This window comes from Mus musculus, chromosome 7 (genome assembly GCF_000001635.26).
Source record: "Mus musculus strain C57BL/6J chromosome 7, GRCm38.p6 C57BL/6J".
NCBI classification, from domain to species: domain Eukaryota; kingdom Metazoa; phylum Chordata; class Mammalia; order Rodentia; family Muridae; genus Mus; species Mus musculus.
The window spans coordinates 41,599,468-41,661,815 of record NC_000073.6 but is presented as its reverse complement, the minus strand read 5'-3'; the positions used below and the strand labels follow the sequence as shown (position 1 = coordinate 41,661,815).

The window sequence follows — 62,348 nt, the reverse complement described above, 5'->3', positions numbered from 1 at the left end:
TGAGACAAAAGGATGGACCATCTAGATACTGCCATATCCAGGGATCCATCCCATAATCAGCCTCCAAATGCTGACACCATTGCATACACTAGCAAGATTGTGCTGATAGAACCCTGATATAGCTGTCTCTAGTGAGACTACGCCGTGGCCTAGTAAACACATAAGTGGATGCTCACAGTCAGCTATTGGATGGATCACAGAGCCCCCAATGGAGGAGCTAGAGAAAATACCCAAGGAGCTAAAGGGATCTGCAACCCTATAGGTGGAACAACATTATGAACTAACCAGTACCCTGGAGCTCTTGACTCTAGCTGCATATGTATCAAAAGATGGCCTAGTCGGCCATCACTGGAAAGAAAGGCCCATTGGACTTACAAACTTTATATGCAGGGGAACGCCAGGGCCAAAAAGTGGGAGTGGGTGGGTAGGAGGGTGGGAGGGAGGGTATGGGGGACTTTTGGGATAGCATTAGAAATGTAAATGAAGCCGGGCGTGGTGGCGCTGGTGGGAGGCAGAGGCAGGCGGATTTCTGAGTTCTAGGCCAGCCTGGTCTTTAGAGTGAGTTCCAGGATAGCCAGGGCTATACAGAGAAACACAAAAACAGAAATGTAAATGAGGAAAATATCTAATTAAAAAAAAAAAAGACAATTTGACTAAGACAAATTGGTACCAGAAGCGGGGTGTTCCTGTGACAACCTGACCACGTTTTGGGGAGGACTGTGGAAGGACTTTGGAACTTTGGGCCAGAAGATCCATTTGGTGTTAAGAGCTCTGTCGAATAGCTGTCTCTTGCGAGACTATGCCGGGGCCTATCAAACACAGAAGTAGATGCTCACAGTCAGCTATTGGATGGATCACAGGGCCCCCAATGGAGGAGCTAAAGGGATCTGCAACCCTATAGGTGGAACAATATGAACTAACCAGTACCCCCCGGAGCTTGTGTCTCTAGCTGCATATGTATTAGAAGATAGCCTAGTCGGCCATCAGTGGAGAGGCCCATTGGTCCTGCAAACTTTATATGCCTCAGTACAGGGGAATGCCAGGGCCAAGAAACGGGAGTGGGTGGGTGGGGGAGTGGGTGGGGGAGGGTGTGGGAGACTTTTGGGATAGCATTGGAAATGTAAATGAAATAAATACCTAATTAAAAAAAGAAAATATCCAGTAAAAAAATAATAGAAATAAAAAAAATAAATTAAAAAAAAAGAGCTATGTTGAATGTTGTGTAGGAGCTTGGAAGATAATGTTGAGAACAGTGCAGAAGATGGAGGCCTGGCTTGTGAAATTTCAGAGGGAAAATTAAAGACTCTTTTCAGGGCCATTGCTATTTTGGATTGTGAAGAGTCTGTGGTTCTGGTTAGCTGGGGCTGAAGAATCAGCTGTGATTAACAAGATACCAGAACTACTAAAGCAAAACTTTGGCATTACTGGGACTATTGATGCTGGTTAGCTACAGCTAAGATTAGCGGTGATTAAGAAGAGACCATCATCATTGAGTTGGACATCTTCTGGGAAGTGTTTTCTGAAAGCAAAAAGAGGCTGTGTTCCAGAGATAACCATGGTTGTACTCCTGCTGGAGCAGGACTTGGTATGTGTAAGGGTTGCTCAGGTGGTACTGGTTTTGAAGGCATGAAGGGGCCGAGGTTTGGCACTGTGAGAGGCCATGGAAGGCCAGGTGGTGAAGGTGCAGCCTCAGTTGCAATTGACGGCACAGGACTGAAGAGGTCATGCAGTGTTTTGGAGATGCCAGTACCATGAGATGACCACCAAGAGCAGCAGCAGTGGAGTACAGGATTCTGAAGCCTAGAGGACGCGGAGTGTACTACAAAGGGCATGACTGGAGAAGTGGCCCAAGCCCTTGGAGGAGTCCTGAAGATCATGAATTGGATCCCAGACATTGGATGGTTGGAGACTGATTTTTGCTTTTGATTGTGATGTATGTAAAGACTGTGGAACTTTTAGAGTTGTTTAGATCTTGGGGATGAATAAGAAATTAAGGGTTGAGGCTTACTAGTGATGTGTTTTTGTGTCAAGATGGCAAGGCGACAATTGTACTGGCTAGTTTTGTGTCAACTTGACAGAAAAAGGAGCTTCAGTTGAGGAAATGCCTCCATGAGATCCAACTGTAAGGCATTTTCTCAATTAGTGATCAAGGGGGAAAGGTCCCTTGTGGGTGGGACCATCTCTGGGCCGGTAATCTTGGTTCTATAAGAGAGCAGGCTGAGCAAGCCAGGGGAAGCAAGCCAGTAAAGAACATCCCTCCGTGGCTTCTGCATCAGCTCCTGCTCCCTGACCTGCTTGAGTTCCAGTCCTGACTTCCTTTGGTGATGAACAGCAGTATGGAAGTGTAAGCCAAATAAACCCATTCCTCCCCAACTTGTTTCTTGGTCATGATGTTTGTGCAGGAATAAAAACCCTGACTAAGACAGGAGAGAGTGAAGACTCCCAAATTAAAGGGTCAGTAAATATCTTCAACAAAATTATAAAACAAAACTATCCTAACCTAAAGAATTAGATGCCCATGAACATACAAGAAGCCTACAGAACTCCAAATGGATTGGACCAGAAAATAAATTCCTCCTGTCGCATAATAGTCAAAACTCCAAATGCACAAAACAAGTAAAGAATATTAAAAGCAGTAAGGAAAAATGGTCAAGTAACATATAAAGGCATACCTATCAGAATTACACCAAACTTCTCACCAGAGACTATGAAAGCCAGAAGATTTTGGCAGATGTCATACAGGTCCTAAGAGAACAAAAATGCCAGACCAGGCTCCTATATGCAGAAAAATTCTCAATTGCCATAGATGGAGAAACCAAGGTATTCCATGACAAAAAAAATTTATATAATATCTTTCCACAAATCCAGCACCTCACAGGATAATAAATGGAAAACTCCAACACAAGGAGGGAAACTACACCCTAGAAGTAGCAAGAAAATAATGTTCTTTTAACAAACCATAAAGAAGATAGCCACATAAACATAATTCCACATCTAACAACAAAAATAACAGGAAGCAATAATCATGATTCTTTAATATCTCTTAATATTAATGGATATAATTTCTCAATAAAAAGACATAAACAAACAGAACTGGATAAATAAACAAGACCCAACATTTTGCTGCTTACAGGAAACCCACCTTAGTGACAAAGACAGACACTACCTCAGAGTGAAAGGCTGCAAAACAATTTTTCAAGCAAATGATCCCAAGAAAAAAGCTGAAGTAGCCATTCTAATTTCCAATAAAATCAACTTTCAATCTAAAGTTATCAAAAAAAAAAAAAGGAGGGACACTTTATACACATCAAAGGTAAAGCTACCAAGATGAACTCTCAATTCTGAACATCTATGCTCCAAATAAAAGGGCATCCACATTCATAAGTGAAATTTTGCTAAAGCTCAAAGCACCCATTGCACCTCACACAATAATAGTGAGAGACTTCAATACCCCACTCTCATCAATAGACTGACCTTGCAAACAGAAACTAAACAGAGACACAGTGAAACTAACAGAAGTTATGAATGAACCAAAACGATTTAACATAGCTATAGAACATCTTATCCTACTAACAAAGGAATATACCTTCTTCTCAGCACCTCACAGTACCTTCTCCAAAATTGAGCATAAAATTGATCACAAAACAGACCTCAACACATACAAGAAGATTGAAATAATCCCATTCATCCTATCAGATCAAAACAACCCTGAGATTCCACCTCACACCAGTCAGAATGGCTAAGATTAAAAACTCAGGTGACAGCAGATGTTGTCGAGGATGTGGGAAAAGAGGAACACTCCTCCATTGCTGGTGGGATTGCAAGCTGGTACAACAACTCTAGAAATCAGTTTGGCAGTTCCTCAGAAAATTGGACATAGTGCTAGCTGAGAACCCAGCTATACCACTCCTGGGAATATACCCAGAAGATTCTCCACCATGTAATAAGGACACATGCTCCACTATAGTCATAGCAGCCTTATTTATGAGAGTCAGAAGCTGGAAATAACCCAGATTTCTACAAAATGGAGTATTACTCAGCTATTAAAAACAATGAATTCTTGAATTTCTTAGGCAAATGGATGGAACTAGAAAATATCAACCAGAGTGAAGTAACCCAATCACAAAAGATCACACATGGTATGCACTCACTGAAAAGTAGATGTTGGCCCAAAATTTCAGAATACCCAAGATATAGTCCACAGACCACATGAAGCTCAAGAAGAAGGAAGACCACAGTGTGTATACGTCAGTCCTTCTTAGAAGGGGGAACAAAATAACCATGGAAGGAGTTACAGAGACAAAGTTCATAGCAGAGACTGAAGGAATGGCCATCCAGAGACTGCCCCACCTGGGAATCCATCCCATAAACAACCACCACTGCGAAAAGGAAAGTTCATAGCACTAAGTGCCCCCATAAGTAAATTAAAAAGTTCTCATATCAGCAATTTTAAAGTATACCTGAAAGCTCCAGGGAAAAAAGAAACAAATATGTCAAAAGGAGAAGGCAGGAAATCATCAAAACCAGGGCTAAACTCAATCAGTTAGAAAAAAGGAAACAATATAAACCATCAATGAAACCAAGACCTAGTACTTGGAGAAAATCAAAAGGATAGACACATACTTAGCTATCTCACCAAGAGACAGAAAGACAGTATCCAAATAAACAAACTCAGTAATAAAAAGGAATACAGATCACCTGTCACTTAGAAAATTAGAATAATAATAATAACTAGGTCTTATTTCAAAAGCTTGTACTCCACAAAATTGGAAAATCTTAATGCAATGGATGATTTCCAGATAAATATCATTTACCAAAGTTACATCATGATCAGGTAAATTATCTGAACATCCCCATAACTCCTAAACAAATACTAACAGTCATTAAAAGTCTCCCAACCAAAAAGAGCCTAGGGCCAGATGGTTTTAGTTCAGAATTCCATCAGACTTTCAAAGATGAGCTAATACCAATACTCCTCAAACTATTCCACAAAATAGAAACAGAAGGATTACTGTCAAACTCATTCTATGATGAAACAGTTACTCTGTTACCTAAACCACACAAAGTCTCAAGAAAAAAAAGAGAGAATTTCAGACTATTTCTCTTATGAACATTGATGCAAAAATACTCAATAAAATACTTACACCCTGAATCTAGGAACACATCAATGACTTCTCCCATCAGGATAAAGTAGGCTTCATCCCAGGGATGAAGGGATGGTTCAATATATGAACATCCATCAAATTAAAAAACTGAAAGAAAAAAAATCCCATGATTATCTCATTAAACACTGAAAAAAAAACTTTGATAAAATCCAACACCTTTTCATGTTTAAAGACATTAGAGAAATCAGGAATACAGGGCACATACCTAAACATAATCAAAGCAATATACGGGAAGCCAACATCCAACCTCAAACTAAAAGGAAAGAATCTTAAAACAATTCCAGTAAAATCAGGGACAAGACAAGGCTGTCCACTCTCTTACTATCTGTTCAATACAGTAATTAAAAGTCTAAGTGGAGCAAAATCACAACTAAAAAATATCAAGGGGATAAAAATTGGAAAGACGTCAAAGTATCTCTATTTACAGATGATATGATAGTATAGATGAGTGACCCCCTAATTTCTACCAGAGAACACTTACAGCTGAAGAACACCTTCAACTAAGTAGCTAGATACAAAATTAACTCAAAGAAATCAGTATCCTTCCTTTATACAAATGATTCCACAAAATAGAAACAGAAGGTACTCTACCCAACTCATTCTATGAAGCCACAATTACTCTGATACCTAAACCACAAAAAGATCCAACAAAGATTGAGAACTTCAGACCAATTTCCCTTATGAATATCGATGCAAAACTCCTCAATAAAGTTTTCGCTAACCGAATCCAAGAACACATGAAAACAATCATCCATCATGACCAAGTAGGTTTCATCCCAGGGATACAGGGATTGTTCAATATACGGAAATGCATCAATGTAATCCAGTATATAAACAAACTCAAAAACAAAAACCACATGATCATCTTGTTAGATGCTGAGAAAGCATTTGACAAAATCCAACACCATTCATGATAAAAGTCTTGGAAAGATCAGGAATTCAAGGCCCATACCTAATCATGATAAAAGCCATCTACAGCAAACCAGTAGCCAACATCAAAGTAAATGGTGAGAAGCTGGAAGCAATCCCACTAAAATCAGGGACTAGGCAAGGATGTCCACTCTCTCCCTACCTATTCAACATTGTACTTGAAGTCCTAGCCAGAGCAATTCGACAACAAAAGGAGATCAAGGGGATACAAATTGGAAAGGAAAGTCAAAATATCACTTTTTGCAGATGATATGATAGTATATATAAGTGACCCTAAAAATTCAACCACAGAACTCCTAAACCTGATAAACAGCTTCAATGAAGTAGCTGAATATAAAATTAACTCAAACAAGTCAATGGCCTTTCTGTACACAAAGAGTAAACAAGCTGAGAAAGAAATTAGGGAAACAACACCCTTCTCAATAGTCACAAATAATATAAAATATCTTGGCGTGACTCTAACTAAGAAAGTGAAAGATCTGTATGATAAGAACTTCAAGTCTCTGAAGAAAGAATTTAAAGAATATCTCAGAAGATGGAAAGATCGCCCATGCTCATGGATTGGCAGGATCAATATAGTAAAAATGGCTATCTTGCCAAAAGCAATCTACAGATTCAATGCAATCCCCATCAAAATTCCAACTCAATTCTTCAACAAATTAGAAAGGGCAATCGGCAGATTCATCTGGAATAACAAAAAACCTAGGATAGCAAAAACTCTTCTCAAGGATAAAAGAACCTCTGGTGGAATCACCATGCCGGACCTAAAGCTGTACTACAGAGCAATTGTGATCAAAACTGCATGGTACTGGTATAGTGACAGACAAGTAAACCAATGGAAGAGAATTGAAGACCCAGAGATGAACCCACACACCTATGGTCACTTGATCTTTGACAAGGGAGCAAAAACCATCCAGTGGAAAAAAGACAGCATTTTCAACAAATGGTGCTGGCACAGCTGGTGGTTATCATGTAGAAGAATGCAAATTGATCCATTTCTATCTCCTTGTACTAAGGTCAAATCTAAGAGGATTAAGGCACTCCACATAAAACCAGAGACACTGAAACTTATAGAGGAGAAAGTAGAGAAAAGCCTTGAAGATAGGGGTACAGGGGAAAAATTCTGAATAGAACAGCAATGACTTGTGCTGTAAGATCGAGAATCGATAAATAAGACCTAATAAAGTTGCAAAGCTTCTGCAAGGCAAAAGACACCATCAATAAGACAAAAAGACCACAAACAGATTGGGAAAGGATCTTTACCTATCCCAAATCAAATAGGGGACTAATATCCAATATATATAAAGAACTCAAGAAGGTGGACTCCAGAAAATCAAATAACCCCATTAAAAAATGGGGCTCAGAGCTGAACAAAGAATTCTCACCTGAGGAATACCGAATGGCAGAGAAGCACTTGAAAAAATATTCAACATCCTTAATCATCAGGGAAATGCAAATCAAAATAACCCTGAGATTCCACCTCACACCAGTCAGAATGGCTAGGATCAAAAATTCAGGTGTCAGCAGATGCTGGCGAGGATGTGGAGAAAGAGGAACACTCCTCCATTGTTGGTGGGATTGCAAGCTTGTACAACCACTCTGGAAATCAGTCTGGCGGTTCCTCAGAAAATTGGACATAGTACTACTGGAGGATCCAGCAATACCTCTCCTGGGCATATATCCAGAAGATGTCCCAACCGGTAAGAAGGACACATGCTCCACTATGCTCATTGAAGCCTTATTTATAATAGCCAGAAGCTGGAAAGAACCCAGATGCCCCTCAACAGAGGAATGGATACAGAAAATGTGGTACATTTACACAATGGAGTACTACTCAGCTATTAAAAAGAATGAATTTATGTAATTTCTAGGCAAATGGATGGGCCTGGAGGGCATCATCCTGAGTGAGGTAACCCAATCACAAAGGAACTCACACAATATGTACTCACTGATAAGTGGATATTAGCCCAAAACCTAGGATAGCCAAGATATAAGATACAATTTGCTAAATGGATGCAACTCAAGAAGAACGAAGACCAAAGTGTGGACACTTTGCCCCTTCTTAGAATTGGGAACAAAACACCCATGGAAGGAGTTACAGAGACAAAATTTGGAGCTTTGACGAAAGGATGGACCATCTAGAGACTGCCATATCCAGGGATCCATCCCATAATCAGCTTCCAAACGCTGACACCATTGCACACACTAGCAAGATTTTGCTGAAAGGACCCAGATATAGCTGTCTCTTGTGAGACTATGCTGGGGCCTAGCAAACACAGAAGTGGATGCTCACAGTAAGCTATTGGATGGATCACAGGGCCCCCAATGGAGGAGCTAGAGAAAGTACCCAAGGAGCTAAAGGGAACTGCAACCCTATAGGTGGAACAACAATATGAACTAACCAGTACCCCGGAGCTCTTGTCTCTAGCTGCATATGTATCAAAAGATGGCCTAGTCGGCCATCACTGGAAAGAGAGGCCCATTGGATGTACAAACTTTATATGCCCCAGTACAGGGAAACGCCAGGGCCAAAAAGGGGGAGTGGGGGGTAGGGGAGTGGGGGTTGGTGCGTATGGGGGACTTTTGGGTTAGCATTGGAAATGTAAATGAGGAAGAAACCTAATAAAAAAATTAAAAAAAAAGAAATTAGGGAAACAACACCCTTTACAATAGTAATGAATAATATAAAACATGTTGGTGTAACTCTAGGCAAGCAAATGAAATATCCATATGACAAGAACTTCAAGTCCCTGAAGAAAGAAATTGAAGAAGATATCAGAAGATGGAAATATTTCCCATGTTCATGAACAGTCAGGATTAACATAGTGAATATTGCCATTTTACCAAAAGAATCTACAGATTCAATGCAATCAAATTTTTTATTAGTAGATATTTTCTTCATTTACATTTTAAAAAGCTATCCTGAAAGTCCCCTATACCCTCCCCCTGCCCTGCTCCCCAACCCACCCACTCCTGCTTCCTGGTCCTGGCATTCCCCTGTACTGGGGCATATAATCTTCACAAGACCAAGGGCCTCAAGAGAGACCCATCATTGGGAAGACCCAATGATGGCTGACTAGGCCATCTTCTGCTACATATGGATCATATTGTTGTTCCTCCTCTAGGGTTGCAGACCCCTTCAGCCTCTTGAATACTTTCTCTAGCTCCTCAATTGGGGGCCCTGTGTTCCATCCAATAGAAGACTGTGAGCATTCATTTCTGTATTTGCCAGGCACTGGTATAGACTCACAAGAGACAGCTATATCAGGGTCCTGTCAGCAATATCTTGCTGGCTTATGCAATAGTATATGAGTTTGGGGGCTGTTTATGGGATGGATCCCCGGGTGGGGCAGCCTCTGGATGGTCCATTGTTCCATCTCAGCTCTAAACTTTGCCTCTTCAGAGCCTGGTATAACCTTTGTAAATGAGGAGGACGTTTCACTGCATGTTGCAATTTTGTCCGAAGCTCCTAGGGCCAGTAAATGTCATTGTTCTGTAGTAGTATCACCAAATTGAATTTGTTCTTTTATATTAGTGTACTGCCCTTCACCAGACACTAATCTATGACTATATTATACTCATTCCCCTCTATTTTGCTGTTCAATGTGCACAGCTCTTTCCCTCCACATTAATCGCTGTGACTGTGGACTGGCCTCCAGTACAGCTGTCACCAATCCCTTCCAGTCTTGGAGAATAGTTCTATTTTGAATAATCTAGTTGTTTAGAATTTGTTTTATATATGACAAGTGCATCCTATTTGAAATCACAGCCTCTTTAAAATTCCTTAGATTTATCATTTCTATGGGACACCGTCCTATCTTGTCATAACCTTGTTCCTCCCCATTAGCAGGCATATATGACGTATGACTACTGGGAAAGCTGATGATTTCATAACCTGGGGCCATGTTTGAGATGAACCCTTTCTTTTGCAATGGGCTGTTTCATCAGATTGTCCTCTTGCCTTGTCAGCTTTTCTCTGACCTAACAGACTTCTGGTACAGTTTCTTTCTCTCTTTCCTCCTCTGGAAACTCCCACTCCTTTGTTTAATCTCTGGGACTTAGCCTTTTTGTTCTCCCGTTTCTGGTGCTTCTTGCCTCTGTAGCACTTTCACTTCCACCCACATTTTTTTCCAGTTGCACAGCCACCTCTGCAAACTTTTCAGAAAAGACAGAGCAAAGTGAACACTTTTGTTTTCCCATGTCAGCCATTTATTGTTTTCCGAGTTCCTCCATTTCCAGCTGCAGTGTTTCCATCTATTCTCCCAAACTTTTTTTGAAAAAGAATACAGGAGGAAGAAAAAGAAAAACCAGAAAATCTTCTCTGGGAGCAGAGCAAGAGACATCCCAGTGGAAGCAGCTGCAATACATTTTGTGCTGGTGTCTCAAAAAAAAAAAAAAAAAAAAACAAGGAAAACAAGGATGTGGGGGAAAGGGAGCGATGTCATTATTAGACTATTTCCTGCTTATTAGGGGTGTGGAGGTCCTGGGGGCAAGTTTGATCATTGCTGTCAGGATCTCTAACTGCTTTTGGTTTCTTTGCACAGACTACATAACAAATGGTGACCAAGAGCAACCAGCAACCCACCACCAACAGCCTCGTGTCTTGGGGCCCCAGCATTTATATACCCTCTGAAAAGTCCCCAGAATTCCAAATGTCACGTAATCACAGAAACAACCTGCAGCTGAAAAAAACCATACCCCTCCTAGAACACAAGGCAAATCATAATCAGTTGCTGTGACGCAGCCCCATACTCCATATCTGGGAGAAAAATGAAAACATATTCTTATAATATTTCCATCTTTTAAAAATAAAAAAAACTCCAAAATTTTCACCACATATGAGTTTTCACATTGTTTATATTCACAGAATTCCCTTCTAACATAACAATTTTTTAATGTCGTAGGAAACATGGTTCTACTTCATTATGAGTTATTCCATACATTTGAAAAGGATGATTACTTCAGAAGGCTATCCCACTTTATACTCATACTGTTACATATAAATTTTTCTCTGCAGTTGATAACTGTAAAAAGAATTTATCACATTATTCAATATCTATTCTCCCAAATGAGATTTACCTCTCCTAAAAGAATTGTGATATGGCAAAGATTTAATCACATTGTTTACATACATAGGGTTCTTTCACAAATGTGAGTTCTTTCATGCCTCTGAAGAAAAGAAGGATAAATGAAGATCTTACCACATTGTTTGCATTCATTGAGTTTTTGTATAGCATGGATTTGTTTATGGTTTTGAAATGAACTATAACGTCTGAAGATTTTACCACACTGTTGACACTGATAGGATTTTTCCTCAATATGGTTTCTTTCATGTTCTCGGAGGGAACTACGAGATTTAAAGGCCTTACCACATTGTTTACAATCATAGGGTTTTTCACTACTATGAGTTCTTTCATGCATTCGAAGTAAGGATGGATAAATGAAGCACTTACCACATTGTTTGCATTCATAGGGCTTTTCCCCACTGTGAAGTTTTTTATGGACCCGAAAGGAACTATGACCTCTAAAGGCTTTCCCACACTGTTTACATTCGTAGGGTTTCACACCACTGTGAATTCTTTCATGGGTCTGGAGTAAGCAAGGATAAATAAAGGACCTGCCACATTGTTTACATTCATAGGGCTTTTCCCCAGTATGGTTTCTTTCATGGACCCGAAGGGAACTGTGAGATTTAAAGGCCTTACCACATTGTTTACAGCTATAGGGTTTTTCTGCACTGTGAGTCCTTTCATGTATTCGAAGTAGAGAAGGATAAATATAGGACTTACCACACTGTGTACATTCATATGGTTTTCCCCCAGAGTGCGTTCTATCATGTATTTGGAGTAAATATGGATAAATGAAGGACCTGTCACACTGTTTACATTCATAGAGGTTTTTCCCAGTGTGAATTATTTTATGTCTTTGAAGGGAATTGTGATATCTGAAGGAGTTACCACACTGTTCACATTTATATGGTTTTTCTCCGGTATGAGTTCTATTATGTAACTGAAGGGACCTCTGGCATATGAAGGCTTTGCTACAGTGTTTACATACATAAGCCTTTACGTCAGTATGAATTCTTTTATGTCTCTGAAGGGAGTTGTAACTTTTGAAGGCTTCACCACACTGTTTACAGGCATAGGGTTTTTCCCCAGTGTGAGTTCTTTCATGCAGTTTAAGTAAGGAGGGAAAAATGAAGGCTTTATCACATTGTTTACATGGATAGGGCTTTTCCCCAGTGTGAGATCTCTCATGCAATTTAAGTAAGGAGGGATAAACGAAGGCTTTGCTGCAAATCTTACACTTATAGGGTTTCTCGCCAGTATGAGACTTTTGATGCATTTTAAGCAAATACCGATTAATAAAAGATTTAGCGCACTGCTTACATTCATAAGGTTTTTCCCCGGTATGAGTTCTTTCATGGACTCGAAGGTCACTGAGGCGCCTGAACGCTTTCCCACACTGTTTACATCCGTAGGGTTTCACACCACTGTGAGTTCGTTCATGAATCTGGAGTAAGCAGGGATAAATAAAGGACCTGCCACATTGTTTACATTCATAGGGCTTTTTCCCAGTATGGTTTCTTTCGTGGACTCGAAGGGAACTGTGAGATTTAAAGGCCTTACCACATTGTTTACAGCTATAGGGCTTTTCTGCACTGTGAGTTCTTTCATGTGTTTGAAGTAGAGAAGGATAAATAAAGGACTTACCACATTGTTTACATTCATAGGGCTTTTCCCCAGTATGAACTTTTTTATGGCGCCAAAAGGAACTGTTAACTCTAAAGGCTTTCCCACACTGTTTACATTCGTAAGGCTTTTCCCCAGTGTGAACTCTTATATGTGACTGAAGTGATCCCTGACAGATGAACACTTTATTACAATAATGACATTTATAAGGCTTTTCCTCAGTATGAGCTATTTTATGTTTTTGAAGAGAACTGAAATTTCTGAAAGCTTTACCACACTGTAGGCACCCGTAGGGTTTTTCATTGGAATGAGTTATTTCATGTTTTTGAAGTAAAGAAGGATACATGAAAGATTTACTACACAGCCTACATTCATAGGGCTTTTTCCTTGTATTAATTCTTCCACGACTTTCACAGGAACCAAAAGAGCTCGGAGCTCTACCAAATGGTTTGTGTTCATTATCGATGTCTGCATTGTCATTCATTTCATGGATGTAAAATGATTTAGCTGAAGGACAGTTTTTTACCTTCTGTTCACAGTGCTGTTCTCCAACAGGAGTTTCTTGATATCTTCCAAATGAGCTGGGAAAACCAAAGGATGTGGCACAAACGTTATAAGACCTACTCATACTGAGATTTTGTGTATATATTGGAATACTTGTAACAGAATTCAGGTCTGTTTTCCAAGTCTGTTCACATTTATATTGCATCCCGCCACTTTCATCAAGCTCAGATTTTAGACCAGGGAAGATGTTTGTCAGAGTTGGTGTCTTGGTGAAGATTTCTCCAGATTGATCACCTTCAGTACTCTCATAGAGTCTCTCAAACTTACATATTCTGTTAGGATAATGAAACACACATTAGCAATAGTGCTTTTGCTCACTTTTTGATTATTAGTCAGTCTTGGATATGGACTACTCCAAAATAAAAGAAAATTTAAACATTCTGGTACAGGTGAATGGTTTGCAATCAAGGGGACTTGTGATTTTCTGATGTGGTTCCCACAGAGTTGTCTTAAAATACATTTCTTAGAATTGCTTCCAAATGATCTAAAGATGACTAAGTTTAATCTCTGCATATTTCCTTTTCTTTAAATTTCACAATATATTAAGATTAACTCATGAAACCTCTGCCTCTATATGGACCTTACCTTTGACTTCTCCTAGGATTTGTGTGCTCATCTTCCATGCTTTGGTCTTCCCATTTGTTTCCTAAAAATGAATGTCAGATAAATCATGAAAAATTATTATATATTGCACAAAAACTATCATCTTATACTTTCAGTGTACATTGTAACTATGTCTGGTTTATTCACCAAATTCTATCCTTTCCACAGCCACGACACAGTAGAACATGGATAACGGAAATACTTGTTCTCTAGTGAGTAAACGAAGGAATGATGATTCTCTTACCGACACAAGCAAGGTTATTGTAGATTTCCAGCATTACATCTCTGTACAGATGCTTCTGAGAAGAATCCAGCAAAGCCCACTCTTCCTCGGTGAAGTTCACAGCCACATCCTCAAAGACAACTAAATCCTAAAGCACTCCAAAAATATGTGCAAGAGAAATTGTGAGATGTAAGGCACTATACATCTAAATTCAACTGACAAGAAATTGATGAATTCTGTAGTCTCCAAACATTTTATCTCGTGTACAGATAGGCTACAGATAGTGTTGAGATTCCTCTTATACCTGGGCACAGGGAGTAGGATATACTGCTGGGCTACACCAATTTTTCTCTTTAAGATGGATCTCTAGTCCTTCCATTTTAAAAAAAAAAATCTATCATTCTATCATCTATAGAGCATTGTTGCTGGTACTTAGAAATTCCTAATAAAAAAGCTTAAGCTTTGACGTCATAAGGGAATAATAAGTTCTAACACAGATTTCATGCACATAAACTAGAAGATTAATTCACTCAGCCTAAATGATTTATGCAAGTATTGTAGCATTTTCTGAATTCCTGTTATCCTTCTCAGTCTAATACAAACTATAGTATTTAGAAGGTCCGCCTCCTTGTGATTCCATGTTCTGCTTCCTCCCTTAGTGTGTCCAGAAGCCACTATACACCAGGCTGGAAGGATAAAGAGCTGAGAATGGGTAGGGTCTACAGAATCTTGGTCCTCCTCTGAGGATTTTAATGTTACAGCTCTCCTCTTATCATCTCTCAGATGATATTCGATGTAATGGCTTATGTGCATACCCTTTATTCAGGGTAAATCAAGGCTATATATAAATCTTAGGGTGAAGTTTTATTGTGACTTAAGGTTCAGGCAATACCTCATTTGCATGAAGAGACATTCCATAAATCCCAGGTGCTTTAAAACCAGATACACTAAATCTAATAGAAGAGAAAGTGGGGCAAATCCTTGAACACATGGACCCAGGGGAAATTTCATGAACAGAACAACAATGGTTTATGCTCTAAGACCAAGAATCAACAAATGGGACCTCATAAAATTACAAAGCTTCTGTAAGTTAAAGGATACTGTCAATAGGACAAAACAACAACCAACAGATTGGGAAAAGATATTTACCAACCCTACATCCAATAGAGAGCTAATATCCAATATATACAAAGAACTCAAAATGTTAGATTCCAGAGACCAAATAACCCTATTTAAAAATGGGGAACGGAGCTAAACAGAGAATTCTCAACTGAGGAGCCACGTATGGCAGAGGAGCACGTAAAAAAATGTTCAACATCCTTAGTCATCAGGGAAATGCAAATCAAAACAACCCTGAGATTCCACCTCACACCAGAATGGCTAAGATCAAAAACTCAGGTGACAGCAGATGCTGGTGAGGATGTGGAGAAAGAGGAACACTCCTCCATTGCTGGTGGGATTATAAACTGGTACAACCACTCTGGAAATCAGTCTGGTGGTTCCTCAGAAAATTGGACATAGTACTACTACCTGAGGACACAGCTATACCACTCCTGGGCATATACCCAGAAGATGCTCAAACATGTAATAAGGACACAAGCTCCACTATGTTCATACCAGCCATATTTATAATAGCCAAAAACTGGAAAGAACCCAGATGTCCCTCAACAGAGGAATGGATACAGAAAATGTGGTACATTTACACAATGGAGTACTACTCAACTATTAAAAATAATGACTTCATGAAATTCACAGGGAAATTGATGGAACTTGAAATTATCATCCTGAGTGAGGTAACTCAGTCACAAAAAAACAGACATGGTATACACTTACTGATAAGTGGATATTAGCCATCTGATATACAGTTGCTATTGTGGATGCTGGGAAGTGCTTGTTGAAGGGAGTCTGATAGGGCTGTCTCCTGAGAGGCTCTGCCAGAGCCTGACAAATACAGAGGTGGATGTGTGCAGCCAACCATTGGACTGAGCTCAGGGTCCCAGATGGAGGAGTTGGAGAAGGGACTGAAGGAGCTGAGGGGGTTTGTAGCCCCATGGAAGGTGCAACAGTGTCAACTGGCTAGATATCCCCACTCCCCCCCCCCCCCCCGAGCTCCCAGGGACTGGACCACCAACCAAAGAGTACACATGGAGGGACCCATAGCTCCAGCCTCACATGTGGCAGAGCATGGCCTTGTTGGACATCAGTGGAAGGAGAGGGCCTTGGGCCTGAGGCTGTTCGAAGCCCCAGTGTAGGGGAATGCCAGAGTGGGAAGATAGGAATGGCGGGGGGGGGGGGGCTCCCTCACAGAGGCAGTGGGAGGGGTGATGAGATGGGGTTTCTGAAGAGGAAACCTGGGAAGGAGAAAACATTTCAAATGTAAACAAAGAAAATATCCATTTATATATACATACATATGTGTGTGTGTATACACATATATATGTATGTATATATAAATTAAAAAAAAATCCCAGGTGCTTGCTAAGCTGATTCTTATCTGGAGGGAGGAAGCTGAATGTGTAATTTTGCCAAGGACTCTGTGACATTCCTTAGGTTGGGGTCCTGAGGCAGGGAAGAGGAAGTCTAACTGGCCTCCCTCATAGAAACTTTCACATGTCACATCTTCTTAAATGGAATTTGAGTATACCCTATATGACCACACCCAGAAAAAATATTTAGAAGCTCCAAAACAGTTTATTTTAGGCCCAATCATAATGGAATGATGTTTGCATTTCCATTGAGAAATGTCAAATCAGAATAAAATAACTAAAAAGATTCTATGTACTTTTAGGAATTTGAGGCCACATATATACGACAAGAGGCTCCTCTATAAAACTGGGTTTCACTTTTGTGAGCTAGAAATCTTCTCTTCTTTGTCGAGTACCCCAGCCTAAGCACTGTATGCAATCCCTTAGGGCTAAACAGGAGGACTGCCCTAATCTAGGACTGCTCTTTGAAGGGACAGTGAACTCTTAGGATCCAGGATGGGTCTCATGCCATCCATTCCTTCTCCCTCACCCTGTGACACCATCATAGCGATGGGGCCTAAACTTGATACCAACACTCTAAAAGAAAGAACACAGTTCTACTGTATACGTGCCTGAAGCATTACACATTAAACACCATGCTGAAAGTAGATCTCCTTTGTTGGTCTAGAGTCCTAGTTTCCTCCTATCTAGGCTTTCACGGAAAGCTTTAAGAGAAATAGTGTTTTCTTAATAAAGCTTCTTCACTAGCTCATCTTCCTTAAATCCAGCCCTTAATGATACTCTTGAAAATCCTTTTTTTCGACATTTTCAAGCACAAACTCAAACATCCTTAACTGTTGAGTCTCCCTCCCCTCTACCTACCAATTCAGCTACTACCCTCCCCTTTCACCCCTCTTCCTCTGTCCTTCCTTTTTACATGTAAAACTGTTTCCAACCTCTGCCCTACCTACCTAGATACATTCATCCTACCACATTCATTCAGGAACTTCACACAGGTTAGAGAGAACTATTAAAAGTCACTCTGTCTCATTCTTTCCCTTTACATCATGACTATTGGGTACCCCCACATGGTAGAAGGGAATAATGGTTTCCTGCAAATTGTCCTATGACCTGTACATGGACACTGTAACCTGCACAAACCTACCAAACCACACATAATTTAAAATTAAAAAAAATCGAATCAAATATCCTTACACAAGGAAAAGACACACTAATTTTATACTTAGATGCTTAGCAACAGTAATAAACTAAAGGTCCTTGTTCTCCAGAATTAAAACATTCTGTTCTAAGAGCAGAAAACTGAACGAGTAATAAAAACACCATTGTTCATAGCATGCAACAATCTCAGCTCTGAATGTAGGTGTTTCAGGCAAAATTACCATTTTGTAGTAAGATGGTATATATAATATAAACACCCCGTGGCTCATGACCAAGGGTGCTCAGAAAATAGCTTAGATTTATCACATTTGATTCTGAATTTATGGTCACTGCATATTCAGGAAACGGTTTACTGTTGTCCAATATGACACTACCTGCACTCAGACTGTTTATGTGACATCATATGGAGCTATAACCTAATTCAAGATGTTGACTACGATATTAGGACTGTAAACTCTACAATTATGTTTCTATATAAGCCTAGAAAGTCAGGATCCTTAGCTCTTAGTAATAGCTGGCATTACAGGTTTCTGGTGGGCCAAAATATCAGGTGTCTTCATACCTCGACAGCAACCAATGTTATACCACCCAGGCCAGGTGTGTCTTGAGACCCTTCTCTTGACATGTGTGCTATCTTTGTCAACTTAATACAGGAAAGTCATCTAAGAAGAGAAAAATCAAAGGAGAAAATGTCACCATCAGATTGGTCTGTAGACAACTCTGTGGGGGCATTTTACAGATTAATGATTGGCATTTGAGGGTTCAGTTCATTTGTGATTAGTACCAGTCCTGGGCAGATACTTCTGAGTTGTATAAGAAAGCAGGCTGAGTAAGGATGAGAAGCAAGATAATTAGCAGTGTTCCTCTCTGGTCTCTGCTTCAGATCATGCTTCGAGATTCTAGCCTTGCTCTTGCGAAGATCACATGCCCCAGTCCAGGGGAACGCCAGGGCCAGGAAGCGGGAGTGGGTGGGATGGGGAGCAGGGGGGTGGGAGGGTATAGGGGACTTTTGGGATAGCATTTGAAATGTAAATGAAGAAAATATCTAATAAAAAATAAAAATAAAAAAATTTTAAAAAAATTTAAAAGTCAGGGTCTTACTATGTACAACTGAGTGTCTTGGAACTCACTATGTGCCAGGTTGGTCTCAAACTCATAGAGATCTACCTACTTTTACCCGCTGAGTGCTGTTGCTAAAGATGTGAGCCACCACATCCATCAAGTTGTGCATTCTTAAAGATTTTTTATTTGAGGGGGAAAGGGAAAAGTCTTACAAAAGACAGTAGCAGGTTTACACAGAACGTAACTTATGCTTTGTGATAAGGTGAAGGAGCAGGATTTTAGGTTACATGACCAGGGTCACAGAAATGCTTTAAGTTGGGGAGGCAGAGCTTTGTAAATGTGTGAGTAGAGTAAAACTGCCTTGATATCCAGGCATCAGAGGACTGGGTATTGCCCACCCTGTTCATAGTTCTATCTGCTAGGGCCCAGTTACCTTAGATGGTATAGACTTGACTTTTCTTTCCTTTTCTTTTCTCCTCTTTTCTTTTCTTTTCCTCCCCCAAAACAGGATTCCTCTGTGTAACAGCCCTGGATGTCTTAGAATTACTTTGTAGAGCAGCTGACCTTGAACTCAGATATCTGTCTGCCTTTGCATCTTGAGTCCTGGGATTAAAGGTGTGTACCACCACATTTGGTAGTTGGGCTTTCTAATATTTCCAGCCTTCTTAGTTATTGAAAGAAAGAAAGAAAGAAAGAAAGAAAGAAAGAAAGAAAGGAAGGAAGGAAGGAAGGAAGGAAGGAAGGAAGAAAGAAAGAAAGAAAGAAAGAAAGAAAGAAAGAAAGAAAGAAAGAAAGAAAGAAAGAAAGAAAGAAAAGAAAGAGAAGGGAGAGAGGGAGGGAGGGAGGGAGGGAGGGAGGGAGGGGGGCAGAGCTGTGGTATTAATGGGCAATGAAATCAGTTTGGCTTCTTACTGAACTGGGGTGGGGCTGGATTGGGGTGGGACTCCCTGTCCTATGATAGATCATCAAGTTGGTGGCCCTGGGGTTAGAGGCTATCTGTAATTAAACTTCAAGAGGGCACTGTCTATTTGTAAAACCATTTGGAGTTGGATTTGTTAAATTATGTTTTGTTGGGGTATTTTCTGAACAGAAATTTTACTTTTATTAATTCCTATAAGTTGTCAAAGACAACCTGATGAATTCTTTTGATTCAGGAATTCCATTTGGGAGAGTCTGAAGGATGACTAACTACTCAGAGGTGGATCTGTGGCTGGGAAGAATACTGCAGATAAACAGTGTCAGCCACTCTTCATTCGTGATACTGACAAAATTTGGGCAGGTTGAGGATAAGTCTCAGCATCAGTCTTGCAGGAAAGAAATGGAGAGGAGGAAGGAAAATTAGAACTCTTACAAAGTAAAGGAAGACAACAGAAAGAAGAAAAGTAGTTCTTCTCCCTTACATAGGGCCAGAGAACCTCCTTAGCTTGTAGGGCTATCAGTTAATTACCACAAGCACAAGAGGATCAGAGAGTGAGAGGGAAATAGGCAGCAAAGGAAGAAGGCCTGGACAGAAATGACTCCAGAGCTCTTGCAACTGTGATAAGGAAATCAAGAGAAGTAGATATTTAGATAGGTGAAACGGGTACCTATTAGGGAGTCTTGGGACATCAAATACACCTGGGAAAGAGAGAAAAGGAAACAAGTCTCTTTGTGACTTAAGTTCCTTTTGAGGTGTTGGTCAAAGCCACAATAGAAACTGAAGCTGACTGTAGCACCACCCCCAGCCCCAGCATGTTGAGTTGGCTGAAAAGTGCACTATCCCCTGAGATCCATTGTCCTGCCCAGGCTGCCCATCTGAGACCAGCTACACCAAGAACATCTGGGTCCCCTAACAATTGAAGCAGGGTTATCTCTGTTGTCTGCCACTGGATCCCCTCCCCCTTTCTGGATTACCTATCTGAACCTCAGTGGGAGATGTCCTAGTCCTGCTGGGCCTACATGTCCCAGGGTGGTGTAGTATCCAAGAGGGGGTGCTCATTCTCTGAGGGAAAAGGGAATAGGTAATCATGGGAGGGATGGAGGGTGCTGAGATCAAAATATAAAAAGAAATGTATATATATATATATATATATATATATATATGTGAGAAATATATATAAGTGTGTGTGTGTGTATATATATAAATATATATATATATATATATATATATATGGAAATAATCAAACACAGGGCTAAGATGAATGATTTAGAAACAAAAGAACAATGCAGAGATGGTTCTTTAAGAAAATCAACAAGATAGACAAACCCTTAGCCAAACTAACTAAAAGGCAGACAGTCTCCAATTCACAAAAGCAGAAATGAAAAGGGAGACAGAACAACAGACACCGAGGAAATCCAAAGAATCATTCAGTCTTACTTTGAAAACCTATACTCCACAAACTTGGTAAATCTGAATGAAATGGGTGATTTTCTAGATAGATATCATAAAAGGAAGACAGGTCTTTGGTCAGGAGAATAAGAGTACCTGCATTTATTTCCCTTTTAGAACCACCAAACAAGTTCTCAAAGAAAATCTAAAATAAATGAATGGTTTTCTAGACAGATAACACCAATGTTAAATCAAGATCAGATAAGCTATCTAAACAGTCCTATTACCCCTAAGAAAATAGAAGTAGATATTAAAAGTCTCACAACCAAAAAAAGTCTAGGGGCAGATAGTTTTAGTGCAGAATTCTACCAGACTTTCGCTAGAGTGTTAATACCAATACTCCTCAAACTATTCCATAAAATAGAAAGAAAAGGAACATTTTTGCCAAACTCATTCTATGAGGCCACAGTCACCCTGAAAAACAACATAAAAAAATCAACAAAGAAAGATGATTTTAGATCAATTTCTACTATAAACACTGATGGAAATGTACTCAATAGTGGCAAACTGATTCTAAGAACACATAAAAAACTTCATCCACCATAATCAAGTCGGCTTCATTCCAGGGATACAGGTATAGTTTAATATATGAAAATTGATCAATGTAATCCACTATAAAAAGAAAGTGAAAGAAAAGTTACATGACTATCTCATTAGATGTTGAAAAAGCCTTTGACAAAATCTAAAACACCTACATCTAAAACTCTTGGAGAAACATATAAAAAGGACACATGCTCCACTTTGTTCATAGCAGCATTATTTATAATAGCCAGAAGCTGTAAAGACCCCATATGTCCCTCAAGAGAGGAATAGATACCGAAAATGTGATACATTTTGTCTTAGTCAGGGTTTCTATTCCTGGATAAAACATCATGACCAAGAAGCAAGTTGGAGACAAAAGGGTTTATTCCGCTTACATTTCCACACTGCTGTTATCACCAAAGGATGCAGGACTGGAACTCAAGCAGGTCAGGAAGCAGGAGCTGATGCAGAGGCCATGGAGGGATGTTACTTACTGGCTTGCCTCTCCTGGCTTGCTCAGCCTGCTCTCTTATAGAACCAAGACAACCAGCCCAGAGATGGCACCACCCACAATGGGGCCTCCTCCCTTGATCACTAATTGAGAAAATGCCTTACAGATGGATCTTGTGGCGGCATTTCCCCAACTGAAACTCCTTTCTCTGTGATAACTCCAGCCTGTGTCAAGTTGACACAAAACCAGCCAGTACACATTTATACAATGGAATACTACTCAGCTATTAAAAACAATAATTCATAAAATTCTTAGCCAAATGGATGGAACTAGAAAATATCATCCTAAGTGAGGTAACCCAGTCACAAAAGAACACACATGGTATGCACTCACTGATAAGTAGATAGATATTAGCCCAGAAGCTCAGAATACCCAAATACAATTCACAGATCACATGAAGCTGAAGAAGAAGGAAGACCAAAGTATGGGTACTTCAGTCCTTCTTAGAAGGGGAACAAAATACTCATGTGAGGAGATGCCGAGACAAAGTGTGGAGCAGAGACTGAAGGAAAGGCCATCCAGAGACTGCACCATCTGGGGATAAATCCCATATACAGTCACCAAACCCAGACACTATTGTGGATGCCAACAAATGCTTACTGACAGAAGCCTGATATAGCTGTCTCCTGAGAGGCTCTGCCAGTGCCTGACAAATACAAAGGTGGATGTTCTCAGCCAACCATTGGACTGAACACAAGTTCCCCAATGAAGGAGCTAGAGAAAGGACTAAAGGAGCTAAAGGAGCTTGCAGCCCCATAGAAGGAACAACAGTATGAACTAACCAGTACCCCCAGAGCTCCCAGGGATTAAACCACCAACCAGAGTACACATGGAGAGATCTATGGCTCCAGCTGCATATGTAGCACAGGATGGCCTTGTTGGACATCAATGGGAGAAGAAGCCCTTGGTCCTGTGAAGACTCTATGCCCCAGTGTAGGGGAATGCCATGGCCAGGAAGCGGGAGTGGGTGGGTTGGTGAACAGGGGGAAGGGGGATAGGTTGGGGGTTTTTCGGAGCAGAAACCAGGAAAGGGGATAACATTTGAAACGTAAATAAAGAAAATATCGAATAATTTAAAAGTAAAAAAATAAAAGTCTTGGAGAAATCAGGGATACAAAGTGCATACCTAAACATAACAAAAGCAATTTATGCAAACCAACAGCCAACATCAAATTAAAGGAAGAGAAACAGAGCAATTCGCCTTAGATGAGGGTCAAGACAAGGCTGTCCACTCTCTCCCTATCCATTCATCATAGAACTAGAAGTTATACCTGGAGCAATAAAACAAGTAAAGGAGATAAGGGTTACAAACCGGAAAGGAAGAAGTGAAAATATTGCTTTTTGCAGATGATATGATAGTATATAAGTGATCCCAAAATTTCTACCAGAGAAATCCTTCAGGTGATAAACACATTTAGCAAAGTGGTTCAATACAAAATTAACTCAAAATCAGTAGCCCTTCTTTATACAAATGAGAAAAGAAATTATGGAAATAACACCCTTTACAATAGCCACAAATAATATAAAATACCTTGGTGTAACTCTAACCAAGCAAGTGAAAGATCTATATGAGAAGAACTTCAAGTCTCTGAAGATAGAAATTAAGGAAGACATCCAAAGATGGAAAGATCTCCCAAGTTCATGGATCTGTAGAATTAACATAGTAAAAATAGCCATCTCACCAAAAGCAATCTACATATTCTATGCAATTCCCATCAAAATTCCAATACAATTTTTTTACAGACCTTAAAAATGCAATTCTCAACTTCATATGGAAAAACAAAACCCCAGGATACCTAAAACAATCCTGTACAATAAGAGAATTTCTGAAGGCATCACCATCCCTGATTTCAAACTACACTACAGAGCAATACTAATTAAAATGCATGGTATTCACATAAACACAGACAGGCTGATTGATAGAATTGAAGACCCAAAAATAAACCTATATACTTATGAACTATGAATGCTTGATAGTTGACAAAGGAGCCAAAACCTTACATTGGAAAAATGAAAGCATCTTCAACAAATGGTCCTGATTTAACTAGATGTCTGCTTGTAAAAGAATGCAAATAGCCTCAAGTGGTGATTTGAATATGCTTGGCCCATGGTAAGTGGCACTATTAGGATTTTGGCCTTATTGAAAGAAGTATGCCCTTATACAGGAAGTGTTTCACTGTGGGAATGGGGTCTGAGGTCTCTATGCCCAAGTTCCACACAGTGTGGAGAGAGAGTCTCCTCCAGGCTTCCTACAGAAGAGAGTCTTAAATCAAGATAAACTCCAGGCTCCTCCTGCATCATGTCTACCTGCATGCTACCATACTTCCTACCATGATGATAATGGATGGAACTTCAGAAACTGTAAGTCAGCCCCAATAAAATGTTTCCTTTTATGAGAGTTGCCTTGGTCATGATGTCTCTTCGTAGCAATGGAAACACCAATTAAGACAATGCATAGCTATCATCCTGCAAAAAACTCAACTCCAAGTGGATCAAAGACTTCAACATAAAATCAAACACACTAAAAATCTAATAGAAGAGAAAGTGGGGAACTGCCTTGAATACAGTAGACAAATTCCTGAACAGAGCACTAATAGCTCAGGTACTAAGATCAACAATTAATAAGTGGGACCTCATGAAACTGGACAGTTTTTGTAAGGCTAAAGATACCATCAATAGGACAAAATAGAAGCCTACATTATGGGAAAATATCTTTACTAATCCTACATCCAATAGAGGCCTAATATTCAAAATATATATATATATATATATATATATATATATACTCAAGAAATTAGATACCACCAAACCAAATAACCCAATTAAAATTGAGGTACAGAACTCAATAGAGAATTCTCAACAGAGGAATCTTGAATGGCCATGAAACACTTAAACAAATGTTCAATGTCCTTAGTTATCAAAAAAAGCAAATCAAAGACTCCGAGATTCCATCTTATAAGCAGTCAGAATGGCTAAGACCAAAAACTGAAGTGTCAGCACCTGCTGGTGTGGATGTGTAGCAAGGAGAACATGCCTTCATTGCTGGTTGGAGTACAGACTTGTACTACCACTGGAAATCAATTTGGTGGTTTCTCAGAAAACTGGGAATACTTCTACCTCAAGACCTGGCTATCCTACTCCTGGGCATATACCCAAAAGATGCTCCATTATACCACAAGGATCCTTGCTTAACCGTGTTCATAACAGCTTTATTAATCTAGATGCCCCTCAACTGAAGATTGGATTTTAAAAAAATGTAGTACATCTACTATTCAGCTACTAAAAGCAAGAGCATCATGAAAACTGCAGGCAATGGATGAAACTTGAAAAATATTATTCTGAGTGAGGTAACCCAGACCCAGAAAGACATGTACTCACTTATAATTAATTGGACATTAACTGTAAAGTACAGGATACCTATGCTACAATCCACAAAACCAAAGAAACTAACAGGGCATGCCCAAGAAGGAATGCATGAAGAAGAAACAAAATAGTCACTGGAGGTGGATAAAAAAGAGGGAACTGGGTGGGAAAGGAGGTGAAGAGAGCAGTGGAGATGGGGATCAGGTATGGCTGGAGGTAGGCAGGAGAGTGCTGGGCAAAGAAATGGAAATGGTTCTAAGACATCTCTGGGACTAACTATAGACATGGATGGAGGAGGCTTCAGGGAGTCTATGGGGGTGACCCTAGCTGAGGTTCTTTTCTACCAGTGAAGGATATGGAGATTAAAGTGGTCACCTAGTGTGGCCAGGCAGGACTTCTAGTGGAGGGAGGTGGACATCACCCCATCGACAAAATCTTCAACCCAGTTTGTTCTCCCTACAAAAGATGCAGGGATAAAAATGGAGCCGAGTCTGAGGGAACCAATGACTACCCCAACTTGAGACCCAACCCAAATGGGACACAACCCTGACACTATTAGTGAATGCTCAGCTATGCTTGTAGACAGGAGTCACATGCAGATTTAAACAGATGCAGACACCCATAGCCAAACATCAGGAGGAGCTTGGAAGAGTAGGGGATAGGATTGAGCAAGAAAGAAGGATCAAGGATAACACAAGAAGACCTACAGAACCAACAGACCTGGGACCATGGGGGCCCACAGAGACTGAACCACCAACCAAAAAGCATGTAGGGGCTGGACCTATATCCCCTACACATTTGGAGCAGATGAGCAGCTTGGTCTTGATCTGAGTTCCCTAGCAGTTAGAGTGGGGGCTGTCTTTTACTTAGTTGCCTGCCCCTGGATCTCCTTCCCCTAACTGAACTGCCTGGTTGGGCCTCAGTGGGAAAGGACGTGCTTAGTTCTGCTGGGACTGGATGCCCCAGGAAGAGAGGAGGCAACGTGGGGAGGGATTTGTAAAGATGGAATTGGGTGGAGAGGGGGAGGGAGGTTTTGATCAGAATGTAAATTTAATGAATGAATTAATGAATTAATGAAAAAATAATTTTATGGTCGTGAGTCACAAGAACATGAGGAACTGTATTAAAGGCTGGCATTAGAGAAGTTAAGAGGAACTGCCACAGAGGGTTTTGGGGACTCAAGCTAGGATCTCAGACTTTCCTGTAGTTCCATTCAGCCCCACCTAGAGAAAACTGTGTAGGACAGAAAAGCTCAGTACTAGGGCTTACGGATTCAGACAGACGAGGATATGAAGGACACCTCTCTCCAGAGACCTTTACACTTGTCTCTCAGTGTCCCCTGAAGTACACGGAGGGCTGGAGAGATGACTCAGCAGTTGAGTGTGCTATTTTGGAAAACCTGAGTTTGGTTCCCAGCACTCACTTCAGTGGCTGATGACAGCATTTAACATTCATTACCTTCAAGGCCTCCGACATCCTCTTCAGGCCTCTGTGGGGAATCACACACATGTAGCATTTATACTGAGAGACACATACATATACAAAACATAAATAATCCTTAAACTAATAATTAGGGTTCTGAAGAGACGGCTTAGTGGTTTAAACCACTCGTTGCTCTTAAAGAGAACCCAAGTTTAATTTCTAGCACACACGTGGCATCTGAAAAGCATCTAAAACTGTTCTTGGAGATCCAAATCCAGTTCTGGCCTGCACATGCATTTGGTATATACACACATGCAAGCACATACTCATACACATAAAATAAAAATAAACCTTCAAAAAAGTTAAAATAGGAGAGGGCCTGGAAAGGCCCAGTAAAGGTAACTATCTCCAAGCCTGCTGCCCTGAATTCAAACCCTGGGGCCAGCACAGTGGGAAACCTATTCTCAGGAACTATCCTCTGACTTCCACAGGCACACTGGCACACTTGCCAGCCCGCAATAAATAAATATGGATTTAAAACATGGGGAGTGCTCTCCCAAAAGATTGTAAAAGGAAAAAAAAATGAATACGTTTTTTCTTTTTTTTTTCCTTTTTTTTTATTAGATATTTTCTCCATTTACATTTTAAATGCTATCCCGAAAGCCCCCCTATACCCTCCCACCCACCCACCCCGGGGGGGGGGAACCTAAATCTAAATACAGCCTGCACCATGCATTCAGAACATCAAGAACATAACACAGAAAACCTAGAGGGTCTTAAGGTTAGCAGTGTGGTGAAACGCCAACAACACTACCAGTGCTCACATACAGGGAACTGACGTCACCAACATCGAGGCACTCCTCTTGCTGGACAGAGCTCATCAAGTCGTCCCCCCCCCCCCCCAAGGCCCGCAAGGGCGTGGGGGTGGGGAGTAACTCTAAACCCACGGGGAGGGGGAATCCTGATGCCAGTACCAAAAGGCCCGCCCCAACCCCGGTGAGGATGCACCACATCGGATCCACCCCATCTGGGGACAAGGGTCCCTTGCTCACCATAGCGCGGCTTGCAGGCTCACCCGCTCTCTTCACATAATTTGCCTCATAATTTGTCACAGCGGTGCACTTCGTACAGAGCAACGTCTCCAACGCGACTACCTCAGTCTTAGAGCTTGGAAGGTGGCATGGCGGCCAAGAAATCCCGCCTCCCGCTGGCACTCGATTGGACTGCCTACTTGGAAGCTCTGATTGGCTAGCAATGTTTGAGTGATAGCATCCTTAAGCTGCACATGACTGAAGGGACCAGTACTGCTAGTCACTCCCAGCCCTGCCTTCGGCCCTATGTGCGGACCTGAATGAGCTCCAGTGAGATCTACATTTACACAGAACCTGTTTCTTCCTCCCAGAACTGGCTCGGCTGTCTTCTTGCACTTAGTTGGCACTCCTTGCTTCAGAGCACAGGGTCGCTCATGTGCACTGCCCACTACACAATTCTGCTTAAATGCAAATCTCCCTGGATCTGGAACAGGTCTGCACCCTTTAGCGAACACACAACTGGGAAGGAGTGTGGCTCTCCCTACGCCTTTAGCTCTCCTTTCCATCAAAGGGAACGTCTGTCACTCACGCCTCTTTAGCCAATCAAAGCATCGGGACATGCAGTTCCCTCAGAAAGCACGGATAGGAGGCGGGTCTTCCCTGCAGGCGGTGCTCAGTGTTCTGCTTTGCCTCTGAGGGAGAGGTACGCAATGGACAGGAGTGCAGTGCACTGTGGGCCCGCTGTGCGGAGCCATGAGGACAGCGCAGAACCCCGCCGTGGTGAAGCTTATGTAAGCGAGTAGCAGCTTACTGATCCCTGATGGAGTAGGGCAAACGACCGAGTTGGCTGTGGTCATCTTTCCCGGGATAGGGGCGGGTGACAGTGGGACAGCCAGCGTCCAGTAGTTTTCAGAAACCTGAGATTGACCCCTCCTAGTGGCCCCTGGGCAGATCTGTCTGGACGGGCCAGAAGCTTCCATTGAGGACTCTGATGCTGTGCGGGCCCTGCAGCAGTGATGATTTTAGCGGTTCTTATTGCGTATTAAAAAAAAAAAAAAAAAAAAAAAAAAAGACCGAGTCTCATTAAGTAACTTTCACTAGCTAGAACTTGGCATGTAGACCAAGCTGGCCTAGAACTCAATAGATCTGTCTGTCTACGCGTTCTGATTGTTGAATGAAGGCATGGGCAACTACTCTGACTGGAATAGGTGGAGTTTTAGAGTTGGACCATAAGGCAGCTAGTTTCTTTGTGTTTAAGTTTCTGATTATACTGTTTTGTTACTCTGTTCTTTCCCAAGTGTTAGTACACCTTTTTTATTATTGTAATGCTGGGACAAATTCAAAGATTTTTGTCTATGTTTGTGGGTGCAAACATTCATCAGTAATGGTCACTTCCTTGATGATCCGCCCACCAGTTACCTAGCAACAGCCAGGTAAGAGCCTGGCTTGATAAAAAAGCTCGCGCTCTCTCTCTCTCTCTCTCTCTCTCTCTCTCTCTCTCTCTCTCTCTCTCTCTCTCTCTCTCTCCCTCCCTCCCTCCCTCCCTCCCTCCCTCCCTCCCTCTAATGTCCCCAGCCAGCCTCTTCCCCTCTTTCTCTTTTCTTCTGTTCTTCTCTGTCCCCGTCTTCTCTGCCTCTACCGACTTCCCCAGGTTCCAAATAAACTCCCTTTCATACTAAGTTCATCCTATAGCTGATTTCTCAGAGGGAACTCTTTGGCATGGGCCTAGGCAGGCAGGCGCTCCCTTTGGTACCACTGGCTCCATTTTATAAAACACATTAAAATTAATATATGACATCTAGATTATAATTTATTCTTCTCAGATCTCTGACTACATTGACAGCTAAGCTAACTGCAGCTTAACAGCTAGATAGGGCGACCAGCCCCTTACCCCAAGGTAATCCACTACTGTATTAGCTCTTTAGTCAATTCATTAGATAGTTAAGACTACCAGATCGCTTAACAAAAAGGCAGACTGGTTGCCTTGCTCACAGGCTTCATGATAGAAGATATACAAGTTCCAGATGTAATCTTTCCAAGATGTAACCTTCTGCTACTCCCTTATCTAAAAAACTCGGTTTTCAGTGACTGTTCCCCAGTGATCAACCACCTATGTCTCATGGTCAATAGCTGTATAGAAAGATGTAGCTTTATGAAAGGTCTGAGGGTATAAGCTTAACTTATGAGGATCCAAGAAAACATTTGAGGGTAGACAGTGCCTTGAGGTCAATAATTCAAAGATATAAAAGTTGGAGGACATAAAAAAACAAAAACAAAACCTTAGAGCCTGGCAGTGGTGGTGCACGCCTTTAGTCCCAGTACTTGGGAAGCAGAGGCAGGCGGATTTCTGAGTTCGAGGCCAGCCTGGTCTACAAAGTGAGTTCCAGGACAGCCAGGGCTGCACAGAAACCCTGTCTCGAAAACAAGCAAACAAACAAACAAACAAAAACTTAGATGGTGATAGGAAAATTATTTCAGGTACAAAACGCTTCAGATTTCTTCCCCTCACTATATTAAGACTTCAAAAGTTCAGAAGACAGAAAAACCCTGTCTCAAAAATCCAAAATAATAATAATAATAATAATAATAATAAAACTAAGAGAAGGATAGCCAAGAGACTGAAGAAAGGAAACAATGTCAGCTATAACTACTCAAACACAAAGTACAAAGAACATCAAACAAGAGCATCAAAATCAAGAATAAAACATCATTTTTTAAATGGTCACAGACCTTTCAAGAATAACTTAAAGTAATAATAGCTTCAATTTTCAAATCAAATGAAACATGTCACATGATTGGATTAAGAAACAAAGCCAGGCCGGTCAGTGGTGGTACACACCTTTAATCCCAGCACTTGGGAGGTAGAGGCAGGTGGATTTCTGAGTTAGAGGCCAGCCTGGTCTACAAAGTGAGTTCCAGGACAGCCAGGGCTACACAGAGAAACCCTGTCTCGGGAAAAAAAAACAAAACAAAACAAAACAAAAACAAACAAACAAACAAGAAACAAAACCAGTCTAAGATACTCAGCTTTTTTTTTTCTTTTTTTCGAAACATATTCACTCCTTCCATTCATTCAAGTCCAGCAGTCATGACATCCACCATTTTAGTTTATTTTTTACTTCTCACTTCATTATTGTCATTACTTAATCTTTACCCTGTATCCACACAGGGGATGTCTTTTACACAAGAATAAGTTGTCCTTTACCTAGTATGTGATTTTTATATTGCAAGTCTAATCATCATTAGTAGTGATTGAAAGACAGCCTAGGATGAAGTGGGAATCATGAAGGAAATATATCCTCACCCCCAGAGACCAGGTCACTGTAGTTCTCCCACATGGCATCCTGAACAAAGCCCTCTGAGCAGTGTCCAGGCATCATCACTTTTATTGGGAGAAGTCTATGTTCTTTGAAAAGTGATGGACCCTGACTTGAAAATTAAGTTCCCATGGTGTGTGCTGGATGAGTCATTTACTTTGCTAAGGGAATGTTTGTAACTAAAGGTCTTGTTCTACTATCAGTAATCTATATAAACTATTTGAAAACTTATGCTCTAAGAGGGAAGACTCTGTGACTTATCTGTAAAGTTCCAAGAGAATCTCAGAGGAAACTTTATTGAAGATGGACCTTTCTTCAGTTATTTATAATGATTCTGTGTAGGGGTAAGACCTCTTGCTCTTTTCCCTGTCCACTGGTGTCCTTATTCAGCTCATGCTTAGCTAACATGTCGGTGGCACTTTGAGGGTGTCATTTTGGTTATTACTGGGAAACATGATTGCCTGCAAACTTCCTGATCTTCTGGCTCTTATGGTCTGGTTTTTCTGCTTCTTCTTCTGAAATGGTCTCTAAGCCTTTGATATACAAATGTTTCTCTAGGGCTGGAGAGATGCCTCAGAGGTTAAGAGCACTGATTGCTCTTCTGAAGGTCCTGAGTTCAAATTCCAGCAACCACAAGGTGGCTCACAGCCATCAGTAGTGAGAACTGTCACTTTCTTCTAGAGTGTCTGAAGACAGCTATAGAATAAATAAATCTTTAAAAAAAACCAATGTTTCTCTACATGTATCATTGATATTAGGCTCCAGAACTCTGCATGTTGATTAGTTGTGCTTTTCTGTAGTGATCCCTGTGTGTTGCAAACAGAAGTTTCCTTGATGAGTAGTAAAGATGATATTTATTTGTAGGTATAGGGCCAGATATTTACAGATTGTGGGGATTTTGCTGGTTTAATAAATTAGTGCTGTGGAGTCTCCTTCAATAACCATGACTTCACTAGCACTAGCAGTGAGCATGTTTTCCCTCTGGTTGAGTAGGTCTTAAGTCTAATTAGAGCTGTTGTTTACTGTCATGGTTTATGCGCCACTACTTTACCCTTATTTATTGTGCAATGCTGGTCATTGATGTAGCTAATAGGCATCACAGCTAGGAAAGACTTGGTTGCTTGTCTCTTTGGAAACTATTTGGTACCATAATAGCTAGTCCCAGGGTGGGAGCATTCAGCACAGTGCCAGCTCAAGAATCTCTGGGCCCTGTTTTTTGAAGTGCATGGTCTGTGTCTTTAGCAATGGGTACATCCTTTCTACTTCTCTGGCCAGATAAGTAATGCAGCAATGGGCTGTAGGTTTTGGGAGTCTCTTAGATAGCCCTAGTAAACAATTCAAAAGAACTTCTCAGGACTGCTATTAGGATTTTCATTAAGTGGTCTTCAGTTCTTGGAGAGAGGGTTCTCAGCTCAAGTAAGATACATAACTATATATGTAGCTTTATAAACAGAATTATATGAAGTTTGGTTTCAAGGCAAATAGTTAGACATCCTTACATGGTACCGTCCATCCATCCATATTCGCCTCCCTTCCCCTTCCCTTAGGAAACCTCCTTTCCTGTTTCCCCTATCACATCACTTATGCACCATGACTGTTTCAGGCACCTTTTTATTAAGTTACCGTCCTTCCTCTTCCTTCTGTATTTGCTTCCCTCAGGAAGCCTCGTTCCTATTTCCATTACCAGATCCTTTGTGCTGTGGTATTCACCTTTACATCCCACATTTACCTCACTGCACATCCCTAAAATGCTCCCAATTACCCATTGTATTTTTGCGACATGTTTTTGTTAAAAATATCACTCATAGAATGGCTAACATTAATGATACCTTTCCAGTATAAAATAGAAATTCATTACCCCAAGGTAGCAGTAAACAAACACAAGCTCTAATTTATTTACTAGTAATTGAGACAGAAAGTTAATTTAATATTATACATAATCTATAACATATACTTAAAGCTCAAATCCTATAATATCCTATAATATCTTTACATCGAAGCTATACCATACAAATATAAATATCCTGTTCCACTGAAGTACATAAATGTGCAACAATTTTGATTTTAGATGGTTATGAGAAATATTAGTTACAAGTCTTTATGTTTTAAATTATTACAAGTTTAGTCAAATGTAACATGAATTCTATACCATTATTAGTAGTTGATTTCAGAATAATTCTGTATGAAACATTAGTACATATGTAACCTATTTTCAAAAAATTGCTTAGTGGATATCATATTTATTTAGGGTTTCTATTGCTGTGAGAGACATCATAACCATAGTAACTCCTATAAAGGAAAATATTTAAGGAACACACTTACAGTTTTAGGTTTTGTCAATTATCTCCATTTGGGAAGCATGGTGGCACACAGGCAGATATGGTGTTGAAGAGGTAGCTGAGAATTCTACACATGGTTCGAGAGGAGGCAGGAAGAATGACAATGGATGGGCCTTGCTTAAGCATCTGAAACCTTAAAGTCCACCCCCAGTGACTTCTTCCAATTAAACCACACATACTCCAACAAGGCCACACCCTCTAATAATGTCACTTCCTATATATCTGTGCAGGCCACTTTCAGGCAAACCACCAGAGTGAATATACGATGTATTTCTAGGTAAAATGTTTTCAAATTCATACCAGTGTAGAGCTTCCTAGTGTGACTCTCTGATATTGAGGAAGGGTTAAATATTGGTTAAAGGCTTCTATCTATACTTCATATTTTAAAGAACATTTTTCTTGGGTGAACAAGTATGTCAGTAATTACCCTTGCTTTTGTCTCATACGTGAATTTTATAATGTGTTCTAAATTTACAGTCTTTGGTAATGTATTCAAAACATTCTTTACATTTGAAAAGACTTTTTCCAGTATGGATTCCAGGATGATTTTTAAGATTTGCAAATCAGGTAATAGATTTTGAACATTCTTTACATCTGTAAAGGTTCTCTTATGACTGGATTCTGTGATGTTTTTGAAGAGATGAGCCCTCAGCAAAAGACTTGCCACATTCTTTGCATTTTTAAGGTTTCTCTCCTGTATGGATTCTGCAGTGTCTTTGAAGATGTGAGTGCTGGGTAAAGGACTTGCCACAATCTGTGCATTTGTAAGGTTTCTCACCAGTATGGATTCTGTGATGAATTTTAAGAGCTGAGGCCATGGTAAAAGATTTGCCACATTCTTTACATTTGTAAGGTTTCTCTCCAGTGTGGATTCTGTGGTGGGCTTTAAGAGTCGAGCCCTCAGTAAAAGACTTGCCACATTCTTTACATTTGTAGGGTTTCTCTCCAGTATGAATTCTGTGGTGGGTTTTAAGAGTTGAACCCTCTGCAAAACCCTTGCCACATTCCTTACACTTGCAAGGTTTGTTTCTACTGTGTATTCTGTGGTGGGCTTGAAGATGTGAGCCCTGGGAAAAGGACTTGCCACATTCTTTACATTTATAAGATTTCTCTCCTGTGTGGGTTTTATGATGCCTTTGAAGAGAATAGCTATTAGAAAAGGACTTGCCGCAATCTGTACATATGTAAGGTTTCTCTCCAGTATGGATTCTGTAGTGGGTTTGAAGATGGGAGTGCTGAGTAAAGGACTTGCCACATTCTTTACATTTATAAGATTTCTCTCCAGTATGGGTTCTGTGATGTGTTCGAAGACAGGAGCTGCTGATAAAAGCCTTGCCACAATCTGCACATTTGTAAGGCTTATCTCCAGTATGAATTCTGCTATGAACTTGAAGATTTGATCGTTTGGCAAAGGACTTCCCACATTCTTTACATTTGTAGGGTTTTTCTCCAGTATGGATTCTGTGGTGGGATTTAAGAGTTGAGCCCTCGGCAAAAGACCTGCCACATTCTTTACATTTATAAGATTTCTCTCCAGTATGGGTTTTGTGATGTGTTCGAAGACAGGATCGGCTGGTAAAGGACTTGCCACAATCTGCACATTTGTAAGGTCTATCTCCGGTATGAATTCTGCTATGACCTTGAAGATTTGATCGTGTGGCAAAGGACTTTCCACATTCTTTACATTTGTAGGGTTTCTCTCCTGTATGGATCCTGTGGTGGGATTTAAGAGTTGAGCCCTCGGCAAAAGCCTTGCCACAATCTGTACATTTGTAAGGTTTCTCTCCAGTATGAAGCCTTAGATGAATTTGAAGAGAGTAGCCATGAGTAAAGGACTTGCCACACTCTTTACATCTGTATGGTTTCTCACCAGTGTGGATTCTCTGATGAGCTTGCAGATATGAACCTGTAGTAAAAGACCTTTTACATATTTTACATTTATAAGGTTTTTCTCCAGTATGGATTGTATAATTCTCTCTGTAGCCTGAGAACTGAGAAAAGGACTTCCCACATTCTGTAGATTTGCATGGCGTTCCTCCAGGTTGAAGCATCTTAAGTCTAGTGAGGCCTGAGGAGTTCCTGGAGTATTTCCCAGATTTCCTATATTTTTGTTGAACAAAGAATCTCGGATGCCCAACAAGTTTCGAAGGAGAGGTAATCTCCAGTTTATATACTTTATATTTTTGCGTTTTCTCTCTAGTGTGGCTTGAATCATTTTGAGTCATATTTAAATAGAAATTGAAGGATTTATCACTTCCCATAAACAGGCATGGTTTTCTTTGAATATCATTTACCTTATCCCTATCAATGCTTGGTGATTCAACAGAGACTTTGCTGTACTTATCATATCTCTGTCTGTTAAATTCTCCTCTAGCCTTAATTTCAGTACATTGACTACAATTTGAGGACTCATTTGCAATTTTATCCTGCTGGCTGCTTGTGGACAGCTTCTCTTGGCTATAGTCCTGCTGGTACAAAGATGATTGTGTATACTGACCAGAGACACCCCTACATCTATCATTATTGTAACAATTCTCCAGAGAACAATTACTTATCTGTCCTTCACTAGGAGTTACATCTTGTTTATAGGTATTCCAGGAGTCGTTACCTTGGTAAGCAATCTCTGTAAACTGACTGTTGTGGTTATTATGCAGTGCAAAGTCTGTAGTAAGGCCTTTATTATCTTCCTGGTATCTGTGGCGGTATTCAGAAATACCCAACCAATGATGGCTTCCACTTCCTACTGGATTCTCATGCACAGTCTTATGTTGATTTACATTGCAGTCCGTGTCATTAGGTAGATTTACCTGTTGAGGAAGTTGTAAAGAATTTTCAGTCAAATACGTCTCACTCTGATATCATTATGTGTTGTCCTGTGATAGTAATCCCCTTTTCGTCACAGAATACTGAAATACTGCTTAATCCCATACTCCATAAAACAGCTCTCAAAGACTCCTATGTACCCCCCACCCCATGTTACTTCTCAGTGAATTCACACTTCTATGAAGACTAAAGTTGTGTTTCAAAGACTGACGGGAATGTTTTCCTAAAAGAGCCTCCCGCTGTGAATGTGGACGTGGCCCAGAGTGAACTGTGTGAGGAGAAGGCTGAGTTTCTTTATCTCCCCTGTCAGGAATGTCAGCAGTGGGAGTTGCATACACATCAGATCCATCATCCCAGAACTCATGCTCTTCACTGTCACCTCTACGTTCCCAGAACTTCCTTACGTGTAACTTTCCAAGCCTGGAACTTCCAAATTGTCCTGGTCCTTCTCTCTGGGCAGATTCTTGTTTGCTCTCTATTTTGAACAGTTCCTTGTTATGAAAGCAAGACAGGACTGGAAGAAATGAAAGAAAATCATTATTTCACTTTGTGGGCTTCCATGAAAATAATATAGAAACATGATGCAAAAAGGCACACCACTACAAGGACTGTGCCAAGATGATCTCACCCAACCTTCAGCTCTTCTGCTGTCAGGAAACAAGTGTGCTGAACATGATGGATGCAAGAGGATAGCACATGGAGACATAGCATATAATTTGTAATAAACGGAAGGGCTGGCCTGAACTCTGTAGTGTAACAGACAATTCATACAGAATTGTGTCATGGTGAAAACTGAAACTATTATTCGGTAATAAAAACAGACTCTTCACTTTGAAAGTGAATTGTCAGATTGGACATAAAATAACTTTCTAAACACACAAGGAAAATAATAAAAAAAAAATGAATAACTACAACATATAGTTATTCTAGAATAGATTCTTAGTTTTAGATTAAGCAATATATTTCATAACATGTCAGAATATCCAATATACTTGAAAACACTGAGTAACTAGGAAAACAAAGAGAACATGTGAAACAAATGAGAGCTACCAGGCCACAGAACTCAATGGACGCCATGACACAAGTTTTAAAATTTCCAAATAATCATAGTTTTTAGGACAGTTCACTTTTTCAGATACCTAGAAAATTTTTTAAAACAAGAAAAGCCCTTTGGTGTACAAATCAAAATTTTCAACCACACTGCAATGTAAAACAAAATTGAAACATAACATATAATAAAGCAGAGTTTATATGTGTAAATACACATATTATTTTTAATGTAATTTTAACTGAAAGAAAACTCTCTTTTGCCTTCCTTTCCTGCCTAGAGTTCATCTCAGACACTCTCCATGCAACTCTACCAAGTGCTATCCTCAAGATAACCTCCTTTTCTTATTATCAGGGTATTATTAACACACACACACACACACACACACACATACACACAAATACATACACACAACACACATGCACAAATATATAAATAAAAACTTTTAGTAAGTCTTTGTAGTTTATGTGCATATGAGTTCAGGGCTGGCCACTCTGTATTAAAACAACTAATAAAAGTGCTCAGCCCTGAGAGAGGCTAATTTTCCATCTCTTAGCAGTCATTAGTTACTCAGTTCTTTGGCTAGGACAAGACATAGACAGAGGAGCTGAATTGGATACAAAGCAGTAGAAGAGACTTCATTTCTGCAAGTAGGTAAATCAATACAGAATGAAAATGACGTTGTCTGATAGTCCCTCAAGTAAATATTTTTATTTTATCTCATTATATACATATAACATTTAATTTATACAATTTATTATATATTATATATTATATATTATACATTATATATTATATATTATATTATTATGTTTTATTTATATTTGTGTGAAATTCTACACAGTACATATGTGAGATATACGAAATTATGCTACTTGGGATGACAATAGGCCCCAAAAGAACCACAGACTGTCAATAATCCCAGTACTGGGTGTGAGAAACCTCATTAAAACATGTTTTTGTATATAATCACTATCTGAAAATAAGGATGATTTCACTTTTTTTCCCCTTTTCAATCTCTATCCTCTTAAACTACCTCAAGCTCTTTTAGACCAATAGGTAAGACTTCACCAGTATACAAGTCAGGGATAGACAGAGTGGACAACATTGTTTGTTCCAGTTGTTAGATGGGCATCCTTATTGGTTCCTGATTTTAGAGAGACAGTTTGCAGTTCTCTTCTTTTAGAATAATTTTGGATCTGGATCTACATTTTCTAACATGTAGATATGCTGCTCATGTCCCTAATATCTCCCAGATACTTATCGTGAAGAGATGTTATATTTTTTCAAAGGCCATTTCTCCGTCTAATGAGGTGATTATAGATTTTTTTTCTTTTTTTTTTTTCTTTTTTGTCTTACAGTGTGTATCCCTAGAAGGTGTAAGAGACAAAAAAAAAAAAAAAAAAAAAAAAAAAAAAAAAAAAATCTTTGTGTTCAGAGATTAGCATTAGGGAAACCCGGAATGTTCAACACATAGAATTGTTCCTTTAAATGTGGGGTACACACAACTTGTTATGAGCCCATAGCATTGGGAGAAGGTGTGGATAACTGCCTGGTGAAGTTTGTGCTGTGCGGCCAATGCCAAGGATCCCTCCCCAGACTCTTATTGTAAGCGTGTCAATATATATAACCTATCTTTATGGGAGGTATCACATGAAGTCAATCTAAAGAACCCATCTTTATGGAGGATGTCACAATGTGCTGTACAAAGAGTTTTTGATGTGGACATGTCTAGACCTTTATTGTGCATACAGGATATAGTTACTTATTACCAGGAAACAAACCACCAGATTTTGTTGCGCTTAAGTGTGCCTAAAATAAACTATTGAAGGTCAAGCCAACAAAGTTTGAATCAACACCAGCTCTTCGCTGTGTTGAATCAAGCTGCCTTCTTCTTTACCCTAAACTGTTATTCCACTAGCCTAGGTGGTCACAGAGAATCCAGTAACTGGCATTCCAAGTTCAGGGGAGAGCCCTCACGGAATGTAACAACAAAAATGTTTTCAGTAGAAGTGGCTAGTTCCATCACCCAAGGAGTCTCACAAAGGTGAAAGAGAAATAGCATGCGTTCCTCTCAGTCTGTGAGGCCAAAGCATTTCATACAACTGTTGAAATGTTCAGTAAGATCCAAAGCAGCAAAATGTTCAAAGCAGCAGCTCTGCACCTTTGTACAAATTCCTGTAAATTTTATTCTTTGGTTTCCTGGACAAGGAACCCTGGATGTTGCAAATTAGGAGTGCATAGGAGCTAATATAAAAAGAGCTCATGTAATGGTGAACAAATTCTGATCAATTATTTTGCAATCTAGACGAAAGCAATGTATTGTGTGGACCCTCTCAGGAAGATTGTAAAAAGGAAAAAAGAAAAAAAGCTGCTGGACACATCTTGGTACCACCAGCTCAGAGGACTCCGTGGCGGTTCAGGTTTCCAGGCGGTTGTTCATCCAAGCATCTGGAGGTCACCTTCTTCTGTAAACTGAGCAGAGACTGCCCTGCATCACCTGGGGTCAGTGGAGCGGTGGACAGAGCTATGAGTGAGCACCGGGACTAGGCAGTCCCACTGCTTAGGTTTTTGTGTGCCCTCAAAGTGGGAATGATGCAGTATGGAATGATCAGCAGTCCCTTCATGAGGAAATACTAAATATTAAAACAGGCCTAACTTCTAGTATGAAAACAATTACAACTAGCACATATAGAAATTTCACTATTCCTTAGAATATTTTTCTAATTTATGAAGGTCCAAAATTATATTTTGACTATTACATGACCTCTGAGGCATAAACACTCTTATGAAAGCAATGGGAGCTTCCCAGCCAAGACTCCCATCCTACTTTGATTCCCGAGTGACATCAGAATTAGGAGGCTATCAAATATTTAAACAACAATCTTTAAAAATAAGAAGAGGGCCATCAGTCACCCAAATCACCAAATACTAGGCTGCATTTAGCTATCTCAGTTTCAAATTTGTTAACATTAAAGGCTGATGATATCTTTTCCGTTGCCCAAACTATTTTACACCAAAGGAGACACAGTCTAAATATATTAAAAATGGAAAGACTAGGCCGGGCAGTGGTGGCGCACGCCTTTAATCCCAGCACTTGGGAGGCAAAGGCAGGCGGATTTCTGAGTTGGAGGCCAGCCTGGTCTACAAAGTGAGTTCCAGGACAGCCAGAGCTACACAGAGAAACCCTGTCTCGGAAAAAAGAAAGAAAGAAAGAAAGAAAGAAAGAAAGAAAGAAAGAAAGAAAGAAAGAAAGAAAGAAAGAAAGAAAGGAAGGAAGGAAGGAAGGAAGGAAGGAAGGAAGGAAGGAAGGAAGGAAGGAAGGAGAAAAGGAAAAGGAAAAAAAGGAAAAAAGGAAAAGGAAAAGGAAAAGGAAAAGGAAAAGGAAAAGGAAAAGGAAAAGGAAAAGGAAAAGGAAAAGGAAAAGGAAGGACAGCCGGCCGGCAGGCAGGCAGGCAGACAGACTAGAAAATAACCAATGGAAAGTGCCATATGTCCTCCAAGTATCAGGGAGACACAATATTTATCTTTCCAGGAAATGAAGTCCCAGATGGCACCTGCTCTAATGCCGCCAACCACAACCCTATCCTGGAGACCAACAGAATAATAAAGTGTATGAAGAAGACAAGTGTATAAGAAAATACAACCTAAGAGGAAGAATAAGCTGATGACTTGGGAAAGACATCAGGACACAATACTACTAATCCCAAAACTATGATTTTATACTTACTCACTACACGCTAATACTTAGCTTGTCAATGCAAGCTGAGTCAGGAAGTGTGAAAGGCATCTGTGTAATAGGAAATAATATAATGTTGTTTTCAAATGCTAAGGAGTAGGGCTGGTGAGACGGCTTAGTGAGTAAGAGCACTAACTGCTCTTCTAAAGGTCCTGAGTTCAAATTGCAAGCAACCACATGGTGGTTCACAACCACCCATAACGAGATCTGATGCCCTCTTCTGGTGCATCTGAAGACAGCTACAGTATACTTATTTATAATAATAAATAATAATAATAATAAATAAATCTTTGGGCCTGTGCGAGAAGGGCCAACCTGAGTGAATGGGGCTGACCAGAGCGAGCAGAGGTCCTAAATTCAATTCCCAACAAGCAGATGAAGGCTCACAACTATCTGTATCGCTACAGTGTGTACTCATATACATAAAATAAATAAATAAATCTTTTTTTTAAATGCTAAGGATTATTTTTGTTTTTTAAAATTGTCAATACCAGTAGTGATTATTGACATACAAATATAAGATGAAAACATGACTATAAAATTAGCAAAACTACTAAACTCAAATATATCAGGAGAAATTACTTAAGAGATGGGCAAAATATACTAAAAACAAATATCTTAGCAGAAATCACCCAAGAGATGAGCAAAAAAGTTATTATTTGTTGTTCAAGTGTAATCTTGGTTGTCAACAAATTTCTGGCATGTGTTTCCTTAATGTGTTAGATTTGTCATACTATTGATAGTCAAATAAATGATCTTCATCAAGAGATAAAATCTTTCAAGTGACCTTTGAGTAACCGTTGTGATTAAGATAGCTTTCCCCTTTCCTCGGTCCTACTAGATATTTATATAATTCTATTACATTTGCCTATAGAGACTAGACATGTAGGCAATTCATTTACTTTGGCCTCTTTTATAACCACAATTTTCTCTTTAAAAAATAAAAAGGGGGTATATATAGGAGGCAAGGAGATCTTTGTGCTCACAGATACACACTAGGAGAAATTTCAATGTTAAATACACAAGGCTATTCCTTTAAAGTAAGGAATATATAATTTTTTATGCACCTAGAAGGCTAGGAGCAGAGGAGGTGAATAGCCTTGCAATGTTTGCGCAGTCTTGTGGCTAAAACCACAGGGGTCCTACTATTGTTATAAATATCTCGTTCTCAATCAATCTATAGAACCCAACCTTACAGAAGGTGACCACTTACTTTACAAAGAATTTCAGTATAATCACGTCTAATCTTTATTTACCTCACTTTAAATTTACTGTTCACACAGGATTGAACAAAGTGATTATAACCAGGGAAGTGTTCACAAATTTTGCTGTGCTTAACTGAACCTAAAAATAAACTACTCCAGGTCAGACCCCTAAAGTTAGAATCAACATTGTTGTTGTTGTACAAATAACAAAGTTGATTCTGAATCATCTGAAATATTCATCAGTTTCTTTTGTTGTTGTTGTTGTTTTTGTTTTTGTTTTTCGAGACAGGGTTCCTCTGTATAGTCCTGGCTGTCCTGGAACTCACTCTGTAGACCAGGCCGGTCTCGAACTTAGAAATTCGCCTGCCTCTGCCTCACAAGTACTGGGATTAAAGGTGTGTGCCACCACGCCCGGCTTATTCACCAGTTTCTATATGCAAAAGAACACCTTCTGCATTTTTGAAGTCAGAATTATATTAATATAATCCAGAAAATGAATAGAACCATGAGAATAGCTTAGTTCTGATTTTTTAGTTACTTTACTTATATTCCCTGACTTATTACCTGTCATTCCTAATTCATTCATTTACATCTGTATAAAAAGTAGGCCAAAATTCAAAACAAAGGGTTCCTTCTGAAGGTTATGAGGGAGAATCTTCCCCAGGCCTTGGTCCTGGTGTTACTAATGTTTTTTCCTCTGGATTGTACATGCACTCTTCCAGCCCCTGCTTACTCTTCATATCCTATCTGCCCCATGGGGATCTGAGTCCAAATTTCTGTATTTAAAATATTTACTTTTGTATATGTGTGTACATGTTCACACAGGAGGGTGTAAGTGTGCCAAGGAATGTGTGTGTGTGGCAGAAAACAGCCTCCACATTTCGCCTTGCTTCAGGCAGGATCTTTCATGTTGTTTGTTGCTGTACTGGTGCCTCAGGATAGCTAGCCCCCCACCTTCTGGAGATTCTCTTACCCTACCTCTAGTGGCTCCATGGGAAGAGTGCCGGGATTATAGACATGCGCTATGGGGTCTGCCATTCATACAGGTTCTAGGGTATCTGACTGAAGTCGCACATTGTGTGGAATAAGCATCTTCTAAACCATCTCCCAAGAACAAAATTTCCTTGTGTTAAGGTATTTAATTTATGTGCATGTAGAGGGGTGTGGCGTGTGTGTGTGCATGTACCACAGTATGCACATGGCAGTCAGAGGAAACCTTACAGGAGTTGGATCTCTGCTTCTACCATGTAGGTCCCCAAACTCAACTTAGGTCATCAGGCTTGGTACAGTGCTTTTCTCCACCCAGGCAGCACATCAGTCCACTACAATCCAATATGGCTTCAATTCAACTTCCTTATAGCTATAAAGACTACATTTCTAGGAAGGGGAAAACTACAGAAATTAGTTCATGCTAAGGTGCTTGATTAAAGCCACCCTAAAACATTAAATATGTTCACAAGCTCTCTCATCTAGAATTTATGTTTCACACAAACCTCAAGAGCATCTTCTAAAACACTCAACAAACTGTTTACCACTGCCCAGACCCAGAAGGAAGTTCTCTCACCAACTCTGCTTCCTAGCTTATTCTTAGGAAGGCTTCCTGATATAAACAAGTCTCTTCACTATCCTTTGAGAGTTACTGGGGTATTTTGGCTCTCTTCTGTCTCCAGTACTCTTTTGTCATGTGTCTATTATTCAATTAAGAAGTTGGCTCCCATGGTAGTTAGTGGCCAGGCAGAGAGAAGGCATCATAGGAGCAGAGCAGAAAGGAAAGGTCCAGGCAATCTGTGCAAGCTATGGCATAATGACAGCAGTCTAGCAGTCACCCTCCATTCCCCTAGAACCTTGTGCCCTAGTTTGCATTAACTGTCAACTTGACACAGCCTGGAATCAACGGAAAAAAAAGACTCTCAATGGGGCAATTTTTTTTTTTAAATAAAGTTGATCTCTGTACCCATCTGTGATATAGAAATGCCTTTATTGATTATTGGGTAGAGCGACCCAGCCCATTATGGGTGCTTCCATTCCCTCCGCAAGTGGTTATGGGATACCACTTATAATCAGATATCTTATAATGAGAAAGATTTCTGAGCATCAGCCTGACAAACACGTCATCCTGCAGCATCCCTCCATTGTTCATGCTGTACTTCCTTGGCTCTGAGGGACAGTTCCTGCCTTAACTTCTCTGAGCAATTGGTCTGTGATATGGAAGTGTAAGTTGAAATATAACCTTCATTCCACTAAATTGCTTTCAGTCATTGTATTTGCCACAGAACCAGAATAAAACCAGGGTACCTTGATTAGTCAAAATATCCCAGGCTATCTGAACAAAGACAGATCTTCAAATAGTTTTGTGCTACCCAGAAAACACATGTACCCCAAATAAAAAGAAGATCTTCCCACATCAGAAGAACCAGATTAATAGTGGGTTTTCCCACTCCACATAATTTCACTAAGATACCTCTCTCACAAGTATAGCCAGTGGCATGGATATTGCCACCTTCAGTGAAAGAGTCTTCCTACATCAATGATACATCAATCCCCACAAACTCTCATAGACAGAGCAACCAGTCATTTTAATGGGGGCATACCCTCAATTGAGACTACCTCAGATGGCTGTAGGCATTCAAATATATGAGACTTTGAGGCCATTTTATTTAAACCACATTCATTAGCTCCCATTGGCTTGTAGCCTTATCACAATGCAAAAATCATAATTTTCGCTATCATAATTGCAGTCAGTCCAATTTCCAAAGTCCCCATCATCTGTAACAGTCTCAACAATGTCTAAAAGTCCAAAGTTCAAAGTCTTTTCTGAGACTCATGGCAATCTCTTAAACTATAACCTGCTGTGAAATCAAAATCAAATGCAAATCACATACTGTCAACAATCAATGGCACAGGATATATATTACCATTCCAGAAGGGATGAAAGGGAACATAATGAGGACATACTGGACCCAAACAGGAATGAAAACAAGCAGGGAAAACACCACATTATACATTTCCACAGCCGATGATGAAGCACGATTCAGAATTGCAAATCTTATAGCTTTGTTGACTGCAACACATGTCTCTTAGCCTGGTTCCGCACTATGTCTGCAGCTCTCTTCAGGCAGTTATTCCATAATTCTGGGATCTCCAACATCTTGGAGTCTCCAATGCATTACTGGCTTCAACTTTACAGTTTCATGAAAGGCCTCTCTGAGCCTCCTTGCAGCAACACCCCTAACACATACCTGGCTTCAGTAACTTTTCTTAACCATGAAGGGAGATTCTAGGCTGCCCTTTTTGACTCTAAAGCCAGAATCACATAGCTCCCACTGTCAGGTTCTTTTGGTTGCTAGATCTGGAACTTTTCCTCTTGTTCATCAGCTTTCTGCTTTCTCTGCTTAAGGATTTCTTTAACTCCTTTTCACAAGTAGGAAGTTTACCTGGTTGGGGTCTTGCCCCAAAGTCACCATTCTCTTTATTCCTTTATTTAGCATCAGGTTTTTCTTTCAACTTTTCATCTTCTTGAGGCTATGACTTAGTGCCATTACATTTCCTGGTTCTCCCTTTCTCATCTACTATACATTTTTTTTCCTTGCTCGGGTTGCTCATCTTCATTATTTGTATGCATTGGAGTGACCAAAAATTCTAGGCTGCTTTGAAATCTCCTCTGCCTTTGTCATTAAGTCAAAATTCTTTAATTCAGCCTCAAAAAGATTTTTGGACAAGGGCAGAAAGTAGACGTATTCTTCACCAAAATGTAACAGTAACTATTTCTACAGAATCTACTTAATATGCTTCTCAGAAACCTCTTAAGCTATGTTGCCCTTAGTGCACTATGTTCCATGCTCCTGTTAGTGTGGCCAATCAGGCCCTGGTTGTCAAATTCAACTGCTTTCCTAATTCAGACCCCAAAGTCTACATTCCACCAACAAGCAGCATGGGCAGGCCTGTCACAGCAATAACCCATTCTTGGTAATAACTTCTGTCTTGGTTATTTTTCTATTAAGTGTCACTATGACCACAGTACTCTAATTAAGGAAAGCATGTAACCGGGGCTTCTTTACAGTTTGAGAGCTTTAATCAACTATCAAGGCAGGAAACATGGTGGCATGTCAGCAAATATGATGCTGAAGAAGCTGAGAATTCTACATACAGATCCACAGGATGCTGGGAGAGTGATGCTGGTGCTGGCTTGGGCATTTGAAGCTTCAAAGCCCATCCCTAGTGACACACTTCCTCCAAGAAGGCCACACCTCCTAATCCTTCTCGTGTACAGCTACTCCCTGATGGCTAAGCATTGAAACACATGAGTCGATAAATGAAATTCTTATTCAAACCTTCAGACTTGACCTAAAGATACCTAGGTGAGTTGGAACAGATACACAATACTGTTAATGAAGCCAGGAACCTAAGACTTGCTTAGTCATAGGCCCTAGGTAAAAAAGATATTAGAATTCTGCTAAATTAACATGGCAGTGATTCCTAATGACATGTCATTATAAACACAGATCTGTGCATCCCTCAACACTCACCAGCAAAGTTTAACACAACCACCCAAGACACACAATGTGCAAAGAATGAGATACTTTAGAGCACTTGGACCTACATCTGTCATTATCCAAACCTTCCAATCAAGGCTTTAGGGCTCATGCATAAGAGGAAGCAGAAAGGCCGGTCGGTGGTGGCACATGCCTTTAATCTCAGCACTTGGGAGGCAGAGGCAGGTGGATTTGCGAGTTCAAAGTCAGCCTGGTCTACAAAGTGAGTTCCAGGACAGCCAGAGCTACACAGAGAAACCCTGTCTCGAAAAACAAACAAACAAAAAAAGAGGAAGCAGAAAGACTGTAAAGACAAGAGGTGATGAATAACTCTAAAGAAAAAACATTTTCCAGACACATCAGGACTAATGACCACATATACTCACTGAGACTATGACAGCATATGCAACACCTGTACAAGCTCAAGACTGAGAAACTCACAGCTCAGAGAAGGAAATATAGGCGCAAAAATCCACCTCCAGACAAGTACTATAGTATCTGTGAGAGGAAAAACCAGTATTCTTCAGTGGAATGACATTGGGTATATCAACCACATTTCAGAGAATGCCTCATGTGCAAGTACATTTTCCTAATAGAAATCCAAATCTTTGGTCTTTTATGATTTTCCAGTCTTATTTTCAATTTTGAAGATGAGGCAGAAAGAATGAGAGAGAGAAATCATTATGTCAGGTCAGCGTGGGTGAGGGCAAGTAGACAGGGAGATGGGGAGAGAGAATATGACATATTGTGTTATATATATAAATAAGAAAAAACCTAAGCAAACAAATCAGCACTGGCCCACTGCAGACAAATACAACATGCAGTAAAACACACAATAACCCAACAAACATTGCCAAATTGGAACTGTAATATTTATGTATGTATATATGTATGTATATATGTATGTATGTATTTAGTTAGTTATTAAATGCATATGAGTACACTGTAGCTACACAGATGGTTGTAAGCCATCATATGGTTGTTGGGAATTGAACTCAGAACCTCTGCTAGTTCAAGACCTGCTTGCTTAGGCCCCGCTAACTCCAGCCCAAAGATTTATTTATTGTTATATGTAAGTATACTGTAGCTGTCTTTTAAACACACTGAAGAGAGTGTCAGATCTCATTATGGATGGTTTTGAAACCCTCTGAAGAGGGTGTCAGATCTCATTACGGATGGTTGTGAGGCACCATGTGGTTGTTGGGATTTGAACTCAGGACCTCTGGAAGCGCAGTCAGTGCTCTTAACTGCTGAGCCATCTCACCAGCCCTGTAGTACTATATTTTAACTCAACACTATTTGGATAAAAGGAGAAATAAACAATGTAATTCCACTGTGTATTATATTCTGGATATATTACCTAAGTATCATCCCTAGACAAGGGATAGGCTAATATCTCTACAAGTTAGGATTACTACTTAAATTAGAATCACCACGAGACGTTGTTTCATTCCAAATTACCTGGTTCTATGCCTTTTAACTCCTTTATGCCTGCAATGGAGGGTTCTTCATTTTGTTCAAAACAGGTGAGTAGCTCTAATTTTGATACTGAAAGGCCTGTGTATCAGAAGAGACAAATGACATGGTTTTACTTTATGTTCATTATGGTTGGTTTTGACACACTGGGTAATACCCAATGGATAAGAGGAAACAGAATGGAAGATTCACAAGTGACTTCCTAATTGTTACTTCCTGACACATATTTTAGACTTTCCTGAAATGAATACTTAAGTTTTTGTATATATTTATTCTCCTTTAAATTACCACAAAAAGAGCTGGAGAGATGTTTGAGCAGTTCAGAGCACTGACTGTTCTTCCAGAGGTCCTGAGTTCAATTCCCAGCAACCACATGGAGGCTCACAACCATATGTAATAGGGATCCAATGCCCTCTTCTGGTGTGTCTGAAGACAGCTACAGTGTCCTCATATACATAGAATAAATAAATAAATCTTTTTAATTACCACATGAAAAACCACAACTGGAGAAATCAACTTTTACAGTCAGATACACAGAGTATGTGCTACTAAATTGAAGGATTTTACTAAATGTAAACACAAGGTAGACTGGTTTCAAATGTTTATATAAACAAGACAATCAGTACTGTCTAGGACAGACTGAGAGCTGAGACTCAGACAATGGACAGATACAAATAGTAAACACATTTGATAGACACTGTAGAATGAAGTAGAAATCCCAAAAGAAAACTATTCTCACCCACAGAGACCAGAATGCTGTAGATCTCTAACATGACATCTCTATACAACGTCCGCTGAGCAGAGTCCAGGCATTCCCACTCCTCCTGGGAGAATTCTATGGCCACGTCTTTGAAAGTTAACCGACCCTGAAATGAAAATTAACATTTCCTCTTATGTCCACTGATTTAGTCATTACCAAGTGAATGAAATTAAGGTAACTACAACATTTGTTCTGTTATCAGTAATCAATACACATTTTTCTAAAGCTATGATATGGGACGGAGGACATTTTGACTTGTCTAGAAAAACCCTCAGGCCCTCAGATGAATGGTTCGGAGCAGGAGCATCTCCTCAGTGATGAACAATCACCCACATCCTTCTCTGCAGCAGTGAGCATCACATTCACCTCTGATACCAGAAGGCTTGTAAATATTTCAGGCCATGCATTCCTGGAAAGGAATAATGATCAAGAAAGAAGAGACGGAGAAACAAGTGGCTGCACACAGGTGACAGTATTTAAAGGGTTAATATTTAGAATTATCAGAATAATGAAAAGAACAAAGAGAAGACAACAATAATAATAGGACCCACGTTAGTCCTATCTTTAGGGAGTTGGAGGACCTGGTGACCACCCATCTCTGTTATCTCCTGGAGCCTTCTTCAGCTGGGTGTGGTGGATCCACAGGGTGACACTGGCGACCTTCACTGCTGTAGAGGTGGTGAGGACCACAGGTTATGGGCTTTTCTGTGTTGGGTCCAGGCTCCAGGTTGGAATCCTCTTCACCCACATAAGGACATCAGGCACATAAGGGCACAGCATCTTGAAACATCTGTTTAGGATCTATTAAGGAATTGAGGAGTAAAGGGTTAATAATCTACAAATAAATACAAGATCATGAATTTCTTTATATGGGGCCTGCCTGGCCTTTAATAGGGCAAAAGGTAAGAGGCTGGTCCAATTGTTACCAATCCAAAGGAAACACTTACTTCACCTATCCACTTGATACCCTGTGCCACAACAGACACTCAGAAACCATGAATGTCTGCAAAAAAAAATTAAGTTGTTCCTTTCCTACAGTGAGGTGGCCTTCTTCAAGCACACGATGGGTGTCTCTCTATACCTGGCAAAGTGGCTGCATCAGCAGCTTTAACCTAACACAGGCTTGTTGGCATGTAAAATGGAGACTGAGCACTGTCCAGCAGAAGCCTTAGTGACCCTTTCCTTATTTTCTATTTGTCTGGGATGCTTAATTAAAACAAAATCTATTTCTCTATTTGGGACAATGGCCAGAATCTGCAGGCTAGCCATAATAGCCTCTCCAGACCCAGACCTTAACACAACTGATGCCACAGTGGAAGTACCATTCAGGACATTAAACACAGCACAAATGCAGCACCACCAGCCAAAAAAAAACAAAAAACCTAATCCATCGAAGTACTTAGTTCTGGGAAAGACTACATGTAACTTTCCTTTTTTGGCTTGTGTAGTTCTGCTTCTGCTTAACTGTTCTTGCTAACTGCGGTGTCAACAAAGGATGTGGCTTTGTGCTTAAAAGTGCACCCTGAAAAGGGGTCAGGAATACACTTGGATCCCAAACACCCAGTGGAGTCATCAGATGGTTAACAGAGATGTTCTCAAGCCGTGTCACAGTGGACTTCTCTGGTGGACATCACACAAGAGATCAGCTAAAGGTAATTCTCACCCTGGCAATGTGACCTAGATGCCTTGGGACTAGAAGCCTACTTGATCATGGTGGGTGATATTTTTGATTTGCTCCTGAATTCGGTTTGTATTTTATTGAATATTTTTACATCAACATTCATAAGGAAAATTGGTCTGCAGTTCCGTTTCCTTGTGGAGTCTTTGTGTGGTTTGAGTATCAGGGTGACTGTGGCTTCATAGAATGAGTTTAGCAATGTTCCTTCTGTTTCTATTCTGGGGAATAATTTGAGGAGTATAGGTATTAACCCTTCTTAAAAAGTCACGTAGAATTCTGCTCTAAAACCATCTGGCCATGGGCTTTTCTGGTTTAGAGACTTTTGATGGATGCTTTCATTTCCTCAGAAGTTAGTTATAGGAGTGTTTAGTTTATGTGGCCTTGATTGAACTTTTGTAAGTGGTAGCTATCTAGAAAATCATCCACTTCATTTAGATTTTCCAATTTCTGGGGGTACAAACCAGGACAAGACAGGGCTGCCCACTCTCTATCTATTCAACATAGTACTTGAAGCTCTACTAAAGCAACAAGACAACTAAAGGAGATCAAGGAAATACAAAATGGAAACGAAGAATTGAAAGTAGCACTATTCATAGATGATATAACATAGTATACGTGAGCGACTCCAAAAATTCAACGAGAACTCCTACAATTGATAAACACCTTCAGCAAAGTGGTGGGATACAAAATTAAATTGAAAAACTCAGTAGCCCTCCTGTTTATAAACATTAAATGGGTTGAGAAAGTTAGGGAAAGAACACCCTCTACATTAGCCAAAAACAATATAAAATATCTTGGTATAACTCTAACTAAGCAACTGAAAACCTGTATGACAAGACCTTCAAGTCTCTGAAGGAAGAAATTGAGGAAAATATCTGAACACAGAAAGAATATCCCATGCCACACCCCCTGGCCTTCCTCTTCCCTCCTCAGTGTGCCCCGGCACTAAACTTAAGCCAACACACCCTGCTCAACCATAGGCCATGCCTGCCACATGTCCAGGTAGGCTGACCATAAACTTTCTCCATCCCATTTCCCCAAACCTAATAAACCTCACTGTCACCCCTAGCACTATAACAAACCATTGCCCGGGCTCCTCTTCCCCAGCCTCCAACAAAAACAATCACTCCCAGTGAGCACAGCAGCCGAACAGGCCAATAAAACAGGCAACACAAAGCAATGCACTCTCTGGAATTGCAGACAGGAGACAGAAACCAAGAAACAAAACACCCTCCCAACAAAAACAAACCCAGAAATGAGAACCTCAACCCATAAACACTCCCAAACCAGATGCTAGCTTAAGAACACAATCAATAACAGCCAGAGCAATAGTTTGTAAAAAGAAAACAAACAGGAGCCATTTGGAATAAAACTTCCATTTTTGAATATGGGTCAGATAATGTTTAAGTTCCCAAGACCTCCCATGGTAACTGACATCCTGCTTGACAGGACTAAAGATGTGTATGCATAACTGACATCCTGGGTGGCAAGTTGAGACAAGAATGCTAGGCAAATAACCTTGCCACAATTGAATAAACCAAACAACAGAAATATGGTAAGTATACCACAGAGATATGTTCCTAAGGAAGTTCCCTATCCCTAAATGCTGACTGGCGGACTGCATTTAACACAGATGTTTGTGATTTTCAAGCTTAAAAACTCTGTAACATTCTGGCTCGAAGACCCAACTTAGCTCCTGAGTCTGTCCTGCGCATTGATGTAGCTTGATTTCAATAAAGTTGTCATCTGCATTGACCTGGTGCTTTGAGTTGTGCTGGACCTATCTAATCAGATCCCATAACAAGTCCAAAGATCCTACCACAACAGGCCCTGGATATTGTAACATAGCTGAAGCACACGAAAAAGATTTTAGAACCAAATATAAGAGCATAATAGAGCACCTTAAAAAGGAAATGAATAAATTCCTTAAAGAAATCCAGGGCCAGGGGAAAAAAAAATCCAGCACTTGGGAGGCAGAGGCAGGCGGATTTCTAAGTTCGAGGCCAGCCTGGTCTACAAAGTGAGTTCCAGGACAGCCAGGGATACACAGAGAAACCCTGTCTCAAAGGAAAAAAAAAAAAAAAAAGAAAATCCAGAAAAATACAAAAAAACAATTGGAGGACGTGAATAAATTGCAATGCCCTAAATTAACCTGTAAGCCCCACCTACTATTAAGGACCAAGTAACATCATGGAATGCTAGGAGTTGTAGTTCTGAAAAAAACAACAGTCTCATGGGAAAGTATGGTGGTCAAATGGTTTTGTCCATAAAAGCCCCTACAACAGATGTCTTGGGGCCATTCAGCTGGGTAATAAAGGGAGTGGTCCTGACCAAAGTTCATCTTGTTCAGCATTTAATAAAGCTTCTTCAACAGAGACTGCCCACCTAGGGATCCATCCCATATGCAGACACCAAACCCAAACACTATTGCTGATACCAAGAAGTACTTGCTGACAGGAACCTGATATAGCTGTCTCCTGAGAGGCTCTGCCAGAGACTGACTAATACAGATGTGGATGCTTGCAGCCAACAATCAGACTGAACACGGGCACACCAATGGAGGAGTTAGGGGAAGGACTCAAGAAGCTGAAGGGGTTTGCAGCCCTATAGGAAGAACAACAATATCAACCAACCAGACTCTCAGAGCTCCCAGGCACTAAACCACCAACCAAAGAGTACACCATGGGAGAGACCCATGGCTCCATCTGCACATGTAGCAAAGGATGGCCTTATCTAGCATCAATGGGAGGGGCGGCCCTTGGTCCTGTGAAGGTTCAATGCCCCAGTGTAGAGAAATGCTAGGGTAGTGAGGCAGAAATGGGTGGATGGATAGGGGAGCACCCTCATAGAAGCAGGGGGACGGGGATGGGATAGGAGGTTTGTGGAAGGGAAATGAGGAAAGGGGATAACATTTGAAATGTAAATAAATAAAATAGCCAATTAAAAAATACAAAATACATACATATATACATAAATAAAAATAGAATCAAAGAAAAAACAAAAGAAAAACAAAAGAAAACAAAAACTAAGTGAATTCTAGAAAAGAAAACATTAAGATGTAAACAGGAACTACAGAATACAAGAGAAGAAAGAAAGAATCTCAGGCATTGAAGACACTATAGAACAAAGAGATCTATCAATCAAAGCAAGTATTATTCCTGACACAAAATATCCAGGAAATCTGGGAGATGGTGAAAAGACCAAATTCAAGAATGAGAATAGAGAAAAGAGAAGAATCCCAGTTCAAAGGTCCAGGAAATAAGTTTTTTAACTTTTTATTGATTCCTTGTGAATTTTACATCAAGTACCCCAATCCCATTCATTTCCCTGTCCCTTCAAATACATCGTCTTCTCTTGCAACTTCCCTTCGAAAAGCAAACACAAAATAAAAAACAACAAAAGGAAACAAAAACATCTCATCATGGATATAATAGGCTGTCACAGTATGCCACATGGTACACCCTTTTGTTTACTCACCTATACCTGCACATGTTCATTCCTACAATTAACAAAACCACAGAAGGAAAGTTTCCCAGCCTAAAGGAGATGCATATATCAGAAAAAGCATACAGAACACCAAGTAGACCCAGAAATGAAAAATAAACTTGCCACATAATAATCAAACACTAAACATACGGAACAAAGAAAGAATATTAAAAGTTGCAAGAGAAAAAGACCAAGTAACATATACAGGCAAACCTACTCGAATTATAACCAACTTTTCAACAAAAACCAGAAGGTGGATATGATCATCCAGACAAACCCAACATGGAGAAATGCTTGAGCTAACAGACTTTATAAACCAAAAGGGCATAACAGATATTTACAGTACATTCCATCTAAACAATGAAGAATATAACTTCTTGGCACTTCACTGAACTTTCTCCAAAATTAGCCACATACTCAGGTACATAATAAGTCTTTAGAATACATGAAAATTGAAATATTCCTGTATTCTATCACAGCACCATAGATTAATGTTAAAAAAATAACAGAAACAACAGAAAGCTTACTAACTCATGAAAACTGAACAATTCTAGATTGAATTTAAAAAATGAATTAAGGGTATTTTGATTTTAAGCCTGACCTTTTAACGCCTGAAACATCTCTCCGGATTTCCCTGGAAAAGGGAAATAGAATAGATTTTGTAGGTAGACTGGGGGTGGGTGTGAGGAATGACAACAGAAGAGATTAGGTATGGGGAGAGTGATGGAGGGAGAGAGTACATGGCGACTACTAAAAATGGGGTGCACATTTTGGGGGTGAAATAGATGCCTAATGCTATAAAGATTCCCTCGAATCTATGAGGGTAACCCAAGCAGAGACTCCTAGTAGTGGGGCATATGGAGTATTAACAAGCCATCTTCTGCAACTAAGCAAGGCTTCCAGTTGCGGGACTGAGACACCAATCCAGTCACAAAGCTTTCGACCTACAATCTTTCCTGCCTGCAAGATGTCCTGGGGCACTGCAGGCACTAAACTTGTGGGAGTGGCCAATGATTGCTCTATCTTGAGGCTCATGCCACAAGAGGAAGGCCAAGTCAGACACTTTCTGGATAGCAACTGGAGAGGAGAGAGCCCAGAGACCTAGGGTTGAACCAAACATGACTGAAAAAAAGAAAATCAAAATCAATGAAACTTATTAATAATATTCTGCTATATTCATAGATCAGTGCCTAGCTCAAATTTCACCAAAGTGGTTTTCTCCAACAGCTGATGGAAGCAGAGGCAGACACCCACAGCCAAAAGTTAGGCAATACTCAAGGAACCCTGTGGAAAAGAGGGAGGAGGAATTGTCAGAGCCAAAGGGATTGAGGACACCAGGAGAACAGGGCCACAGAATCAACTAACCTGGGCTAATAGGGGCTCATGGAGATGAAGAGGCGATTATTGGGCCTGCCCAGTCTACACTAGGTTCTCTGCATATATGTATGGTTGTTTAGCTTGGTGCTCTTGTGGGACTCCTAACAGTAGGTGTGTATTATGTGTGTTGGAGGGGGCGAGGGGGTCTGAATCGTTTGTCTGCTATTGGGACTCTTTTCCTACTACTGGGCTGCCTAGTCCTATTGTATCTTCTCGGGCCATGTTCAGCTGATGTACCTGGGAGGCATGTTCTTTTCTAAAGGGAAGCAGGATGAATGGAATGGGGGGAGGAAACTGGGAGCAGTAAAGAGAGTGGAAACCATGGTTGGGAAGCATTGTATGAAAAAATAAAAATAAAAAGGAGAGAGAGAGAGAGAGAGAGAGAGAGAGAGAGAGAGAGAGAAAGAAAGAAGGAAGGAAGGAAGGAAGAGGGGAGGGGAGGGAAGAGGAGAGAAAGAAGAGAGAGAAAAACAAAGAAAAAAAGAAAAAGACAGACAAGACAAGACACAAATATAGGAAGAAAATTAAAGACTCTAGAATTCAATGAACATGAAAACACAACATACTGAAACTTATGAAAGACAACAAAAGCAATGCTGAGAAAGTTCATAGCACTACATGCCTACATAAAACAACTGGACAGATCTAATTCTAAAAATTTAACAGCTCACCTGAAAGTTCTAGAACAGCAGTTCTCTACCTAAGACCATTGGGAAACACTATTTCTGATGGGCGTAGGAATTGAGACACTATTGCTCTGCCTCTAGATGTGTCTGCCAGCATGCAGATACCCTGCATGAGCACATGGAATTGTATTAACCTGTATCAGCATTAGAAAAGTTGAGAAGCACTGGCGTACAGCTTGACCTAATGTGACCTGGCCCTCTTGACTGTATATAACTTATACTAATATGACCTTCCTGGTGTGACTATATACAGCAATAATTTATGTGACCTTGCCCTTGTAACTTTGTATAACTTCAACTGAAGTGAACTCTGCTTATATGTGCCTAGCCCTCATAATATAAACTGTTGTATTCCCTAAATAAAGATGTCTATTGCCTGAGACCATAGTCTGCTTCATTTTTAGGTTCTCCAACCCCAGGTTCATGTTGCCAACTGGAGTGGTAAGAATGTAAAAATGTATGTACTGTCCTAGGACATGCATAGAAATAAAATGGAATTTTGATATACACTTTCTGCACTCAATAGAATACTATAAATAAGAATGTAGCAGAACTTCATCAAATAATGATTAAATACAAACTTAATTATATAAAGAGGTAATAACCATTCATTTATGAAAGGCAGCAGAATAGAAAGCTCATGAGAGGGCTGGAGAGATGGCCCAGTGGTTAAGAGAACTTCCAGAGGTCCTGAGTTCAAATCCCAGTAATCACATGGTGGCTCACAACCATCTGTAATGGCCCCCAGTGCCCTCTTCCAATGTGCCTGAAGAGAGTGACAGTGTATTCACATACATTAATAAATAAATCAATAAAATCTAAAAAAAAAAGAAAGCTCATGAGAAAATAAAAGGAAAGTATTGAATATAAATACTCTGTTCTACCATTTGTGATTTTAATAAATTATTTTGATGAAAAGGACAAAAGTTTTCATGATTATATTTCAGTATTTTCTCCTGAATGTCCTACTTTTTAGCTTTGTGAAAAATATAATATCTTGACGATATTAAGTGTGGTTCTTTTTGTACATTTCTCTGTAAATTTCTCTAAGGCTGTCATCACGGCTAAAGAGGAAAAGAGTCATGGTGAAGGTAAATCATGGTGAAGGTCCTCAGCCACAGCAAGAAAATCAGCATTAACTCCCATTCAAGATATTGCTAGTGGGTGTCATTGCTTGAGCACTGTGATATTGGTAGCTAACAACTAGAAAAATCTAAAGAACTCCTTGTATCAAGTCACATAAAATCAAGACAATTAGTAACAATAACAAAATAAGAAAAGTTGAGACTAGATATGACTAACACATTTCTGACCTTTAAGTTTGTAATGAATTTAAATATTTCCCCTTAGTATAGGAGGGAAGAAATGTCTTCTGATACTTCTGTTTCAAACATCATTCTTGTCAAGGAATTGCACTATTTCTTTGTGCCTCTTTCTCAGACTTGACTACCAAGTCTAATAGAACCTTAAATAAAAGAATCATTAAAGGGGGGGGGAGGTATTGGAGAGATGACTCAATTGTTGAGAGCACTGACTGCTCTTCCAGAGGTCCTGAGTTCAATTCCCAGCAACCACATGGTGGCTTACAATCGAATGCCCTGTTCTGGGGTGTCTGAAGACAGCTATAGTATACTTTCATACAATAAATAAATAAATTTAAAAAAAAAAAAGCACCTAGGTAAGAGACATGAGGAAACAGAAAGTGAAATTCATACCAAAACATGAGCTCTCTGTATTGTAAAATACTTTTGCTGTTAAGGTAGACGGTCAACCTCCATCCGCCAACAGCACTGTCCTTGGTGTCACTTTAACATCTATAAAAAGATAAAAAACTCATGTTTAAGTCCTCTTTCCAACACAGGGCTTTGTTAATTCAATTGCACCACGAATGCACTGCACAACACTGAGAAGTGACTTGGCACATCATCCAGACACCACACTCACTTAGTTTGCCTTCATCTCCTGTAGAGATTGGATGGTAACTGTTTAACCACTCCCCTAATGTTTAAAGGGGGCGCTCAAGCTTTCCTAATTGCTTGTCTCTGACATCCACTGAGGCAAGGCTTCTCAGAGGATCAAGGGTGCATGCGACACAGCTCAGTCTGCAGAATGCAGGACGCACGGTGAGATTTAAAGTTCATTTTTTATAGTAGGAATTCTAGTAGGATTATTATATCTAAAGTAATCGTTATGATGAAATAGAGGCTTTTCACTATCTCTAGAATAGATATCGGAATGAAAGTTGTACGTACTTTGACCTTAAAGAAATCACTGTAGAAAACACTGGTTGTTTTCTGTTGTCTATAGAGTTGTCTTTCTGGAAAACCTTAACAGCCTTTGCATAACTTGGTAACAAGACACTCCGGGCACACCTGGAACCGTACACAAGTTTCAGAGCTGTGATGTTTTCCTTCAGGAAACATATAGATTATATTATGGGATTTCGTATGAAGAACTTGTTTCACCAAATTAAAAAAAAAAAATTTCTTTAGCAATCTGTCAATATGCTTTTGTGTGCCTGTTCGATGTTCGGTTCAAGGAGGCTGAACCTCCCTGCTGCCTGCAAGGGCATACTTCAACCTGAAATGTCTCCTTCTCCCATCAACCCCTAAGACGCAGAAAACTGAAAAGTTTTAAATTACTACAAATGATAGAGACCCATAGAATGTTAAGAAATTATTACTATTCCAGTATATAATCAATTCCCCAAGTTAGAAATGAAAGTGGAAACTTAACTTTGAAAGGCCCTAAAGAGACTTAAAGACAAACTATTCCAGCATTGTCTCATAGGAAGCACACCCAACATAAAGGAGTAAGTCTCTACACAAACATCCAGCTTTGCACCCCAAGAGCCTGTCAGAAAAGAACAGATAGCAGCCCACAGAAGGAGGAAGGAAGAAAAAACAAACGAAAATGACCTCTGTGTAGGCAAAAAACAAAACAAAACAAAACAAAGCAAAACAAAACCAGGGCTGGCGAGATGGCTCAGTGGTTAAGAGCACCGACTGCTCTTCCAAAGGTCCTGAGTTCAAATCCCAGCAAGCACATGGTGGCTCACAACCATCTGTAATGAGATCTGATGCCCTCTTCTAGAGTGTCTGAAGACAGCTACAGTGTACTTACATATAATAAATAAATCTTTTAAAAAAAACAAAAAACAAAAACACAGCACTTTAGAGATTTAGGCAGAACTATAATAACAAGAGTATTCGTGCAGTGCTAGGGTTCTCTTTACTCAGAGTGAAGGGAAGAAAGTAAACCCGTATTAACTCAGATTTTGGGTCACAGTAATTTCTTGGGTAACTGAATATAAAATAATAGCTACTAAAAAGACATCTGAAAACTGAATAGCACCATTATTAGATGTATGGTATCACCTCCTCTCTGACTCTACCACGTCAACTCTACACCCAAAGAATGGACATCATACTCACTGAGGTTAGGTGAACAGTCGGCTTGGGCCGTGCACAGAAAGCACCACATACCACATACCATGTTGTCACTGTAAGTTTCAAAACCAAAGACGGTTCATATGATTAAATTTAAAAGTGGCAGTTTTCCTAACCTGCCTTGCTCCCAACTAATTGAGACACAGATCTACTGATTTAGTCATTAAGCTTTAATCAGAATAGCTGAGCAAAACTTTTAAGCCTTGATGCTACCTAGCTACTCTACTTCCCAGCCACACACTCCGAGTTACTTACATTTAGTCTCTCCTGGGCTCCTTGGTGTAGCTAGCGGTGCACATGGAGAACCCCCTTGTTCGTGAAGCCTCCTCATGCCTGACCTCATAGCAACAATCTCCTTCTTCCTCTACCTCATGGCCTTCTTCTCTTGTACCCTTGCCTCATGACATTGCCTATGGCTGGGGTATAAGCAGATCTCTGGGCACAGAAATCAGCATCTGAATACACAGTGCATAAGACTAACCCTCAACAACGTTTAAAATCAAGGACAATACATGTCAAAGACACATGTCTCTGAGTGGCCATGTTCTCCAGGAGGCTGGCAAGCAATATAGAATCTGACAAACTTGTGCCCTACCAGGCTTGAACTAAATGCTGTCTATCTCGTCATATGCTTGGCAAAATTGTTGTAGTAAGAGAACAAAAAAAAAAAAAGTCATAAACGATGGCTCAGAGATTATGAGCACTTGGTGACCTTGCAGAGGTCCCAGGTTCAGTACCCACATGGGGCTCACAACCTCCTCCACATTCCAGGGTCTCAGATCTCTTCTGGCTTCTCTGGGCATTAGGCACACACTTGGTGTACCTATATACAACCAGTCAAATACTCATTCATATATGTAAAATAAAAACAAACCTTGAAAATGAAACACACACACAAATCTGCTTTTTCTAAAAAGCATTATGCATGTCTTCTACACTTTGGCTCTTACTTCTACACTGCTGACTCCTAGCCTACTTCATGCCCAGCCCAGCCTCCATAATGCAGTCATCCTGCAGCCTCCGAGTGTAGAGTGCTAAGATTACAGGACAGTCGTGTGCCACCACAACCTGCAGCACTACTTTAATACATAAAGCTTGATTTCTAAACTTAACCTTAAATCTGTGCACTAGAGACAGACATGGGATCACTAGGTCACTTTAACTATTCTTCTGCTTAATGTAACCAATGTGTGGAGTCTCACCCTCTGGTTCTCTTTTCTTTTTTTACCAAATGATGTGTGTGTGAGGGGGGTTAGGTGGAGAAAGTAGCTCACTGGGGAAAAAGAATTTTGTCAAAGGCCTATTCTTTCTATTCAAAAATTTTTTTTAAAAAGAAAAAGGAAAAGGAAAAGGAAAAGGAAAAGGAAAAGGAAAAGGAAAAGGAAAAGGAAAAAATTATAGGGATTGTTGGCTGTCTGTGTGTGCACCAGGAGGCCAGAGGGGGAGCAGTGGATTCCTAGGAACTGCATTTCCTGGCAGCTCAAAGCCACAGTGTGAATGTGGATAGTGGGAACCCAACAGTGCTCATCCACATCTCAGTCCCTCCGCTTTCTGCTTTTCACCTCACTGGTCTCTACAGGAGGCTACTGGTTGAGGCTGGCCCTTGACTGTTTGGATGCAGAAAACTAGGCTTCTGACCTAAAACCTCTTTAGAGCACACCTTTCTGCTCCTAGCACAGGCCAGCCTCCAACTTAGCCACACATATGGACCCCAATAGTTATGTAAACTGACAATAGAAATTGAATTCGGTTTAGTTCTTTTGTTTGTTTGTTTTTTGTTTTTAAATTCCTTTTCTGTTTTCAGCTCCAGCTCCATATAGAAAATATAACACGGGGAGGAAATGATCAGAACACCTGGTGTCTGGGGTGAAACTAAGGCTTAAATCCCTGCTTGGATGACTGGGACCACACTAAACAGCTTACCCCTATTCCCTGGCTTTCATACAGTTCCCTCTACTCAATAAAAGCAATTGCTACTACTGCGTAGGGCGACATAAATACGTTTGGTCCCAGTTTGGGCCAAAATGTACATAAATTCATTTTCCCGTTTTCTCTTACTCCTTGGAGTTTTTCTCCTCTCACAGACCACTTACCAGCTACTCAAACACTAAGGGACCAGAAAGCAGCGCGGTCGCCCTCAACAAGCACAGCACATTGATCTTAGGCTCGGATCCTGCAGCGCCCATGCACTGACTCCTGCCCAAACTGTGTCCCTGAACACACAACGTTCTCGAACGATGTGGCAAAATCCCACAGCAGAGCATATCGGTAAGTGACAAAACAGAAGCGAAAACCCCGCAAGAGAAGAACGAAAACAGGGCTGATGCCCACCT

General features: G+C 40.2%; 1 protein-coding gene and 1 long non-coding RNA gene across 10 annotated transcripts; one reads left to right on the top strand and one right to left on the bottom strand.

Moving 5' to 3' along the window:
• Positions 1–10,934: 10,934 nt before the first annotated feature.
• On the bottom strand, positions 10,935–28,285 carry Zfp788 (zinc finger protein 788). Of its 9 annotated transcripts, none has more exons than NM_023363.3 (6): positions 28,122–28,285; positions 27,106–27,136; positions 18,384–18,483; positions 14,199–14,333; positions 13,937–13,997; positions 10,935–13,623 (listed from the first exon to the last, which is right to left on the bottom strand). In NM_023363.3, exons 4-6 carry the CDS (start codon positions 14,230–14,232, stop codon positions 11,220–11,222), a joined length of 2,499 nt encoding a protein of 832 aa, NP_075852.1. In that variant the 5' UTR covers positions 14,233–14,333; positions 18,384–18,483; positions 27,106–27,136; positions 28,122–28,285; the 3' UTR covers positions 10,935–11,219. The 9 variants fall into 9 exon arrangements, with proteins under 9 accessions (NP_075852.1, NP_001347604.1, NP_001347612.1 ...); NM_001360675.1 differs by having other exon boundaries at positions 14,199–14,325; NM_001360683.1 differs by lacking the exon at positions 18,384–18,483.
• Positions 28,286–28,802: 517 nt separating this feature from the next.
• Positions 28,803–41,536, top strand: Gm51480. The gene is made up of 3 exons (XR_003946761.1): positions 28,803–28,891; positions 39,936–40,132; positions 41,163–41,536. It is a non-coding gene; the product is annotated as a predicted gene, 51480 (long non-coding RNA).
• The last annotated feature ends 20,812 nt before the right edge of the window (positions 41,537–62,348 follow it).

Coding starts and splice junctions, on each gene's coding strand:
- Zfp788 (NM_001360675.1), bottom strand. CDS start 18,446: ATGTCAAGAGAAGGGTCTCAAGACACACCTGGCCTGGGTGGTATAACA. Junction 14,326..18,383: donor TAACATTGGTTGCTGTCGAG/GTATGAAGACAC, acceptor GGAGTGCTTTAG/GATTTAGTTGTCTTTGAGGA. Junction 13,998..14,198: donor CAATAACCTTGCTTGTGTCG/GTAAGAGAATCA, acceptor ATTCATTTTTAG/GAAACAAATGGGAAGACCAA.